General features: G+C 31.0%; 5 protein-coding genes across 10 annotated transcripts; 2 read left to right on the forward strand and 3 right to left on the reverse strand.

Moving 5' to 3' along the window:
- The first annotated feature begins 9,163 nt into the window (after positions 1-9,163).
- LOC114397601 (26S proteasome non-ATPase regulatory subunit 7 homolog A-like) lies at positions 9,164-13,000 on the forward strand. The gene is made up of 10 exons (XM_028359716.1): positions 9,164-9,481; positions 10,455-10,547; positions 10,641-10,722; positions 11,017-11,113; positions 11,281-11,356; positions 11,516-11,574; positions 11,742-11,864; positions 12,110-12,167; positions 12,252-12,337; positions 12,642-13,000. Exons 1-10 carry the CDS (start codon positions 9,295-9,297, stop codon positions 12,708-12,710), a joined length of 930 nt encoding a protein of 309 aa, XP_028215517.1. The 5' UTR covers positions 9,164-9,294; the 3' UTR covers positions 12,711-13,000.
- A 7,072-nt stretch (positions 13,001-20,072) lies between these two features.
- LOC114396201 (BAHD acyltransferase DCR-like) lies at positions 20,073-21,124 on the reverse strand. Its single transcript, XM_028358109.1, has 2 exons — positions 21,106-21,124; positions 20,073-20,536 (listed from the first exon to the last, which is right to left on the reverse strand). The coding sequence occupies exons 1-2, from the start codon at positions 21,122-21,124 to the stop codon at positions 20,073-20,075; spliced, it is 483 nt and encodes a 160-aa protein (XP_028213910.1).
- A 4,078-nt stretch (positions 21,125-25,202) lies between these two features.
- Positions 25,203-27,006, reverse strand: LOC114396152 (uncharacterized acetyltransferase At3g50280-like). Its single transcript, XM_028358044.1, has 2 exons — positions 26,349-27,006; positions 25,203-26,224 (listed from the first exon to the last, which is right to left on the reverse strand). Exons 1-2 carry the CDS (start codon positions 26,995-26,997, stop codon positions 25,467-25,469), a joined length of 1,407 nt encoding a protein of 468 aa, XP_028213845.1. The 5' UTR covers positions 26,998-27,006; the 3' UTR covers positions 25,203-25,466.
- Positions 27,007-49,167: 22,161 nt separating this feature from the next.
- Positions 49,168-52,445, reverse strand: LOC114396153 (protein SRC2 homolog). Of its 5 annotated transcripts, none has more exons than XM_028358048.1 (2): positions 51,441-52,445; positions 49,168-49,395 (listed from the first exon to the last, which is right to left on the reverse strand). In XM_028358048.1, exon 1 carries the CDS (start codon positions 52,378-52,380, stop codon positions 51,493-51,495), a length of 888 nt encoding a protein of 295 aa, XP_028213849.1. In that variant the 5' UTR covers positions 52,381-52,445; the 3' UTR covers positions 49,168-49,395; positions 51,441-51,492. The 5 variants fall into 5 exon arrangements, with proteins under 5 accessions (XP_028213849.1, XP_028213851.1, XP_028213846.1 ...); XM_028358050.1 differs by lacking the exon at positions 49,168-49,395 and adding an exon at positions 50,222-50,362; XM_028358045.1 differs by lacking the exon at positions 49,168-49,395 and adding an exon at positions 50,565-50,753.
- A 1,456-nt stretch (positions 52,446-53,901) lies between these two features.
- LOC114397558 (peroxisomal nicotinamide adenine dinucleotide carrier) lies at positions 53,902-59,740 on the forward strand. 2 transcript variants are annotated; one of them, XM_028359648.1, is made up of 11 exons: positions 53,909-54,268; positions 54,387-54,464; positions 54,592-54,666; positions 55,429-55,559; positions 55,888-55,942; positions 56,592-56,702; positions 56,992-57,060; positions 57,127-57,234; positions 57,360-57,428; positions 58,954-59,008; positions 59,235-59,709. In XM_028359648.1, exons 1-11 carry the CDS (start codon positions 54,188-54,190, stop codon positions 59,417-59,419), a joined length of 1,017 nt encoding a protein of 338 aa, XP_028215449.1. In that variant the 5' UTR covers positions 53,909-54,187; the 3' UTR covers positions 59,420-59,709. The 2 variants fall into 2 exon arrangements, with proteins under 2 accessions (XP_028215450.1, XP_028215449.1); XM_028359649.1 differs by lacking the exon at positions 57,360-57,428 and having other exon boundaries at positions 53,902-54,268; positions 59,235-59,740.
- Positions 59,741-60,948: the final 1,208 nt, after the last annotated feature.

Genomic DNA, 60,948 nt, shown 5'->3' on the forward strand with positions numbered 1-60,948 from the left:
GGGAGGAAGCTGACACTGATTGGGAGGCCAGTGCCTGAGATTGAAGGCCTGGTGACTGCCACAGGATTAAGTCCACTGATAGATTGTTCAGTTATTACTGGCGATCCTGGACTTATATCCGCATTTGTGGAGAGGTGGCACAGTGAGACTAGCACCTTCCACCTTCCAGTAGGAGAGCTGACGATCACATTGGATGATGTGTCGTCCATTCTACATTTGCCCATCACTGGCGCCTTGCACAGTTTCCACGCTCTTTCTACGGAGGAGGCCAGATTCTTGCTCACGGAGTTACTGGAAGTGTCTGCGGAGGAGGCCAGAGCCGAGACAGCACTCACACGTGGAGCATATGTACGATTAGGATGGGTTCGTGACATTTATGAGACCAGATGTCAGGCCCGGCGGTGGATTGTCGCAGCTCGCGCTTATTTGCTGCACCTTGTCGGTTGCACTCTTTTTGCTAATAAGAGTGCAACATACGTGCATGTGGTCCACCTTGACGCTTTCCGGGACCTCGCTCATAGTGGTGGTTACGCTTGGGGGGTTGCCGCGCTGGTTCATATGTACGACCAGTTAGATGAGGCTTGTAGGACCACCACCCGACAGCTTGCGGGGTACTTGACGCTATTTCAGGTAAATTTTGTGTTTATTAATATGTTAGGTTCGATTATGATTTAAACATGTTTTTATGTTATGTTAACCTCAATTATTGTGTAGTGCTGGATCTATGAGCACTTCCCTAGTGTGCATCAGTGCGTGACTGACGATACATACCAGGAGACGTCCCCACGTGCTTCCCGGTGGTTGACGTCGAAGGCGCACATGAAGGGCATCACAGGAGCACCCTACAGGGCACGTTGTGATGGTTTGACCGTCACAGATGTGTCCTGGTTGCCGTACACGGAGCATCGGGGTGTTAGGGCGTTTCAGGAGATTTCATCGTTCCAGGGTCAGCTCAGATGGGGTCCTATGATCGTCGCAGTTCGACCGGAGAGGGTGGTACGCCAGTTCGGTTACATCCAGAGCATCCCTCCGCCGCCTGTTAGTGCACGATTGTCACAGGATCAGATAGATGACAGGTGGATGGAGTTTGCGGATCACTTACTACCTGCGGGTCAGCCTTGTTTAGTGCCTGGGCAGGTATCTGCGGATTACATTGAGTGGTTTTTCCGCATATCTCACCCTTTCATGACACCGACCCAGGCAGCTGACCAGCAGAGGGATGCACCAGCTGCAGACCCTGAGGACTACATACAGCCGCCCAGCCCCCAGGTTCCAGTGGCATTTGACCCCCCTCCATATGTGGTAAGATTATTTGCGCGTTTAATGTTTTATGAGTTATTGTTTATTTTGAATTTCATAATAAATGTTTTTACTGACTTTGACAGGATGATTATGAGGGATATGAGGCGATTGCGCAGAGGTTGGAGCGTGTGCTCAACCTTAGGATAGTCACTGCAGGCACAGAGTTATATGACATTATGCAGGACTGCCTGACGATTGCGAGAGGGGGACCCAGTGCTGATGGGACGGTCAGGGCTCGTCAGAGACGCCGCACGGACCATTGATCATTGTATTTATTTTGTTGTGTTGTAGTTGACATGAATATTTGTAATTATTACAGTTTTTGTTTAATATAGTTGACGTGTTTTGCACAGTTTATTATTTTATAATATAGTTTGTTATTCCGATTGTTTGTGGTCCTTAAGCGAAGTTTACGGTTGTTTTAAATTTATTTTTTAAAAAAGGAACCTAGAATCATGAGTTTTGTTTGTCAGAATTACATAAAAAATAAAAGTTTTTAAAATGATTAATAATTCATAAGTGAACCTTTTTTCCATGTTCAAGTACCCATGTTTGTAAGAATTACATAAATGAACCCTTTTTCCATGTTTGTAAGAATTACATAAAAAACATAAGTTTTTAGAATCATGAGTTTTGTTTGTAAGAATTACATAAATGAATATTTTTTCCATGTTCAAGTACCCATGTTTAGGATTTTTTTGCGTGGGTGTGCCAGTGCCCTGAGACAACGGAGGGCGGCCATTTCTCATGTTTGGACGTCAAAGAATCCAAAAAAAATAGTCCCGTTCCATGGTTCCGTCAACTAACACGTCAAAACAAAGCCTCAAGATCCAAAAAAATACAAAATGAACCCTTTTTCCATGTTCAAGTACCCATGTTTGGGATTTTTTTGCGTGGGTGTGCCAGTGCCCTGAGACAACGGAGGGCGGCCATTTCTCATGTTTGGACGTCAAAGAATCCAAAAAAAATAGTCCCGTTCCATGGTTCCGTCAACTAACACGTCAAAACAAAGCCTCAAGATCCAAAAAAATACAAAATGAACCCTTTTTCCATGTTCAAGTACCCATGTTTGGGATTTTTTTGCGTGGGTGTGCCAGTGCCCTGAGACAACGGAGGGCGGCCATTTCTCATGTTTGGACGTCAAAGAATCCAAAAAAAATAGTCTCGTTCCATGGTTCCGTCAACTAACACGTCAAAACAAAGCCTCAAGATCCAAAAAAATACAAAATGAACCCTTTTTCCATGTTCAAGTACCCATGTTTGGGATTTTTTTGCGTGGGTGTGCCAGTGCCCTGAGACAACGGAGGGCGGCCATTTCTCATGTTTGGACGTCAAAGAATCCAAAAAAAATAGTCTCGTTCCATGGTTCCGTCAACTAACACGTCAAAACAAAGCCTCAAGATCCAAAAAAATACAAAATGAACCCTTTTAACAATTAATTTTTTGGACCACTGAAACAACGCATTCAACTTTATTATGGGAATTAAACACGCCGTAAACATATAAAGGTTACATCAACGAAAAAACAAAAAATTAAACATGACATTCAGTTCTTTAGCGACGTCCCACTGATCTCGTCTTCAACATATTTAGTAAAGACAGCTAAAATTTCTATTGGTCCATATTTTTTCCAATAGTTAGATTGTACTAACACCTTCAGCAGTTCTTCGTTGGTGATCAGCTCATTTATTTCATATTTTATAACCGTATCTGAATACTCAAACCGAGCTGGTTGGCGGAAAAACAATCGTCTTACCGTTTGTGATTCGTGAATTCCAAGAGGGGGAATCCCTTTAGGTGCAACTTGCTTGATTAAATTCTTCAGTTCATCGATGGTACATGTTGAAGGAATTTGAAATTTCTTAGGATTTTTTCCTGTGAACGCGCAACCAACAAATTTGTTCTGCGGTGGCATGTTCCATTTGCCGTTGTAATACAGGATCGCGTCATGAATACGAGGCATAGTGCGTTCAAGTAAGTTTATTATTCCATCTGGTGTTCTTCCAACGGTGCATAATAACTCAATCGGACCAACACAAGAAAATTGATCATTACACATTAACATTGTGTTGACATCGTCATCATTTATCAATTTGATACACTCAAAGCGAATTTGGTTACCTGTATCGGTGAATGGCTTCCGGTAGTGAATTTCATCCAAAAATTGTTTGTCGGATAGCTGAAGGGTATTGTGTATTCTGGTTTTTAGGCTTGCAAAATCACACCTATTTGGTACTCGAATGGGCACCGGAGTTGAAGTTTGGAAGTAAACCCCAGTATCATTGTAAATAATCGATCCATTTGGATAAATGAAAGCCAACCTTGAGTTGACAATCGTCTGACTGCTAGTTTCTCCTAGAAATGCCATAGTTTTTGTATCAGTTGGGAGATTATTTGAAAGCAAGATAATGTGTGATTTAGTAGCCTAGTCTGCCATATATATAGATGGTTGTGACCGAGCCTTTGTTTAACTTTGTTTACAAAAAAATAGACACGCGTAAATGTGTAGTCAAGTCAGCCAATGTGTTGTCGCTAATGTGTAGTCAAGTCAACCAATGTGTTGTCGAGCGACTGCTAGTTTCAAAATGTGTACTGAAGTCAACCAATGTGTTGTCACGCTCAAACTGTAATACGCATGCATGTCATTATGTGTTGTCAATTATGACAATGATGTATGCTGCACGCGTAAATGATTTTTGTTGGACCAACAATTTCCTTGCTTAACCAAATGAGTAGTTGATAATATTAATTGGTTAGTGACGGGTTACAACGAATTATATCGCATAATGAATACAAATAAATAAACAATGAATGTTTAGTCTTCATTTAGGTCTACATAGTGTGTTTTGAATGACATCAAGCTTGTGTATTCCTGCATTCTACTAATATATGGAATTGCCCATTGCTTTGCCTGAGAATAACAATTGGTTGACCACAACAGCGCTGGGGGCGGCAACGGACAATGGTCTTTCAAATAAACCTGTTGTACATGAACAAACATTATATCATGCGCTGACCGTGCCAAACGAACCAGCGAAGTCATTGCATAATTGTTACACTAACTATGTTCAATGTACCTGAACAAAATGATTTCCAAACACGTGACCGACACATATGATGCGGTGGCCAGAAGAGTCAGGTGGTGGTTGACTTCTAAGAGGGAAAAATGTCATGCTTTGTTGTTGGGACAACGATACAAGGATTACGTTATACCGTGAAGCAATCACATATCCCATGTCTGTTATATCCATCCACTTGTCCACACTAACCTGAATGAACCAAACATACACATGTAAGTAATTTAAACATTGTTATTAAAAAAAATTAACCTAAAAACATACCTTTGAAAATCCATCAACAAGTAGGGACAACTTTAATTGTTCAAATCTCTTTGTGCCACCGAAGAGGTTCATGTACTCATGCGACCACCTGCCAAGTTCTTTAAGCAATTCATTACGCACTAACGGCCACGAATCTTCCCCCATACCTAATAAAGCGCCAATGGACCGATATCCACAGTTACCGTCCGCTTTCACATCCACAACGTCACGAATGAAACCTTGAAAGAATGACGCAAATTGATCCAACATCGGGATGATCCTTGTTGGCTGACGCGGTTGAGAACATGATGCACTTCGTTTCACTGGAGAGTTGCTGCTTTGAACAGAATGAAAAACATCAACATACTCCCAGTAAGACGGATCACGCTTTGTGGATGTTTGACTTCTTTTCATCGGTTTCTTCAGTGCACCTTTAGTGTTCACCTTTGATGGAGGAGGGCACATAGAGTTATGATCAGGGTATGCGATTTCTCGAAGTTTACTCTTCAGATTTACTTTGCCAGCCACATCAAGTTCATCAAACCTTTTAGATATGACCTCTATTTCTTCCTTGATGGTGACTTCCGTCTCACACAACCCTTGGTCTGAAAAGCAAAGTCTCCTCCAAAAAAGATGGACTGACTCCAATGGGATGCTGGTAGCAGTATACCTAGAAAGCTCACATGCACAAGGAAGCCCGTGCGTGCTTCTCATCACACAACCACAAGAAGAGAGATTGTTGCCGAGATAACGTAGACGGTCAATCTCAGAAGCAATCTGATTTAAAGCATCCCTCGAAACCATCCCAAGAAGCCTCTTGTATAAGGTTTTTTTATATACATGGCCAACCACATGCGTACTGGTTTCAAAGGATGCTTTAATTTCGACGTGTTGCAGCGTGATCATGTTGTTCATGGCATCCCAAACACTACATAGGTCTCCAACGCTATTTTGTAGTACTCTTTTGAGAGCCCAATGAGCTGATTCAACCCTACATTTAAAATACACAACAAACATGAAAATATACAACAATTAAATACCATTTAATATTAATCGTTACTAACAAATAAAATCAGTTGTTAATACCTGTTTGTTGTTGTGTTCCCTAGGTGCATGACCTTATTCGTCCATGATGTAATAAATTTTTCCTTGTGGGGGATAATCCATGTGTCGTTAACATAGTCAACGAACATCGGCCAAGGCGAACAAGCAACTTGAAACTTCTGATATGACTCATGGAACTCGTATTCGGACGGACAATCAACCAAAGTACCCCAGTTATCCATTACATAGTCCCACGCATTTTTTTCCCCGATTAAAGATTTGCACTTCGCCTTCACATTCTTATCGATATGAAACCTGCACAACAAATTAGTAGACTCGGGAAACACAGTTTTCACTGCATTCATCAGTGCTAGGTCTCTGTCAGTGACAATAACAAGAGGGAGGCGATCGTGTCTTAAAAATAGGCCTCGAAATCGTTCCAAAGCCCATATAATATTATTAACACGCTCAGCCTCCAGATATGCAAACCCAGCAGAGAATGTCATCGCCGTTGGTATCACTCCAACAAAGTCAAGTAGTGGGAGTCTGTACCTGTTTGTTTTGTAGGTACTGTCTATAAAAAATACCAGATGACATGCATTGCATAACTTTACTGCATCTGGGTGACACCAAAACAGATCACGCACCACAACTTCATCCTTCAATCTATGCCAATGAATGTATTGATCACGTTCGAGAAGCTTCATCAGATGCTGCATTTCGGTATCAGCTCCTCTTATTGAAGAACGATATGCACTTCTTGCATTGTAAATTTGCTTTATCGTGGTGTAACTGTCGGCATTGTGTTCCTTCAACGTTAGCAAGATATTTTTCGGTTTCACCATCGACTTTGTCATATCAGCAATAATTTTCTTTTCTTCCTTAGTCAATCGCCCGGCGTATGGATGTCCAACTAAGGACTTCGCCAATTCATGATTATGAATCCCACAGATCAACTTCACCATCCAACCTTCCCCTCCACGCACTGGTTTCCCACGAAGCCTGAAGGGACAACCACATTTCCTACTCCCGGTGTCTTTTCTAACGAATTCTTTATTTCTACACTTGTACGTACCACTCCTTTCACACCCAATTAACACAAATGAACTTCTTCCTCTGCTACCGGTCTCTGTGTCAGATCTCATAATCACTGCAACAAATCCATTTTCATGGGCAACTGTTCGAGCCCATTGCAAAACATCATCTCGAGTAGCGAATACCTACAACGCAACCCTAACACATTAATTTTCGTACAAACCATCAATTCAACCAATGACTCAAATTATCTATGATTACCTGAGATGTATTAAAAGCATTTGAACAATCGACATGTCGTTCATTCACTCCACATTCTTCTTGATTATCATAATCATAATCCATATGAACTTCTTGTGACATCGCAAAGTCATACCTCCATTGATCTTCGTCCATCTTAAGGACATATGCATCATACACAAGTACATTCAAATTATCATATAACCACATCCAAAAATTTACTACACCTTAAATAACAAACATATTAATAGGACATATGCATCATACACGACTATATTAAAATTATCACTATATTCTAAATTTATAACTACATTATTTACTTAAACTAAACTTATCACTATAATAAACAACTAATAAAACATTTTTGTACCATTATACATTTAAGTTACCTAAATCATTTAATATTATACCATTATACCTAATTAAATCAATAATCCACAACATATATAAAACAGAAATAAAAAAAATTATAAAACAGAAATATATATATATATACCATTATAAAACAAAAAAATTATAATCCACAATATATATCATTATACCTAATTAAACCAATAATTCATTATTAACTAACAGAAATATATATAAAACAGAAATTAAAAAAATTATAAAACAGAAATTAAAAAAAATTACTAATAATTTAACATTCCGGAAGAAGGTCTTCCGGAAGTTACGAAGCCCAATTTCGGAAGAATGTCTTCCGGAAGAACTTCTTCCGGAATTGGCCTTCATCACTTCCGGAAGAAGGTCTTCCGGAAGTTACGAAGCCCAATTCCGGAAGAAGTGCTTCCGGAAGTAGTTTCCGGAAGAACTTCTTCCGCAATTGGCCTTCACCACTTCCGGAAGAAGGTCTTCCGGAAGTTACGAAGGCCAATTCCGGAAGAAGTGCTTCCGGAAGACTTTCTTCCGGAATTGGGCTTCGTAAATTCCAGAAGACCTTCTTCCGAAAGTTACGAAGCCCAATTCCGGAAGAAGGTCTTCCGGAAGTAGTTTCCGGAAGCACTTCTTCCGGAATTGGCCTTCGTAACTTCCGGAAGACCTTCTTCCGGAAGTGGTCATTCCGGACCTTCCTCCTTCTGTGCCTAAAATTTCTTCCGGATACACTTTTTACTATTTTTCTTCTCTAAAAACTAACCAGAAAACGAAATAAACGCGTACCTCCGACAAAATAGGAACAACAGCCACTAATAAAACTTCAAATACGGAACACGGGACCACCAAATCTTCAAATACTTCACTTCACGGGACCACCAACAGACTGCTGAAGGGACCACCACCGAAACAACAGCAAACGGAAGAAGAAACAAAGCAAACGGAAGAAGAAACAAAGAAAGCGCAGTAAAACACAGCCTGAAGACGTTAATTTAAAGAAATTTACACAAGGGCAAAATCGTCATTACATACGCATTAAATATTATTTTATTTTTACTTATTATTATAAAATAAAAATTCTTTTTTCTTCATTTTGTTATAAAACAATAATCACGTTTAGGAATTAATTAATTTTTATGGTTTAAATTAATATTTGACATGCGCGTAAAAAACAAATTATAAATATTAGTCATAATTACGTTCACTAATTATTTAATTATTTATGCATAATAATATTAATTATTTTATTATTTAATTATTTATGCATAATAGTATTAATTATTTTATAAATTAGTTTATGCAATTAAAAGTAATAAAGGAGACAAAATAAAATATTTGTTAAAAAAAAAAACTAACTTCCGGAAGAAGCTTCTTCCGGAAGACAATGGAATTCTTCCGGAAGAAGCTTCTTCCGGAAACATTCCGGATGACGTTCTTCCGGAAATTGTCTGTGAGTACTTCCGGAAGACACAAATTAATCTTCCGGAAGAAGATTATTCCGGAAACTTTTCGGAAAAATTATTTCCGGAACTTTTCCGGAAGAACCTTCTTCCGGAAGAATAATTGCTGAAGGGCAGTTTCGCCACTTCACTGTTTGCTGGGTGCCCCCAGCAATAATGCTGGGTGCACGTAGCAACTCCCCACATCAAACTGTTAATTTTTTAAAACCAAATTACTAAAATAATTTTAAACCTAAATTTGATAAATGTAGATCATATTTATTTTGGGCTAATTAGATGGCCCCATTATTTTTTGCCACAGGCCCAAATTGCTTGGGCAGAAAAAAGTGTGCTTGGGGACAAAAACTTCGAGGCATTTAAAGAAGAATATAAAAGCAGGGGTGTGTGGAAAGTGTGGTACTGTTGTTTGAGTCCAACAAGAAAGAGAAAAGAGGAAGAGGAGACGCAGAGTGGGGAGGAAGAAACGAATTTGAAGAAGTTGTTGTTGTGAGAAAGAGGGAAATCGGAGTTTGGGAATTGCAATGGATGTGATAAAGACGCAGCAAATCTCTTCTCGACCAATCGAGAAAGTGGTGGTTCATCCTCTCGTGCTTCTCAGCATCGTCGACAACTACAACAGAGTCGCCAAAGACACTCGCAAGCGCGTCGTCGGCGTCTTGCTCGGCTCCTCCTTCAAAGGCACCGTCGACGTTACCAACAGCTACGCCGGTACGGATCTGATCTCTCTCTCTTTTTTCTTTCTCCAATACTTAGGGCATTTTTATTCCCTTTTCCCTTTTTGTTTTTCTCTCTCTCTAAATTAGATCTATTAGTTGAACATCAGTTTCGTTTGGTGTGCTCGAAAATCTTTTTCGAAGAGAAGCTTAAAATACCACGTCACATTGAGTTAGGTTAACTTGTTTGATTAAATTTCTAAGGCTTAAAACAAGCTGAGCTGACTTTGAAAATCCGAGCTTTCCAATTGAGATACCAACTGATGGTTTGATACTTCTACATCAAATTTTTGAAGTGCAAATTTAACAACGTATATTGGTTAGTTAATGAGCTTATAATCAATTTCATTTTAATAGTAATATGCCACCAGCATAACATTGACATGAAAATTTTGCAACTGTTTTCGGGTTTAAGCATGAGGCTGATAGATAGCGTTCTTCGCCAAGTTCTTCCTTAGCTCCAACCGCCATGGACTCTGCGTCTCCTAGGCTTACACCCAAACCTACATTCCCGCACATGCTATGGCTTAATGCAAATCTTAGTTCTGAGGATTTGTGCCCTATCTTTAACCAGATATAGTAGAGTAGCTTTTTGTTAAGTGCGACGTTTACCATCTTAGCTTTGTTAAGTGCTAGAAGCCTTCATGTGAAGAGATTATTAGGACTTTCTCAAAATTTTAATAATAATGGAATTACCCCTTGCAGACAGCTTTGGGAAAAGTTGTGAATTGTTAAATTAACATTGATTGTTATCTGTTATGTATAACAGATGATTGAATATTGAAGTTTCCCGTGGCACTAGTTGCTTCATTGTTATGTTTACTATGTTGGATTTCCAATTTGAATGCATAAGATTGTTACTTCCAAAATGAATTTTTGAGATGTTTCAATGTGCAATTTAGAAAATTAACAGCTACTGGGGTGTGTGAATTGTCTGTCTCTCACTACTTGGTTATCTAATTTGACAGTGCCCTTTGAAGAAGATGACAAGGATCCTAGCATCTGGTTTCTTGACCACAATTACCATGAATCGATGTTTTCCATGTTTAAAAGAATAAATGGTATGAGTAGGAAATTTTTTCCTTTTCTTGTATGTCTCTTTTAATTGAATATCTCTGATCTAATTGAACATGGGTTTTTCTTTTGGTTTACAGCAAAGGAGCATGTTGTGGGGTGGTATAGCACTGGTCCAAAGCTGCGTGAAAATGACCTTGACATTCATGGCTTATTTAATGAGTATGTTTGTTGCTCCAAATTTCTCTGTATAATGATTTTTAATTGCTGTGTGTACTGTGTATTCTTCACTTTATTTGAGCATTAATATTTCACACTTTTGCTGAAAAATAATATAGTGGCTTGGCTTGGCAAATTCTTTATCCTCGTCAATATAGTTGTCATAAATTGATTGAAACTTCATACTAGGTGTTACTCTTATTCTCTTTGCCTCTTTATGTCTTTAACATTTTCATCTGTAGTTTTGTGTACCTGATCAATCTTTATCCATATTAATCAAGCTTAAAACTGTTGCAGCTATGTTCCAAATCCTGTCTTGGTTATAATTGATGTTGAACCTAAGGAATTGGGAATCCCAACAAAAGCATATTATGCTGTTGAAGAGGTTAAAGAGGTACAAATTAAGTCCTTCATATCTTTGATAGAATTCTTATATTTCTGTTCTTGCTGTTATTTTGCAAAAGTAATCCTGCTGCATGTGATAGTGGGAGGGGAGCTAGTGTTTGCTCAACACTAAATTAGTATTCAAAGAAACTGACATATAGTTTATTCTGTGTACAGAATGCCACTCAAAAAAGTCAAAAGGTGTTTGTGCATGTGCCATCAGAGATTGCTGCTCATGAAGTTGAGGAAATAGGTATTTCATGCCATTCAATGTAAAACTGATGTTTTTCTTCTTATGTTTTGTTTATATTTTGTTTGATTCAAAATTTCTATATGAAAATTCTGAATTTTATCCATACAATTGTGTAACCAGCTTCTCCTGTTTTTTTTAATTCTTCTTACCTTTGTGCAGGAGTGGAACACTTGCTTAGAGATGTGAAGGATACAACCATTAGCACCCTTGCCACAGAGGTTTCATTTGTCCCTTTTAACTCATAACTTATCCTTATTAATTCCTTTCCCTTTGTACTCTTTAGTCTTGTTACTTTTCTATTTTATGTTTTTTCTCTGTAATACTTTTGTGATTCTTTTAAGCAAATGAACTGATGCTGAGAATTGACAATGCTATTTTTACATAGGTAAGTGCAAAACTCACAGCCTTGAAGGGTTTGGATGCAAGACTTAAAGAGATCAGGGGTTACCTTGACCTTGTTATTGATGGAAAGCTTCCATTAAACCATGAGATCCTGTACCATCTGCAGGTTTGTTTCTCATATTCTTGCTTAGTAAATGCTGATTATTTGGCTTTGTTATCAATTGGTTCTTGAATCTTGATTAAGTATTTTCTGCTGGTCCATAATTCTTTAGTATAATTTAGAACCTTTTTGTAACAACCAATAAACCATGTGATGTGACTTTAATGGCTGCTGGGAATAATTGAAGTTTTTTTTTTTTTGCTTATGCTACATTATTGTTTTTCACCATTTCTTTTCTTGCATGTTTTTAGGACGTGTTTAACCTGCTACCAAATCTCAATGTTGCTGATCTTATCAAGGCTTTTGCAGGTTAAGATTTGTGACTTGTATTATTGAATATCATATTTTTCTAGAATGTCTCTTTTAAATTGTTGATCTTTTGTACATGTGTAGTGAAAACAAATGATATGATGCTGGTAATATACCTCTCATCTCTCATTAGAAGTGTAATTGCACTCCACAACTTGATTAACAACAAGGTGAGATACACTCCCCTAAATTTTGATACATGTTTGCTGATTGCTTTGTATTTTGGATTTGTTATCATATTATGAAAATAACAGTTTTGTAAGGTTGGAGAAAAAAAATTAATCCATCGTTTGTATATTCAAGTATAGTATAGAGTAAGCTAGGGCACATGATGAACTCATTTTCTGTTTACTCCTAACTGAGTACATGGGTTATATCTTATCATAAATGAGATAAGCTTATCAAGTGAGAGATGTTGCTATTACATTGCCAATTTACTGTGATTCATGTCTTTTAATACTGGAATGATTTCAGATGCTTAACAAGGAACATGAGCGGGCAGAAGATTCGAAATCAGTTACGGTGCCAGGTGCAGCTGCTTAAGTTTTGAGGGGTTGTGATATTCGGAGCTCTAAATGTCATTTGAGTACATGGATTTGAGATTGTTACACCTTTTCCTATTTCTGCTAGGGTTAGAGTACTTACACCTAACATGGCATAATGATCATTTTATGCTGTTCTGGTGCTTAATGTATTTTACTCTTCAATACTTTGCTCGTTTTCCTTGTTTGGTAGCTTTGGTAACAGCCGTTAAAAGAATTCAATATTATATTATAAACAAGTTGAGGATTAAGATATCAGAAATGAATCTTTGGCCTGGTAAATTTTGCTGATTTTTACCTAACCCATATCAGATTAGATTAGTTGAATCATCTGCACTGTGTTGAGTTGCAACTTGGGAAGAAATCATATACACGCACGCCACCACGCAATAAGATTGAACTGTCACAGCTAAGGTGGGGGGGAAAAAGGAGGGGCGGTGGGTGGGGGATTGAAAAAGTTAAGTAATAATAATGACATGAAATGCATAAGTTGATAATAATTCATAAACCAAAAGTTAACTAATCACGAACTTTTGGTTGGTGATTATTTTAGTTACGAGAATTTTATGTGAAATGCTCATAATGTTTTGGGAGAAGACTTCAAAAAGTAAAAACCATTCAAACATTTTCATTGCCGTAGAATATGGCTTATAGGATGAGAATATTTTATTAATGTAAATATGCAAAATACTTACCAGTTTACTGATATTTGGGAAGGTTTTATTCGTATGTTAAATAATGATATATTTTATATAAGATGGACAAATTCTACTCACAAATTAAAGAATAGGCTACGTTTCGTTTTCACTGTCTCCACCCTTCAAACCGCGATAGTTTAGTTACTTACCATTGGAATCCAACCTGTATTTGGAATCATCCTAAAATGGTTTAGATCAATAGAATGTGAAAATTACCTTTTCAAGTAATATTATCTTAGACGTGCCATTTTGTATTTTCTTTTTCATTAAATCGCAAGGAATCCAGGAGAAACAGCAATAACTATCCTCTTCCATTTCCTCCAAGCTAGAATTGAGCTGTACGATTATGTTAGTAGTCAGTGATGCCTGATGAAATGTTTGTTGGCACTAACAGTGTAGTGCAAAATCACAATGTACTTGTGTGCTTTTTTTTTTTTGTCATATTGAAAAGATTGTGTCCCAGAAGTTAGAGATGAAAAAAAAAAAGGCCCAGCCTACCAAGGGTAATGTAATATGCACCCCAAATTTTACAGGGGCCATAATTCACGCCCCCTTCCCTGCCTCCCAAATTATTATTATTACTTATTTTATTTTTTTGCTTTTACAATGCCTAATACGAAGATAAGTATGTAAAATAAAATAAAAAAACGTGTTTCATATAGTTTATATAGAGAAGGAAGATAACTCTTAAAATAAGAAAATAAAAATTAAACTTAAATATGTCTTCAACTTCTAGAATATCCTACTTGATTTGGTTCTTGCATCTTTTTTTATTTGTTTGTCATTCATGCCTTTTTCAATGTTTCTCTTATAGTTCCTTTTGTTGTTCTAGGTTAAAGAAGCTGATATGGCTATGGATGATAACATTGTGTCATCAAGTATCATATCACCAAATGATGACAAGTGGTATTGAAATCAAGTGCTAAGTATGCAACATATTCTATCGTTTTGTAGAAATTATTTTTGTGATTTATTATTCAATTTTAAAGGTCTTATTTCTTTATTATTTTATTGCTATATAATAAAAAAAAACCTTTTTAATCTGTAAAGTTTTTTATATATTCTTTTCTTTATTTGACAATACTGAGGTTTTCTTTTATATTTTATCTAAATTCAAAATTACATGTGAAAACTTGGGAGTGTTAAAATTTGTTTCAAACCCCTTTCCCTAATTATTGAGGCCGGTGCATGTGTTGCACAGAAGATGAACTTAGGTTGACCTATGGAATGAGCATAGTGCCAGAATTCATGTTAGTTACACGTTTTAGATAATTAGCTTGTGCATCTATCAGAATTGAAAACTACATTGGCTGCAAATGCCAATCAAAATGCAATACGGCATGCTTAATATGCCATGGAATGCACCATTTTCCATTTGTGTTCGATAAACCACACGTGGTTCAATGTACGGAGGAAACGCCACCTCCAAAATTATATAATGTGGATAATGGTATGGTATACGTATGGGGCTGATAGCATTGCACCACCACTATTGGTTAATATTCTTCATCACTCTTGAATTTCTGGGCTTCCAATGCGTACCCATATGAATTCACACATTTAAGATGAAGTATTTTGGACGGCTTACCAAATATATATAAAGGCAATTCAAGTATTAGATCTACACTTAAGGATCCGTTTAGTAGAATGGAATGAAAATAAAACTGAGATAAAAAATTTAAATTAAAATAGAGTGTAAATGTGATAGTATACATGTATACATGTACCTCTTCACTTAAAAAAAAAAAAAACACTATTTATAAGTATCATAAAAATGTATATTTTATATATTTGAACCCTTGTTCCTAATTTTTTTTCACTTTTCATGATAATAATTATTAATTTTTATTTTTTAATAGATCGTCCTCTTTACATGAGGTCCTAGATCTGACACTGCATTCATATAATAGTTTGTATTATTTTCTTTTAAAGCAAACGAATTTTATTCAAGAGGACTAAGGTGTGACCAAGTTAGTAAAAAAACAAAACAATCAGAATTGCATGCATACCGAATTGCCTAACGTCCCCCGCCAAAACCCGTAAAGTAGTTTACATATTAGATTCACCAAAACCCAACCACTACATTATAATCTCTCCTTCACTAAGAAAAAACCAAAACTACCTAATCCTTTCATAATAGACATGTTGACTGCAAAAACTATCTCTCAAAGCTGTTCGTATACCGTTGTTCTTTATTCGAATTAATGTGCATGCCTCCCATTGCCGCACTGAAATCTGACTGTAGCCCCAATCAGAGCTAAATTATCTCTTATTTGTTACAATATTTGGTTTCCTGTTGATAACTTTAGCTCATGATCACCTCTTCATATGCATCTGGATGCTGCACCACCTCTCCCACACCCATTTACTGCTTCTAAAATTGACAAACTGAAATTTCTGCCACACATCTTCTTTACCACTTCTTTCTGATATAGCTTTCAGATATAACATACTACCAACAAATTACATATAATAATTTATATAACATCAACCAACAAGTTATTGGCAACTTTATTTTGTCTCTTCACATGCATAACTACTAAATATTACTCCCTCTTTTTCATAATAAGTACTGTATAAGAAAAAAAATAAAGTACAAAAATAACAAAATGAGTGTTATTTTAACTTTTTAACTATTTTATTTATTTTTTTTTTTGTGTAAAACAACTTATAATAACACTTATTATAAGATGAAGAGAGTAGAATAATAAATATATTTTGTATGAGAGAGATTAATAAAAGTAAGTCTCACTGATATTAGGTATAATGTTCCAAAGCTGCATTTCTTATGGTGGAGTGGTATATCATTTTTTTTATTGATAAATAATAATTCGTTAGAATGTAAATTTTTATTAGTATAAAAAATTGAACCCGTAATTTTTTTTTCTTTTAAAGTATCCAATCCACCTTATATATAGTAGGTGCCTTTATGTTTTGGGTTGGGTGTTGGATGCGTATGCATGTTGGGAAGGCTAGCTAGCTATTGGCCGTTGGTGGTTGTTTTTCTTTTGTGTATTTAGTGTACATGGGAAGGTTATAGTTAGGATTAACTGGCTTTGGTTTCTGGCCTTAGGTTAGTTGTTTTGGGGCTTAATTATATAATTAGCTTTTTTAATTATAATTAAAAGTTTATTTGAATTCCTTAATTATTAAAAATTTTAATAAAATTCTTTATTTATTAAAAACACTATAATCATATTATTTTTGTGACAAAAATAGATGTTTTTATGAGTCCCCAATACAAATAATGTAAAATGTATATTTACAAAATTTATGTCAATTAAGATAACAAGATGAGAAAAAAAAGAGAGCATAATTATAGTGTTTTAAATAATTAAAGGATATAATTAAATTTTTTAATAATTAAAGAGACTCAATTGAATCCTTAATTATAATTAAATGACTAATTGTATAATTTATGTTTATGTGGGGAAACTTTTGTTTTGGTTGTTGGCTCCTGGTGGCATGGGAAACATTTGTTTCTTTGTTGGTGTAGAGGATAGGTTCTTTGTAACTATGTAAGGGCGGGTACCCTTGTACCTTTATCCTTTATTTTATTTAAGAGTCGTTTCTTTGTTGATTAAGAAAAGGTTTAATATTGGAAAAAAATCATAAATTTAATGTGAATAATTTAATAATTAATTTTTTATCCTTTTAAATCGGTAGTTACTTGAATCTTATAAAAAGGATCAAGAGAAATATATACTAATTAAAAATATTAAATAAAAATGGATAGATTTAATATGTTAAAAACACAAAAAAATATACTTTATTTAATATAGTAATTAAAAATATTTGCAACAAAAAGATGCTCCCTCAATTTCATTATATGTGACGTAGATTTTGGCACATGTGTTAAGAAATATAATTAATATTTTAAATTTTATAAAAAGGTCTCTAATTCATTTGATTTTTGCATTTACTATATAGTATTTGTTAAGGGTACTCCATAAGAAAATATTTATAATGTTTAATTAGTTTTATCAAACGATAATTAGTTTAGAACAATTTTTTACACTAAAGGGTGATATAAAAAGAAACGAAAGAAATATAAAATTGTTATATTATTAAATAAACATAAACTAACATATCTAATAAATGATCATTAAAAGTGAAACTGATTTCAGGTCCTCAAACCAAGAATGACAAAGGGCTGGACCATGGATAAATAGTCAATATTTAATATTTTTTATTTTTGAGGATCAATTTATTATTCTCTCACAGTTGTAGAGATCATAACGGATATTTGTCCTTGTTAAAATAATGAAATAGATCAAAATAGTTACTACATTAGTGATGGTATCTGAAGTCTTCGTTACAGTTTTAATTAACTACTCTATTCTTGCCACTCATTAATTAATAAGACTAATTGGTATTTTCACTTTTAACACAGCACTATACTCCAATTATATAATTTCTTCTGAACTTTTATACTCTTCTAAATTATTTTATACAGGAATAATAGATGAACAAAATAATAATTTATAAAATTAATTTTATCATCATTAATTTTTTTTTTTTACTCTTTATAAAATTAACTTACATTTTGCTCTTTAATATATTCTTCATTTAATGGAAAGATGTTCAAAAAGATTACTACTAGAAATGATTCATAGAGAAAACAAACGCCTGCCAATTAATAAATGAAAATTAAAAGCGAACTTGATTTCAGGAACTCGAATCGATAACAATAAATACCAATAACGACACAATGGCGCAGAGATGCTATCGGCAAAGCAAAAGCAGCCTCATTCTAAGCGTGCAGTGACGACATTTGTTACAAAACTAAAACTTGGACTATATAGCTTAATTTAGAGTAAAAAGGATAGTAAAGTCTAAAATAATCCTCAAAATATTTTTCCATATAAATATTTTTAATCTCTTAAATTTGAATCATTTTTTCCTCCAAATTTATAGTTATTTTTTTTAGTCTTTGAAATATGTAAAATACTTTAGTTCTTACAGGGATGACAAAATATACTTAAATCATTAAATATCTACAAAAATATTTGCAGTGAAGAGAATAATTATTGATATATTGGAATTGGGTATGGGAACTGATATTTATATGTAAATAAACATAAGTATGGGTGCAAGTATTATAGTATTCGTCTTGCACATGTCATTTATATATATATATATATATATATATATATATATATATATATATATATATATATATATATATAAAAGTAAATAATATATATTATATATATAATTTGTTTTGAAAAATTAATTATGTATTTTAAAATTTAATGAAAATTACATTATTGTTTTAGTTTTATCTTTTATTGGTAGTCTTAGGTATTGTTTTTTAATAGTCTAATTCTTAATCTTGTCATGTTTTAATTTCTAGTAGATCAAAGCACTATATAGATTTGAGAGATAAGCATTTATAAAATTATGTATAAGTTAATTATAATGATAAAGTTAAATATCCAAACTATTTGTGTTTTTTTTAATTTATAAATATAATTATAAGTTAAATAGTTTATATATATATATATTATTTTTTTACATGTCCTAGAGAATATGTCAGCATATGATATCTAATTAGAATTTTTGTTAAATGATTACAATATTAATTTTAAGAATGGTTATGTTGTATAATTATTTTTGTAATGTTGTTTATTTATGATTTGAGTTTGGATAAATTAATGTTATATTTATTTGTTTTTAATATTATGTGTGAATGATTTTAATATTATATTTTTAAAATTTAAAAATGTATTTTTAATTTACTTGTAGTAATTATTTTTATTAATATATTAATTAAATTTATACGTTAATAAAGTAAGGATATATGTATCCAAGAGCTGAGGATTAAAATTATTATTTGCTTAAATGAGGGACTAGATATGAATTTTTTTTAAAAATGTGAATATGGAGACGGATACACAAATCTTACCCATTATCCTCCATAAGTCCTTATGCACACTATGAACAAAAGAAAAAATAGGATATTTGCAATTTATTATAAATTTTCTAACGTTTGAATTTGTTTTTATATTTTATATTTTAAAGTATGGTTTTATAATGGTTTAAATTTTTTACAATAAAGTCAATAAAAAAATTAAAGTAATTAATGAAGTATTTTATTTTTTTATTGACTTGATTATGTCGATTTTTAATAAATAAAAAATATCACTTTAAAATGTAAAAGAGAAAATTAAATTTTGACAGTCAAAATTTAATAAAAATTGCAAATATCTTATTTTATGTTTGACTTAGACTATGTAAAATAACTAAAAATAATATTTTACAAATTTTGAAGACTAAAAAAACTTTAATTTTAAACAACTAAAAAATACTCAATTTTAAGGATCTAATTAAAAACATATTTAAACTTATCTCATCATTCATTTTGATTAATTTCATAAAGGAGGAATATATTTATATAGTCGTAATTAATGTCAATTAATGAATACTAATTATTCATGTATTAATATCATATTATTCTAAACATGTAAAATAAAAACTACAATTTATAAAAATAAATATAAAAAACCATCCTATATATTCTTTAACAATTTAATTTTAAGACTATATTCGCACTTCTTAAAAGTTAAAGTCGATGCTAACAACGTTACTCGAGTTTTTACATAAATAAAGACAGTCTAACATTCACCAAAAAAGGAAAAAGAAAAAAAAAACATAAAGGCAATCTAACGTGTCCCTACAAACTCAGAATCAGACTCGAGTCGCGCCATTTTGTTCGACGCCGAAAACAACTCCAAATCAACGGTGCCACCGCCATTCCTCCCGGGAACCGCCGACATCTTGCCGTCAAACTTGTTCGCTCCGCCGCTGCGCACGGCCAAGGGCCGCCCCCATCCGAAATCATTGTCGTACGTCGGAAACCTCGGCGAGCTTCCCATCTGCACGGAGGCGCCGTCGTGGTTCCCCAGCTCGAAGCACTTTGGCTGGCGCTCCCAATTTTCCACGTTGCGGTTCACCGTAGCACTATCGAACGCCTTCACGCTTTTGTTCAGCTGCTCCGCACACCAGCGAAGCTCCTTAGACGCCACGTTACCTGATTTTGCAACTTGAGCTCCATGCGTGGCCGAACATTTACCAATGTCGTTGCTTTTGACCCCTGGAGATTTCGCGTCTTCGTCACGCACAACGACTAAACGACATAAGATATCTCCGGTGCTTGATTATTGTTCACGATGGCATTCAGCTTCTGAATCGCTTCGCGCCTGAAGCTGAAGATTCTCTCACGAAAAGGCTCGTCGACATTAAGGAAGAAAATCAAAAGAAAAACAGAAAAAAGAGTGTCAATGAGATATCTAAAATATTAAGATGTTAAAATATTGCTATTTTTTATTTTGATCGAAGGTTACATTATTTAAAATCAAAAGAAAAAAAGAGGTGTTTTTGGTTTGAGTGAAATTTAATTTTAATTACAAAAAGATAATTAAAAGGAAGAAAATCAAACATTATTAAAAATTAGATCAATTTCATTAATTTAAAAATACAAAATTTAAAATAAATTTAACCAAAAGTATATAGAGAGTAAAAATATACATTTTTCGGTTAAAAATTCATTGAATTTTTCCGTAATGTAAATTTAGCAAATATTCATATGAATATGATTAGTCTTACCTAGTGGAGATGATGATAAACTAATTTGGAACTTTAGCAAGGATGGAAAATATAGCATAAAGTCAGCTTATTACCCCACACACAGGAGACCCTTATTGATGCATCCCATCTTGGTGTGCTAGGAGACTGGAGCTTGATCTGGAATTTGCATGTACCCCATAAAATCAAAATCTTCCTTTGGAGAATGGTGCATGATTGTCTTCCCACAAGGCATAGATTGAGCTAGAAGGTGGTACAAATGTATTGCTTTATGCCCTCTTTGTGAGAGCAGTATCGAATCATCCTGGCATGCGTGTTTTGGTTGCACTCAAATCATGAAAGTGTGGATGGGTTATGGATGTTGGAACACTATAAGCCCTAAGGTCAACAGTGTTGACAGTCTTAAAGACTGTATTTTCTAATTGTTAAAATCAGTTCCAGTTTATTTCTTCTCTCTGGTGCTTCTGGAGAAGGCGTAATGAGAAGGTGTGGGAGAACGTAGAGAAGCCTGCCCATGTTTCTTTCAATACAACAATGAATTATATCTGCCAATGGAGGAGGGCAAAAGAGATGCGTGCAACTTGCTTTTATCAAACGCTTGCAACATGTAGTTCAGATCCTCAACGCTGGGTAAAACCACGAACTGATATGCTTAATAAGTGCAATATAGATTGAGAAAATATGCAAATCTCATAAACAACAAGGAGATGTCATCAACGGGAAGAGGAATAACTAGTTGCAAGAGAGGAACAAGGTCATGTATTACAACCAATAAACCCACAAAAGCTTTATTGATGGCAGTTGTATGGTTGTATAAATCACATGACATATGCTTGACAAAGGCTTTTCAACGAGCTCGATCAACAAAACTACAACTGCCAAAGTAAGAATTGGGAATGGAGCACACGTTGCAAGGGAAGGCAAATTTCAAAAAAAAAAAAAACATATCAGGTCTTCGTAATAGAAATGATAGAGGTGAATTTGTGTTGGCAAGAACACTTTCTCATAATGGAAATCCTCCGGTTCATGAAGTAGAAGCTTTCTACTTGTTGGCTGCAATTTCGTGGATAGCTTATATGGGTCTTCAAAATGACATCTTTCAAATTGACTGCAAACAACTGTATGATGGCATGCACTCTACATCCTTTCCCAATTTTGAATTTGGTGTTATTTTGAAGAAAAAAAATGTAAAGAGAAGCTTTTAGTTTTCAATTCCTAACTCTTCTTTGAGTTTAGTATGAAGTTAATCAAGTTGTTCACTGTCTAATAATGGCATCTGCATTTTTTGTTTATCTTCGGGATGTTGATCATATGTCCAATTGTATTTATGTCATCCTTCTTAATGAAATGATATAATCCTTTTGTAATAAAAAAAAATTATTAGCCTCGCTTAAAGAAATTTAGTCCGTGATCAAAATTAACTTTTGTGTTACCATGAAAAAATTTACACCGATTTGGCCTTTAACTTTTTTCTAAAATAAAAATATTTAAATATAAATGACTATACTTTAAAATTAATTTTATGAAATTAATTTTACAAATTTTCACTCAGCATATATCAATAACAAGAAACCAAACAGCCCTTATTTTGGAAATAAAATGTACACTTTTAAATTTTATTTATTCAATTTGTGAAAGGAAAAAAAACCGAAACAATGCATACAAAAAATCATATTCCTCACTATTCATACAACTATTGGAAATATTTTTAAAGAGTTTTGCATAGATATATGATGTATTTTGTTAATTTTAAACAGTATAAATTCTATAAGGACATAGTTTTGTAATATTTAGTGACTAAAAAAATTACAAAAACTAAAATAACAATATATGTATATATTTTAAAATTACAGATATATTTAAGTATATTTTTAGTGTAAAAATCTAATTAATATGCTTAAACAATCCAATTATTTAATATGTATCAAATACGTATAACAATTTTATCAGTAATGAGTATTCGATTCAATTTATTTGTAAAAATAATCATTTAATTTTATTAGATTCTTATGGAAGTTTTTGAAAATATTCCAAACATGCATGCATTTGGACGTCCCAAGTACTTTCCAATTGAACTAATAACTCGATCATTAATTTGACAAATAATAGCTCAATTCACTTGGTCTGATGATTATGTTTGCAGTGATTGAGGTCTTTTGGACATAAAAAAAATTAAATATGAATTTATGTTAAATAAATCATTTTTCTCATATATATATATATATATATAACCACACTTTACTCCACTATATCATCTTTATAAGTTGTAACTTATAATATGATACTATTTTTTATTTTATTTTAAGTTATAAACAGAAAACAATAGTCTCACAAATCCAAAAACAGGAAGATAATGATAATGATAATAATAATAATAATAAATCAAATCTTATAAAAATAGTGTGTAAAACTGACAATTATATTTATAACAGGATAATATATGTAATTTAATTCATATAAGTTTGTATTTTTTTTTAATTTTCATCTTTATAAGTTTGTGTTTTTTTTTTAATTTTGATTTTTGTAGGGTTTTTTTAACAGAATAATATATGTAATCTAATTATTTTATTTATAGTTTCTATAATATATATGTTCGTATTATAGCCAAAATTAAATCAACAAAACTTAAACTTAGAGGTACTAAAAAAGAAAAGAAAAGAAAAAAAAAACTTCCAGACATCAAAATTGAGATAATATAAATTTATAGAAACTAAAAATGAAAAAAAAAATATTAAGACTAAAATTAGAAAAATATGAATTTATAAATACTAAATTCATATTTACGCCTATATTTATCTATTTTGAAGCAATTATAAATTAAGTTATTATCACTGTTTTATGGGCTTATGGTTTCTTTGGCGAGGTCCTTACAATGTTGGCTCATAAATATGAAACAAATGGTAAATTAGTACTCAAAATAAGGCTACATGTACCTACAAGTTTGGTGAACATCAATTCTTTATTCGGTACACTTTTATTTTTCCAATGTGCTTTAGTTGAGTCATTTCATTTGCGAATTGTTACCTTCTTACTTGTCAATTTAGATAATATATAATATTATATATATATATATATATATATATATATATATATATATATATAAAGTTTATGAATGAAATTAAATTAATATAATTTTCACAACTATTATATCATTCTATAACTTTTAATTTGATAATATTTTCTTAAAATACATAATTGGATTGAGAGTTTCTTTCACATAAATCAGATATATAAAATTTTATATTAATTCAAAATCATTTATTAACTTGTTTGTATAAATTAAAATCAACGTAATTTAAACATCTCAAAATATATTAAAATACGGATCATTTGATTATCTTCTTATTATTATTTAATTTTAACAAAATTTGAAATAAATGATTTTGGTAATATATAAATATAATTCAATTGAATTAATAAAAATCATATTATATATCAAGTTATAAAAATATTGTAATAATTGTTAAAGTTACACCTATATAATTTAATTTCTCTTCATATATATATATATATATATACATATTATTTTTTATCATGTTATTAATACAAAATATTCATTGACTTTATTTATAAGTAATCTCAATTAGAAAATCTGACTAGTTACAATTATCTCCTTTCAGTCATATTTTTTTTGATCCATAATATCTAAATTCAAGATATTATTTAAAAAAATTGAGTTTAATACCATTTGAATTAACAACTTTTAGTATTAAGGACATTTGTTAAACAAATAAAAGTGTAAATATTTTTATTAGAATACGTAAAAATATGTTTTTTATAATTTTAAAATGTCTTTTTATATGATTTAAAAAAAATTAATTCCTTAACTAGTGTGTCCTGAGGGGGACTAGTTAGAGCATGGACAATGAAAATTGTCTAATAGATTAGTTAGAAAAAAATATTATTTTAATATGTCACATGTGATTAGAAGAAATTATTTATATAAGTAACTATTGTTTAAAATTTTTTTAACTTTACATTCAATTTAAGAGAAAAAATAGAATATTTATGAGTTAAACAAAATATTAATTGAAATATCCGAATAACATTGAGTTATTTAAAATTAAGATAGCATACATTGAATTACTTATATTAATAGCATCGGGGGATGTTCTTAACCATATTTTTACCTTTTACTAATATATTTTTCATTTAATGAAAAGATGTTTTTAAAAAATTAAATTACTCAGAAAGAAAGAAACGCGTGCTGATAACTAAAAGTTAAAAGCCAACTTGATTTGAGGAACTGGAATCAATACAAATAAGGCAATAACGCACAATGGCGCAGTCGCGGAAATGCTATCCGCACAGCAAAATCAGCCCCATTCTAAGCTTGCCGTTACGGCGTTACTCAAGTTTTTACGTAAATAAACACAATCTAACATTCAAAAAAGAAAAACATAAACACAATCTAACGGCAACAACAATATAACTCAGAGAGCTAAGTCCTCCAGATAAAACACGCGTCCCTACTAACCAGACACGTAAAACATGAACTCAGAATCAGACTCAAGTCTCGCCATGGTGTCCGGCGCCAAAACCACCTCCAAATCGACGGCGCCGCCGCCATTCCTCCCGGGAAACGCCGACATCTTGCCGTCAAACTTGTTCGCTCCGCCGCTGCGCACGGCCAAGGGCCGCCCCCATCCGAAATCATTGTCGTACATCGGAAACCTCGGCGAGCTTCCCATCTGCACGGTGGCGCCGTCGTGGTTCCCCAGCTCGAAGCACTTTGGCTGGCGCTCCCAATTTTCCACGTTGCGGTGCACCGTAGCACTATCGAACGCCTTCACGCTTTTGTTCAGCTGCTCCGCGCACCAGCGAAGCTCCTTAGACGCCACGTCAGCAGCTTCTGCACACGCGGCAATGCTCTGAATCGCGTTCCCGAAGTAACAGTCCCCCAACTTGGGTTCCAAGCGTTGGCGAACGTTAACTGCCATGCGGAACGTTGTCGTTTTAGACCCCTCGATATTCCTCGCCTTGGTCACGCAGCGCCACACCAACGCGCACAGTGACTGAAACGACGAAATCTCTGTCGTCGTCACCGTTTTCGGTTGCGTGTCGTTGCTCATCTTCGCCATCAACTCAACCGCGTCACCATTCTCTGGCGGCGGAAACGATGTCAAGCCATTATTGTTCACAGTAGCTTTCAGTTCCTGAATTGATTCGCGGCTGAAGCTGAAGATTCTCTCGCGAAAAGGCTCCTCTACATTAAAGGTCACCTTGATTTCTACCACAAAAAAAAAGAAGATATTTTTTTCAAATTAGTATCAAAACAAATGCAATTTCTTAATTTTTTTAAAAAAGTTTTTACTAAATTTAGTATCAAAACAAATGCATTAATTATTGTTTACCTTCTGGCAGGCGGAGCACGACGTTGGAGTTGAGGATGGATTCGCGGCGAAAATCCGGGAGGGTGGAGGGAGAGGTGGTGGCTCCTCTTGAGATTCCGGCGAAGGTGTTGAAGAAGTTCCAGAAGGAGGCGCCGTCGGTGACGGCGTGGCAGACGGCGCAGCCGAGGAAGATGCCGTCGGCGAGGTCGGTGACCTGGAAGGCCATGATTGGGGAGGAATGAGCGGTGTAACTGATTTTGTGGTGGAAGGGGAAGAGTTGTTTGAAGATTGGAGGGACATCGGACGACGACGACGACGACGACGGGGAGAGGAGGTCTGCGACGGAGATATCGGCGGCGGTGACGTGGATGAAGTCGACGCCGGTGTCGTTGCATGTGATGTAGACGTATCCGTCGGCGTCGGTTTTGAGACGGCCGGCGAGGGGAGGGAAGAGAGAGAGGGTTTGGGAAAGAGCGTTTTTGAGGTGAGGGATGAGAGCGGAAGAGGGAAGTGAAGGAGTGGTGAAGAGACATCCCTTTTGGATGTAGTGAGATAAGAGCATGTTAAGGTCGGAGATAGAGAGCTTGAGGTCTCCCATAGTTGAGTTCCGGTGAGGGACAACGGTGCATTTTGAGACCACAGAAGGAAAAGCTGAAGAAGAATAAGACATTTTTGCACATAACATGCATTTGCTTCTATGGGTGTGTCTTGTTTATATAGCCCACCAAGAGTGTCTTGGTTCATCACTTAGATTTTTCAAGTGTTTTTTCTAATTTTTATAATTTATATATATATATATATATATATATATATATATATATATTAGTCCTGTAATTTGAAAACAATAAAAAACATAAAATTATAAGAATTAAATAAGTAATTTAATCATATTAAAATCAACGTAAAATTAATACTCATATATATAAAATATGATATAGTTTTAATTTTTCTCTAAAAATTAAATGCACATAATTTTGTAATTTTGTGATGAAAAAAAAATTATAAAAACTAAAATAACAAAATATATATATATATATATATATATATATATATATAAAATTACAGATATATATTTAAGTCTTGTTTTGTGTATAATGAAGTTATTTCTGCGTGTAAAAGTAATTATCTAAACAACTTTTATCTTTTTTAACAAATAATCAAATTATAATTTTAATATGCTTAGACAATCCAATTATTTAATACGTAGTAACTACGTATAAAAATTTTATCAGTAATGCGTATTCAATTTAATTTATTTCCCAAAAACAATCATTTGTTTTTGTTAGATTCTTAAAAAAGTTTTTTAAAATATTCCAAACATGCATGCATTTGGACGTCCCAAGTACTGTCCAATTGAACTAATAGCTCGATCATTAGACAATGGATCTGTGTGATTAGATTAACGACGGCAATTCAATGCAGAAAGAATTACAAATTAATATATATATATATATATATATATATATATATATATATATATATATATATATATATATATATATATATATATATATATATATTGAATTGTTATTGCATTGTCGCTTTTATCTTTTCCATTCTGTCTCTGATTAAGTACTAAATAAAAAAAAGCATCACAATTAAAGGGATAAGTTGTTGGCAAATAAGGGATTGATAAAGAAAACCTAACTATCACCAACATTTAATTATATAAAAATATTAAAAATAGCATCCCTTCAAATCTGTATTTTTATACTCATTTTTAAATGGCACTTTTTTAATTGTAGTTTAAAGGAAAATACTTTAAAAGAGTTCTGCTTACTAATTATACTTTATGAGCATTGGTTAAGAAATCAACAGTAGAATGTTTAATTTTTATTGAAGCAAAAAATGGTTACATGTTTTTGTTGAATAATACTTAAAGGATACATTGAAAACAATATCAAAAGTGTATTAGTAATATTATTTTTTTCACTTTTAATACCTTTATTAATACCCTAAACAACTTAAATAAATATAAGGAAAAAATTATACAAATATTCCATTTAAAAAAATTATACCTCATACTCTTATCTTTTTTTACTTTAGGTCGACTTCTCTTAATTTATATAACAATATGACACTCTGTACATTTCTAATTGATGCAAACAATTCCTAATATCTATCTTTGTATGAATATAATCAAGCAATTTTAGTATAATGTCTGTTATTTGATTTAAAAGATTTAAATTGATCATCAACAAACTAAAATATAATTGTTAGCTTGTTACTAACTTCACTATTTTTTTTGGTACACTATGACTTTGGAAGCACAAATTTATTAGTAGAAAGAACCAACCTAAATTAAGTATTAATTAGAAAAAGAAGAATAAAGAAAGAACCAACCTAACTTACTAAATAATATAATTTAAGTTTAGTTATATTTTTAGTGCCTAAAATTTACAATAAATCTAATTTTGGTTCCTTAAATTGAAAAAAACAAACGAGTCTCTCAAAATTTTAAAAATGTTTTTAATCTCTAAAACCTTATGATGTTAATGAAAGTGATATGGTACAAACGTGGACACGTGTCAAGTGTTGACAGTGCCAAGTGACCATTTTTCATTAATATTGTTTGACTCCAACGGCTAAAACATGTTTTTGAAATTTGTGAAACTAAAATGATTTTGCTTCAATTTGAGGATAAAAATGGATTTTCGCTTGAAGGTTAAAAATAACTAAGTTTATAATAATTTATTAAAAAAACATATTATATCAATTTCCTATACCAACCTCCTAAAAAATTCCTGTAACAACACAATTTTTTTAATTATTTTAATATAAATTTATATTATTAATTTATACAAATAATTTAACTTTTATTGTGTAAATATTACAAGAATTGATAACAACACTCTTCTTTTAACACTTGATAAGTGATTGATCGAAATTTATTAGAAATAATTAATTTTAATGAGCTCCATCTATGATTCCTAAAAAAAAATAATATATTCAATCACATGTTTGTAACCTCCTCATTTCTTTCATTAAGCTTTTGAAAAAAAAAATATTACTTCCCATGTGTAACATCTCCATTTAATTTATTTTTCCAAAAGCATGCAAAAATGAAGGAAATGAAACAAATGGAGGAAGAAGGAAATGCCTCCATTTTCTTCAATCACACGGAGAGTTAAAAATTGTTAGAGAAAATGTATGCTAGTAATTCTTTAAGAATTATATCATTGAAAATTCAATAGGACTAAATCGTTAACATATCTTTTTTTTTTAATGCATGAGGTGTTTTTTGTTTTATTAATTACAAGTTCATTCAACTTTATCAAACTATCAACCTAAGAATGAAATGGAGCATCTTCTCAATACAACATAGAAAAAACCACGACCAATGCAAGCACCAGCTCCAAAGAATTCACCCTCTCGCTATCGATCACTCCCTATTTAGCTTCTTTCATCCTCGCCACAAGGGTTTTCAACATTTTCAAATTAAGAGTGTTTATCAACATCTTTACATTCGAATGATTTGATAAATTTTTAAGCATAAATGACTCAAGGGCAGAATATTAATTATTTTGTTTTCATTTTTTGAATCAAATATCAAGATAAAATTTTAGCTACAAGGAAAGCCAGACAAAAGAAATAAAAAGTGGTTGAACTTTGACATAAGTATCATAAGAGATAAAGGCGCCGCCCCTAATATGACTAAGGGTTGTGCTTCTTGAGTCTTGACTCTATCTTTGGAGTAAGTTAACTTAGTCCAACGTCCACAAGTTACGATCTTCGAGGTGACAACTTTCTCGTCCACCTTATTACCGGGGAGGTTTTCTTCTACGTTGATCCTTTTAGAAGATAAGTTTTGAATGATGTATAAGAGATTATTTTATTTTATTTTTGTAAAAGCAATAGAAGAATTGCAATTATCTATTTTTTCCTCACTCTTTATCTCGATAGATTAGCATCATCTATACCATAAGGAAAATGCAACCTTTCATACGGAGAATTTATTTTTCGTTCAGGGAAAACAAAACTAGAAAATCTAAACATACCAACAAATAACAACTCGTCTTCAACAATGTAAACAAAATTAAAGGTGATTGACCAGATTTTCTGACCAACAAAGATTAATATTCTAATAAATTAATGAATATACTATGTATGGATGTCATGCTAACAAAAAACTATATCTATCAACAAATAATTATTTTTTTCCTCCTCCCCTCCCATTCATTCAACCTCATACATATATCCATATGCATAACAAACTAAGGGTCTACAAGAACATAGTAAGAGAATAACTGGGACACACAAAGCCAACTTAAGGATAAAGGAACTTAAATTTAAGTTTTATGTCTATCAATAAAAAATTATTTATTTTTTGTTTTTATAAAGGAAAAAAAACCATATATATATAAGGTTTAACATATGATTTTCTTGTTTAAAGTAAAAAAGTTTAAAGTTTAAAGTTTATTTTAGCTCTCATTCATTGTTAGATGAATCCTAGGACACAACAAACTCTTGTAATAGATCATCACTTGTTATTTTTTTGTATTAATCAATATTAATTATTAATTTTTATTAGAATCTAGATGGGAGAAAATTGAACCTTCATCCATTCTCTCTTCAAGTAAGTTAGTAAGTCTAACAACTCTTCATTCATTGGGTTTGATTCTGTTACGCCTTGCTCTTATTAGTTGGTGAAGGGGTTCCTCATATGGGTAATGGGTAAGGACTCTCTCTCTCTCTCTCTCTCTCTCTCTCTCTCTCTCTCTCTCTCTCTCTCTCTCTCTCTCTCTCTCTCTCTCTCTCTCTCTCTCTCTCTCTCTCTCTCTCTCTCTCTCTCTCTCTCTCTCTCTCTCTCTCTCTCTCTCTCTCTCTCTCTATATATATATATATATATATATATATATATATATGAGAAAGGTATTTTATATGATGTTGGAGATATTTAAGAGAAAGGTGTTGTTTGAGATATTTAAGTTTCATATTTTAGATTTATTACTTGGATTTTCTTTTGTTAAAACATTATTTATTTTATTGATGTAATTGACTAATTGTTGATATTTTATTTACATATGTGTTAACTTAATTTGATTGTGTTGCATTTTTATTAAAATTGAAATTCTTTTAAAATTAGGCCCGCGGACCGGCCCATTTGACCTGCGGGGTCCGCGGGGCAGGGACGGACCAATTTATTAGGTCCATATAAGAATGCGCGGCGGGCTAACCCGGTCCGCTGCCAATGCAGGCTTATGTGGACAGGCCTTACGCGGGGCGGGGCGGGACGCTTACCCACCCCTACAAAATATAGCTTGAGTTGATGTCGACGAAAAAATATCATTGACTAAAAATAGTCTAGCTAGTGTTTGCCAAAAATAGTCCTGAGCAATGTCGGGAAAAAAACATAACGAATCAATGTTGGTCAAAAAACATCATTAGTTGATGTCGACCAAAAAAAATTTAGCTGACATCAGCTAAAATATAGTCTTGGTCGACCTCAACCAAAAAAATCCTAACCTATATCAACAAAAAAATATTCCTATGACCTCAACCCAAAATAGCCTCGATCAATGTCAGTAGACAAATTACCAAGCGACATTAACAAAAAGAACTCAATCAACCTCAATTAAAAATAGTCTAATCAATGCTCGCCAAAAATAATTATAGCAAAAGTCAACAAAAAAAATTATGACTAAAGTCAGCTAAAAATACCCTAACCAAAATATGTCGAAAACTTATTTATGGTGTAAAACTATATTTAAAATCAAAATGGTTTTGAACTATAAATTGATTTTAAAATCATTCTAAATCATTTTTAAAAAGATTCAAACCATTTTTATCCAATTAAATGAATATGAATTTAAAATTCATATCCATTTAATTAGATTTGGATTGAATATAAATTAAATTTTTAAAAATCGAAGTCACAAATACCTCTATGTCAAACATGAATAATTAAAATTTAATACTTAAAAGTCACGTGAATTTTTTAAGTAGTTACATGACATTAAAACTTGACTCTCCGAATATATTTATACGATTTAAATTTAATTATTTCATTCTCAAGTATATTTAATATAATATTTTTTAATTAATTTCGTTAGTAAAGAGATTAAAAATATATAATTTTTAATTTTTAAATTATAATAGCAATTTTAAAATATTAATAATTAATGTTCAACATATTTTTAATATTATATTTATACTTAATGTTGTTTTCCAAATCTATATGTGACAGTAAAATTAAAATCATAAATATTAAATCATATTCTTGTATTAATTAAAATTAAACATAAGGAATGTAATTTTACGTGACATTGATCCCATTGAAAAGCATGCAATGGGTTCCAGCGGAGGAATGACACGTGGTCATTTAAATGCAGAATGGCGTGCGACCTCTCATTCGTGGATAAGTGTTTAGAGAGATGAAAAATGAAAATTTTGATGGAGCATATTTTAATTTTCTTTTGTTCTGTCATGCTATTTGCTTAAAAATATGTATTTGTTTTTTCATAATTAATTTTTGTAAAAATATCACTCATCACTTTTAATAATATTTTTTAATCATATTTTATATATTTACAAGAATTAATTTCAAAATTTTTCTTAAAAAAATTGAATTTAGTATCAATCAAAATGACTACTCGAGTCCAGTATCTTTATCTTATGTTTAGTAGAAAAAAAATGAGAGAAAATAAAAAAAATTAAATTTAAATAATAAAAAAATTGAAAAGAATGAAAATTTTAATTTTTATTTCTTAAAGTTAATTTTTTTTCGATCTAACAAAAGAAAAAAATTCATTCATATTTTGTTTTTTTCCTTGAAAGGAGTGAAAGTGAAGGGACCTTAGTAGCGAACCGAGTCCAGCACATTTTAATCCTCAGTTTTTATTAATTTTTGTTTTCTCAAATTCAATAAAGGAATTATCATTTTCCTGCCCTTTGGTCTTTAACCTGACTTGATTGATAGTTGATATAGTGCATGGACCGATGCCATTTGTCTCCTTATTGCGTATCTCTTTTTGGAGAAAAAAAAACTTTTTAGTATATTAAAAATAATTTTTTAATATTTGTTGATAAAAAAATAATTTTTTTAGTTTTTTATTTGTTAAAATATATCAAACATAGTCTTTATTCTTGATAAAAAATGGTTTCTTTTTATATTCTTATTTATAAAAAATAAAAATCAAGTATGACACATTTTTATAGTTGAAAGATGAAAATAAAACGATTTATTTTCAAGGAATTAAAAATGAACATTACCTAATATTCAAACACAAAAACATATTTAACCCCGTAAATTAGTACAATGTGAATATTTTTATTTAAAAATTATGAAAAATTAATAAATTAAATTATATAATTATAGAGAAATAATTAAAAATAAAGATTAATTAATAATTGCATGATTACTTAAAATTGAATTTTTATTTTAACCATTTAAATAAAATCCAATTATTTATATCTATTATACTCAACTCTTAAAACAATATATCCTTCCAAGTGTACAAAAAGTAATAATAAAACAGAAAACAAAATTCTAAACAGCAACTTGATAAGGAGAATAACACCGTTGTGTAAAACAACTGGAATAACGAACAATTATGTAACTTGATAATAAAATAATTTCAAGTGTTCGTTGATGTAATATATTATCATCTAAACATGCATAGATTTAAAAATACATCCTTTGCATAGTTTCAAGTTATTTTTTAATGAACTTTTTTTTTATTTTCTCCTAATAAAATGAAACGAAATGATTAATAAAAAAAAGAAGATAAATACGCGTTTGTTCAATCTACTTCGGGTGGATTCAAGTGCCAGTTAAAAAGAAAGAAAAAGAAAAGAAAAAATATATACAAAGAGAAAATAATAAATAAGAAAAATATTGTCACACCTAGATAAAAGGGTGTGTTAAAAGTCTCACATGTCACGGGACAACCATGAAAAAAATGGAACATGTTAAAGTCTCACATCAAATAAAGATAATGTTGAGATAAATTATATAAGTGGAGAGTAATCCTATCTTACAAGTTGATTTTGTAGGGTTGAGTTAAAGCTTAAATCCACTTTCTCACATGGTATGATATTAGAGTGTATTCTAAATAGATCCCTACGTCTGTCACGATATGATTGAGATGAAAGTATAAAATGAAAGTGAAAGGGTATGAAAAAAAAGTTGAAAGATAAAAAAAATACGGTTAGATACAGACACAAATATATAAGCTGCATCCCAATGACTGAGGCAGGCGATGTGGGACTTCCTAACATCCCCCCTCCATAAATGTCGCCGATATGGCGGAGAGAGCCACCGACATGGCGGAAAAAACTAAGACGGACAATTGGCATTAAGTGAAGTTGTACAAACTAAGATGGGCTATAGGCTCTGATACCATGTTAGATTTTATCTTAAAACCAATTGACACTAAATGAAGTTGTCTAACAGACATATAAGCTGCACCCAAAAAATTGAGACAAGCGATGTGAAACTTCTTAACATCCCCCTCTATAGATCTGTTGAATGGTTAAAATGAAAATGATATGAAAGTTTTTTTTTTAATGTTGGATTTCACACGTTTGTCTTTTCATCCATAATTGAGTAAAAAAGGGATGTCTATCCACTCCTTTTATCCATTTGCATAGTATTTCTTCTTAAACACAATGTGAACGTTGCTACTGCTCAAGAAAACCTATTGTTCTTCGTCTTGTCACTGCTACTCAGCTTAGGCAAATCATACCTAGACATAATCGATTGTAAGCCTGTACCAAAATCATATTTTATATAAACTTAGGCAGGCATAATTGACTATATGTCTATGTTTAAGAAAACACCATTTTACATGTTAAAAACATGCAAAAAATCGTAATAAGAAGATAAATGGTATTTTATTTAATGCACTAATTGTTTTTTCTTATCCACATATAACCTCAATTTAAATATATTTTTTCTCTTTTCAACTCTATTTCACTTCAATCAAATAGCATTATTTTTCATTCTCTTTGTAATTTATTTCACTTTTTGTTTCCACGGTTTCGTTTTTTTTCTCACAGCTAAAAACAATTAATGTTAAACTTAAGAACAACTCATTCAAAATAAGTGGGTTTGAAGTGTAAAAAAATATCCTTCAAGTGTACAAAAAGTAAAAATATCCACACCATTTTTTATTTGTCGGCTTGTCCCGGTATATCTATTTGTGTATGCCTGTTCAATCTAGAACATCTTAGTTCACTATAAAAAGATAAACTACAAATGTTTTGGATTTGAAAAAAATAATAATTTAACAAACACGTATTTATTATTAAGGTTATTACGGATAAATTTTGTTGTTTTTTGCCCATTAAAATGTAACGTAGTCCGTTTGGTCTGTGGTTGCTTGAAGAGATCAGTTTAAAATGCAATTAATTAATACTACTTTAAGAAATTGATAGTTATATAATAAAAGTATAATAAGTATTTCACGAGAATCCCACAAAATGCGTCATCATTATAACGTTTTTTTTTTCCTTTCTCTTTATTTTTTTATTGCAATTTGCCGTGGTAACATGTAACTTTAATAATAATAAAATAATAATGTGTCTTTGTACTGTGACTATATGGACTGCTGCTGTGTGTCTGACTAAGTTGTAAAATTCTATTAGAATAATTATTATTGAATAAGCTAATTAATGATATTTTTAAAATGAAGTATACATTTCAAATATACTAAAATATAAATTATTTAATTATTTTATTTGTTTTTTTTTAAATTTTGATAATATTTAACAAAGATAATTTTAATAATATGAAAATATAATTTAACGGTTAGATCAATAAAAATTATATTTTATATTAAATTATAAAAATAGTATAATAATTTTTAAAATTACACTAGTATAATTTGATATATCTTAATTCATATATATATATATATATATATAATTGAGTATCATGAAAATAAGACACAAAGTGAAGTTATAAAGAAATTTACATCAAGTTTATTAAATATATATTTGAAAATTTTAATTTTAACAATATGAAAATTTATTTAATTAATAAAATTATTTTTAAAGATGTTTTACAAATAATTAATTGTATATAATATTAATTAAAGAAATTTCATTATTAATTACAAAAGATAAAATGTTTTAAAACATCTATATTGTCATTCAATAATATTTTAGAAAATAAAAAATAGTTTATTTAAAAATAATTTAGTAATATCAAACTATATTAAAAAGTATTTAATAAATAATCTTAATATATATAATAAATATGTCATTGTAATTAAGAATTTAAAAATTACTAAAAAAAAATTTAAAATATGAAATGTAGATTAAAATTAAATAATATAGATTACAAATTTTTTAAAATATAAAATTTTTATTAAAATATATTATTTATTCATTTCATTCATTTCGGTGACATTCTCTTATTTCATGCAGAGAAAAAAAATAATTTATACTTTTTAATTATAATATAATTTCTATACTATAAAAATAATATTTATTATAAATTTAATCATATAAAATAAATATTTATCTCGTGTATTATGTAGAAAAAAATTAATCTCTTTATTTATTGTTCCTGAACAATGACATGGGTGATTCTTTACTTTTAATTTATTAACCTTCAAATTCAATTGTATAAATTTTGTTATGAAAAATATTTTTTAGTTAGTATATTTATATTAAACGCTAGCTAGTTTATAATGCATAGTTTATTTATAATTCTATTTAAACTAAAAAAATATTGGCACAATGAAAAAATATTTATTGGTTAGATTTATTTTATACCTTATTATTTTATAATGTAACTATTTTATTATTAAATTTTATATAATAAATTCTATTTTTTTAATTTTGATAGAAGACAATTTTTAATAAATCGTGTACCTTTTTAAACATTAAGTATTTTTGAAGGAAAAAATATTAATTTTTCTATAAAAAAAACAAAAATGATTAATTTACACTACCGCAAATTAAGCTTATTATAAAAAGAAATATTTTTATATAAAATTTTATTTTATTTTTCTTAGGAAATATAAATTTTATTTTCATTAATGTAATTATTGAATTATAATTATATATTATCTAAATTGTTTGTGTTAAATCTTGTAAAACTTTAACAATGTAAGGAGATAATAAATTATTAGGTAAAATATGTTTGAGATTCATGTAAAATTTGAAAAATATTAATTTTATTTTTATAAAGTTTTTCATATTAATTCGGTTACTATAAAAATAAAATATGATATGTTGAGTAATCCTTTCGTTAAACGGCAACATGACGGGGTTAATAAATTTACAAATGTAATTACAAACAAATTAAACAATGAGACGTTTAAAACCTTGAAAATAAGTTAAATAATTTTTTCCCGCTAGATAGGCCAACAACGTCAAGAAATCATATAACTGAGTTAGCACTAAGAACTAATAAAAATAAATTTTATTTTTACATAGACCGAATGAATACGATTTTTTTTTATAAAAATAAAATTCATACTTTCAAAATTTTAGAGGACCTCAAACATATTTTATCCTAGAGGCCTCCAATATATTTTATCTTAAATTATTTTTCTTTTGTGGGCAATTAAATGGTTCTTATTTTCATAACTTTTAAAAAGTAAATATAAAATTATTCTTTATGTACATGAATGGGACAAATTTAATAGTTTTGTTTTAATATAAAATTGCAAATACCATTTATATGATAAGAATTTTAATTCAAAATTTGTTTTAAGATAAAGTTATCCAAGGAAATTTATTAAATTTAACAAATTTGATATTTAAATTGAATTCTAATTGAAATTAAAGATTAAAAAAAGATGCTTGGTGCATTTAACTTAAATTTTCTTTAAAATTATTTTTGGTTGTCTTATATCCATTGGTTTAGATTTAGAATGAGAGACAAGGAAAGAAAATAAGGTATGTAATAAGTTTAATTTTAATTGTACTTCCTTAATTTTGTTAAGAGTGTTTTTTTAATGCCTTTGACATAGTTTTTTATTTTAAAGAAAAAAAATAAACACTACCTAAGAGCAACTTCAATGGATTACTTAAAGTTCTTTTTTAAAGTTAAACACCTTGACAATAGTATTGAAACAAAAGGGTTGTTATATAATTCTTACAGACTTTGATAAGCAATCATCACAAATAAGGATAACAAAAAAAGTTAAAATGTAATTTTTTTTCTTATTTTTTTTAAATCTATGATTTTAGTTATTCTACTTTTTAGTTATAACATTTTGTTTCTTATTTTTTTAAAGTTTACAATTTTAGTTTCCTATTTTTTAATTGAGACATTTTGTATCTTTTTTTTAAAAAAATGATTTTTGTTTTTGTGTTGAATTTCAACGTTAACTTGTGCATTTCCTTAATTATGATTGATGAGTGTCTCTTTATTAGTTACATGCCAGATTTTTTTCTTCAAACTATTGAATTGCTTATAAGCTTAATTTAAAAGACTAAACTTATGAATATTTTAAAAATAAAGAATAAAATATTTAAATTAAAAAAATAAGAAAAAACTAAAATTATATATTTTGTAAAAAAATATTCATACTCACAAATTTATGTGGGTAAAATTTATAATAGATGAAATAATATTGGTTAAAAGGATAACAACTTATCACATATAACTATTAATCATATCCTTGGATATGATCTTTTTGATTTATTCTCTTTGTGTTGGTCCCACGTTTTGCTCTTAAGCATAGAGAGAAAAAAATATATTTTTAAACAATGTGCATAACCACGTTTTGATTTATTCTCACTTATTACTATTAATTAACAAATTCTTAAAAAAATACATGTTTTTTTCACCTTTATTTTTTTTTAGTCTACCATAACCATAATAAATTATATTTAAAGTACTTTTAAGTTTGAAAAAAAAACTATTTTAAAGTTTATTCACTTAACAAATATTCACCTTGGTACGAGAGCATGCAGAAACAGATATTTATCAGAAAAATGAGTAATGGAGTCATGGTGAGTCTTCACGGTGTCCCATTTAGAATCGACAAAAATGGACGGGTCGGGTTGACGCGATCTAAATTGATTCATCGGGTCAAGTGTAAACTATATTTGAATCGAATCAGTTCATATTTTATAGCTGTTTTATTTTTGAAAGTCTAATCAGTTTCGATTAATTTCATAACAAATGCTTGAAGAGTCTGTTTGATTTATTAAAAATATAGCACTCAATCAGATAGATGTATAAGTTACAAGATATTTTTTTTTATCTTATATATTGTTTGAAGAAATAATGATAACACAAGTAAAATAATATGAATTTTAGTAAAATAAATAATATTAATTATCTTAAATCAAATTTAATGTGTTTATCTAAATAAAAAAAAGAAAAAGATTATAATAAAAAATCTAGTGTTTTCTTTTTAAAATAATTACTCAGTTAATTATTATTTTTTCAGTTACTAAAAAGATATATATATATATATATATATATATATATATATATATATATATGCCTTTTTAATATTTTATATATGAAATAAAAAGTTATCTCATAATTTTTTAAATAATAAAAATTAAAAAATGTATCTTATTCTTATTTCTTAATTTACATCACCCCTTATTTTTTAAAATTAAATTGAAACAGAAATATATTTGTCACCATAGTTTATCGTGTTATTCTTGGCAAAGGTTGGTTAAATTTTTACAATATTGATTGATAAAATGAATAAAATGTGAGATTTTACTTATTTGATCCTGTGACAGGCGTTTGGTTGGTGGTAGCCACTGATCTGATTGACAGAAAGTGCAGTTGGCGATACGATTTGTCTCCTGGTTGCGCATCTCTTTAAGGCATTACAACTATACCAATCCATTTATATGCTACTATATCTTTTTGGGAGGGGGAAAATTAAATCTAAATAATCCACAGCAGCCACCAATGGAATAAAGACAATAAATCTAGTGTGCAAAAATACTGCTAAATCAAATACAATATACGTTTTAATCATAATATAATTAGCAAGTATTGCACGCAAATGATTGATATTTATAAATATTACTAAGTATATCGTATCATCTAGCATTCCATCTAAAAAAATTAAGGAAACTAAAAATAAAATAATTTCTAATCGTATAATTAAATAATTTGAAAGACATATTAATATGTCGGGTTAATTAAATTTTATTCTCTAAACTTTTTTAAAATTCAATTTTTAAGTATCTGAATAAAAGTTTAACTAGTCAAAGTTTTCAATTTTTTTATTGTGATTTTTAGTATTTGAACAAAAATTTATCCACTCAAGGTTCTTAAATTTTTTAAAAATCTAATTTTTAGTCTTTGAACAAAAATTTAAATCCTATTATTTTTGTTTTTTTAATAGATTTTAGGAATTAAATTTTGAAAAAGTTTAAGATTCTTGATTGGTTAAACTTTTGTTCAAGGAATACAAATTATAATGAAATGGCAGTTATAATAGTGAAACTGTGTTTTTTAACATTAAAAACCAAATTCACAAATATTTTTTTCTGTTTTAAAAATTAAGTAGAAAGTGTTTCAAAATTAAGATAAAATTCATTTTAACTCCAATTTTATCCAACAGGTTTTATTTTCAAAATTACATAAAACAAAAATCACAAACTTATAACCAGCCTCAATGAGACCTAAGTTTATGCATTCAAGTATAGATTTAGTTTTTTTTTCAAGGTGAAGAATAGATGTAGTTGTAATTAATAAAATGTCATAATATAGAAAAGAGAAGATCTAAATTTTTGAAATTCTGAATAGTATTACTATTTTAATTAGTAATCTCCCAACAACCGGCAAGAGAATAAATTAAACCATATAATGTAACAACATAAGTGGTTATACAAGTTTTTGCGAAACATTATATAAATACGTTCTGGATCTTGGTTTTTGTCTAAAATATTTCCCTTTTTATGATTGGGGCATTAACTTTTTGTAGTATAGAAAATATTATTCATAGCTTTAAAAGAAGCACACTTCATTAAAAGGAATATATAGTACAATATCTCAATAAGCCAGAAAGATTATTATTTTAGGATGAGTGTGTTATTTTATTTTTATTTAGTTTCAAATTTAGAGACTCCGTATTTTGTTTATAACATCTCTTATACTTCTTCTTTTTTTAAAAAAAATAATGATTTTCTTTAAAAAATTATGAAATATTTTTTACCAACGAATATATGTCTGATAGTGCTGCACCCATAGCGCAAGAGATGATCATGTTATGACTTATGACTTCAAAAAGAAAAGTTCATACGTAATATGGCCATAAGCTTGGAAAATTTGCCAATACTGGAATTTTTATATCCCAGGGAAGGCATTAGGTGCTAGCTAGATAAGTTTTTTTAATTAAAAATACTGCTGAATAAAGCAACCTGATTGGAATTTTCTTTCTAATAAAAAAAATCATAAGCGGACCCGTAATTAAATGTAAAAAATATTTATATAAAAAGAAAAACGTGCATCAGAGCGTGTGATGAGAATTTTGGAATGAAAGTTCTGTATCATTATTAACATCCAAAAAGGTTGGTCCCTTAGAATCTCAAGTTCTTCACTGTGTATAAGTATTACAATAAAAAATATTGCTTAATAGAGATCCCTCACTTATGACTTAAAAACGAAAAAAAAAAGGTTCATATGTAATATGGCCATAAGCTTGGAAAACTTAAACAAAGCTAATTATATACTTTTTGTGGGAGCATGAATTAGTGAGACAACTATGGGAGGATATTGAGAGTAAAAAACCAAACAAAGGAAAAATGGATGGATGGGCATGGCGGGGCAGCTCTGATAACACTTATACTGTCAAGAAAACATTAGTTGTTGCACTGTGAAGGAGATTTGACTGAAGCAAAAAGTTTTTCCAAACAATATGGCACCATCAAAGCTTTTTGTTGGAGAGTATAGCATTAAACAGAATTCGTCAAAGGATAATTTACTTAGAAGAAACATAATTCAAATTGTGTTTTCTGCCCAAACCAATTAGAAACTACTACCCACTTGTTGTTTAATTGTGACTTTGCTGTGGAGGTTTGGAGGAGATGCTACATTTCCAGGGGAATTTATTCCCCATTTTTGGCAACACGGGGGACAAATTAATGGAAGAAAGGTGGTACAAGGATCATGGTTGATATGTGATAGGATGCGCTTCAGACCCAAAATAAAATGGTTATAAGATTTTTTGGGTTGGAGTTAAAATATTTAAAATATTAATTATTAGGATATTATTTATTATGTTATTTAACTTTTATTTCTAATTTCCCAAGGTAGGATGATGACACTTGTATGGTCATCATCAGCAATTAGGTTATAAATTGTATTTTCTCTATTCTTTTGATATGAATGGAAAATGTGAAGTTTTTATTTATCTTTTATTTAGCTTTGGTTTTAGAGTAGAGTAGCTTTGAGCACTCTATCAATATGGCTATCAGTTATTTGGACACAGAATCGGTATTCTATTTTAATGATGATACAAGTGATGTGGGATCAGTTTTGGATAATATAGATCATGGCTATGGATAACAACAAAGATGAAGGGAATGGAGGATGTATCACTGTATACGTGGTGTATGGATCCATCTTTGGGTCTAAACCAGTTGCGGTAATTTTGATGATGCAGGGGAATTGTTCTGGTCATATGCGAATTCAATACTGCTAGGCAAGATGACAGAATTCTTGTCTGAATGGTGGAAGGTGCTTGTGATATTGTATGTTTTTTTTTTCTTCTCCGAAACTGAACGGGTATATGTGAGGATATGTACCCATATCATGTATTTCTGTTCTCTGGTTTGTCTATGGATTTTGTGACAGAGCAAATTCAGCTATTAATGAAATCTCTATTTGCTCTGAAAAAAAGAAGAAGCTAATTGTACACTTTGCCGATATTGGAATTTGTATATCCTACGGAAGGCATTAGGTGCTAGCTAGCTAGATAACCAGCTCTGTATAAAAAATATTTATATAGAAAGAAAAACGTGCATGGGATGGGATGAGAATTTTTGTATGAAAGTTCTGTATATGAGCTGTATCATTATTAGCATCCAAAAAGGTTGGTCCCTTAGAATATCAAATTTGTAATTGTGTTAGCTAATCATGATTGTCTCATCCCCAAAGCCAAAAGGTTAAAACTCAATAACTGCACTTTTATATTATTAAATCACGTGTATTAACTTTTAAAAGTTTTTTATATGTGCATAAGATTTATTTCAACGATGCACAATTTAATATAGGATGAACTGTCACTTTTTATTTTCCAAAAATGTAATCCGGGGTTATTTGGTATCTAAAAGTATCAAATATTATTTAGATCTATCCTAATTTATTTGTCATTTTAGTTCATGTATTAATTTTTTTGGTTAAAGTTAATATTTATGTATGTATATATGATATCTTTTATGTTTACGTAACAGTTAACCATATACACATAAATGATACATGATATATGTGTTGTTATTCACATATTATTCACATGTGTACAATCAACTATTACATTAATGTATCATGTATGCAAAAATATTAATTTTAATGAAAGTTTTTTTAACAATAAAATTAAAGTGATAAATAAATTATACTTTCAAAAGACTTAAATGTCATATTGATACTTTAAGGAATCAGAGTAAAAGTAGATAGTGTATTCTTTGATAAATTTACTAAGTCAAATGTTTTTTTCTAACTATAAAGTGGTGCTATATATATCAAGGAGTCTAGTTGCTCAATTGGTTAAATAATGTATAAGTTATTATAAATTTTTAATAATACCACTTTATTATTATTTTTATTATTATTGAAAAAAGGGGAGTGAGAGAGGTTCATAGGTATCAATTGGATAGCTTGAAGCTAGCATGGTAGTTTGTTGGTGAAGGAATTCCATGATTGTCCGTGTGTAATTTATAGGATGAATATTATGTTCAATAAAGAAGTGTGAAAACTCATTGAAGAGAAAAAGATGGATCATTGGTCTTACATATATAGTGGTTTGGGAGAAAAACATGCGAAGTTGGTGAGAATGGATTACCTAGCTACTTCTTAGTCAAGCATAAGCACGACATAAAAGCTTTGGAGAAAGAAATAGGACAAAACATAATAGTAAATTTTAGAAAAAGATGTTAGGATGCATGCATTCGCTGGTGTTTAAAACAGGAAAATGCTAATTATCAGGAGAATATCATAAAAGAAACTGCACGAAAAAGACATGGCACGTTATTTCAATGTTATGGCATAGTAGAACCAATAAAACTTGACATATTTAACAAATAATTAAATCTCTTAAATATATTAATTATTCTCTAACTTCATTGTGTGTATAAAAAAATTATTAATTAAAAGAGACAGACACTGATTTTGATAATTAACTTCCAGCCCTTATAAGTACGTAGTATCTATTTTGTTAATTTCTTTATGAAAAATCTTTGAAACAACAATAATAATATATATGACCTCTGTCCTAGCATATATAGCCGTAAGAAATTAATCTGCCAAAGGTGGATAGTGTATGAAGTCCCTCTTGTCTTGTGGTGGTGGGAACAATGAAATCTTGCGGACCATTATTCTGTGTCTCAACATCAAGGGACGTGCAACCTCCACCACCAATGTTGGCAGTACATTCAAACCTAAAGCAAAGAAATCGAATCGGAGAAAGATTACAGCATCGCAGCTTATGTACGGTAGCGTTATAAGGCTATGGAATTCCACGTTGCTCTTCACTCCGACTGGTGCACCATGCATGCAGAGTTTATTAAAAAGTATAACATTATTTTAAGAATATGTAATAAATAATACATGTAGTATTCTTTACACAATTATTAATCACATGATATATATAATAATTACTTTAACTTCATTACATCCAATTATTTTTAGGTTGAGATAAACTTGGTCTTTGCCCGAAACCTAATTAAATTAGACTTTTCTTGTTGAAATAAGGGCGTGGGCCGGGGTACGTGGTAAAAAGTCATTTATACTCTTTACTTGCCCCTAACTATTGAAACAAGTAATGGTATTTTTCTAATTAAACTCCAGTTTTATTCTCGTAAACTCTCCACTTGCTTTAAGTTAAACTCATCTAGACATATGAAGGGAAAAAAAAACAAAAATATTATCTACTACTTTGAAGGATGGTATATGTGCTAGCATTATTCTCTTTTGACATTCTCACATCGTTTTTTCCAACCACTTCACTTATAGATTGAAATATGTAAATAAAGAGAAAGATTTGACAACATACATACCGAAGTACATTTAATTGTAAAGAGTAAGAAATATATATATATATATATATATATATATATATATGAGAATAGAAATATCTTATATGTTGATTAGCATTTGCAAAATTTACATTAACTTATATAAGAAAAGTTTTTTCTTAGTTTTTCATATGTCTCTTCCTTTAAAGATAATTATGTTTGAAGTACGATCATATATTAAATGCGAGCACCTCTTTCAATGAAGATTTAAACTTTAATTTATCATGTTATGAAAGAATAATCCATGTAACTAGATCAAACTCCGTTAGTATATATATCAATAGTTTAGTTCAAAAAGTATTTTGTATTCCTATAATCTGTTGCGAAAGATCGTAGATTTTATTTATAAAACTAGATATGTTAATCTCAGTTAATGATGGATCACATCACTTATTTATTCACTTTCTTGTATATTTATTAATTTAGATAAAATTAGGATAAGTTACTTCTTTGTTTTAAAAAAATATATATATATATATATATATATATATAATTTTTTGTTTTTTTAATTATTTTTCTTACTTAAAAGGCATTAGTTAAATTTTAATTTTATTTAATTTTATAATGTTGAATGAAATAAAATTAATAGAATTAGAAGTTAGTATAAAAATATTTAATGTTATTAATAATATTTAATGACTGTTTTAAATCTCGCTCGTATAAAGCTTTAGATGACAAAACTAAGTTAACGTTAGACAAAATATAAGTTATATTTCAGATATTTTTAGTGTTTTTTAATTTATCATAAAAAGGAAAGGATGTAAAAAAAAATCATAAAATGAAATTTTTTATGTCAATAATTAACACTTGTATTCAGTGTCAGACCTTTTTCTTATACATGATAAAATGAAAAGAAAGAAACAAAGAAGACCAAAGAATACATAGCAAAAAGATGCACTAAGAAAATATACCAAAAAAAACAAAATTCTAAGAATAGGTGAAAAGGTCATCCATAATATTTGCTTGATATACTGAGATGATGTCCAGTATTGGGGAAGTCCAACATATGAAGTCGTCCTCCTTAGTCATCTTCTTCTCTAGCTAACTGGTCCCCACAAAAATTATATTAAAAAACACTTAAAACTTTGCATATAAGTTTTAATGGAAAAGAATGTTAGGAACATATTTTTAACTCAGAATATTTATTATTGTGTTTCAATCAATTTTAGTTAATGATAAAAAGTGTCAAAGTAATAGTGTTCTTGGTAATAGTGTTCTTGGTTATGTTTGAAACTCACACCGCACATAAAAAAAACATGATAATTTTGTAGTAACATAGAATTGTTTCACTACTATGAAAAACTTATCGATTTAACCATAGATAATTTCAAATTTTAGATAAAATGAGCACAATAATCCTTTTTTTTAATGCTCACTAATCATATTGAAGTAGGATGATCCAATACTTTTGAACAAAAAACTTAAGCGTAATATTTTAGATATTTTAATTTTTTTTTAATCATAAAATGAAAGTTTTCATCTCAATAGCTAACATTTGTATTCAATATTGGCATTTTCTTTTATATACATGATTGAAGGAGAAGAAAGAAACAAAGACCAAAGAATACATCACAAAAACAAAATTTTAAGAATGGGAAAAGGACACCCATGACATTTTCTTGGAGCATCGGGGTGGTATTTGATGTTGGATAAATCCATCAAACAAAGTCGACAATGTGTTTGGTTATGCTTCAAACTCATACTAGAAAAAAAAAACCATGATAATTTCATAGCAATAAAGAGTTGCTTCACTACCATGAAAAATTGATTTGGCTAAATGCACATCATACCAAAGTTACCATAACTAATTTCAAATTTTAAACAAAATGAACACAATAATCATTTTTTTAATGCAAAACAATCATATTGAAGTAGGATGATTAAATTCTTTAGAAAAAACTTAAGTGTAATATTTTAGATATTTTTAATGTTTTTTAATCATAAAATTATATTTTTTTTATCTCAATAATTAATACTTGTATTCAATGTTGACCTTTTCTTTTATATACATGATTGAAAGAAAAAAGAAACAAGACCAAAGAATACATAGCAAAAAACAAAATAACACACTCTATCATATTTTTTAACACATTCAAATTCTCTGATTTTTGATAAATTTTAATTAATAATAATAATTGTCTTACGTGCAAGAGAATGTGTTATTAACATTTTATTTCTTTACCAAATACACTATTTTTTTTCCATTTTCCGTTTAGAATACACTTCTAACCTTGAATCAAGCATTCAATCATATGACGATAGCATCTTAACTAGAAATGTCTGTTCAAATTTTTGGATGGACAATGTTTTCCACATCCAAATTTTCCATACATTGAATGAAACACTCATTACAATATGATAACAATTCAAATTACAAAAAGGTGAGGTACTAGCGAAATTGAAAAGATGTCACTTCCTTGACCAAGTATTTTTCCATTTTAAGGTACATTTTAAACAATCATTTGTTTTTTTTTTTCTACAATGTAATAAAGACAAACAATGCTAGCAAACAAAATTTTCATACATTTTCTATTATTAATTAAAATCCAAATAGAATATACATATTAAATAATGTGAGACTTTTGGTGCATAACAAAATTGAGCTCGTCAGGAAGCATCTAGACAGAGTAGATAAAGATCATATGTAGCATACATATTATGGACCCCTCTAATGAATTTTAATCATCTTGATTTGAACAATTCTTTAATTCCAAATTTCCAGCTTGCAATTGTTAGGGATGGTCTGTCTTTCAAAATAACATGTCATTGGGCCCGGTGGGCCCAATGCAAACCTTTCATCAGCTTTTAAAGGGTATTGCTATTGGCACCATGTGGGTACCTTTTCATGATATTCCCAAATTGCCACAATGCTTTAATGGTAGACTAATTTCAAGAATTCATTGTATTTTTAAACAATAAAAATTCCATTACACTTTCAAATTAAAAGTACCTGTTAGAAAATGAGTAAACAATATATATACCAATGGTGTTAAATATTTTTATACTATCACTTAATCAAAAATTGGCATATACATTAATCTTGTTGTCTTTTATAATAATAATTTTAAAATTTATATTTAAATTATTTTTTATTGGTTGACAGTGAAAAAGTTATCATGCCGAAAGTGATCAAAACTATAAAAATTTTCGTTAAGTATAAAAGAAAGGGCTAAAATCACTTCATCTAAACATATTTTTTGTTTTCTTCTAATCAGTCAATGAAACACTGGCCAATAGAACTTGTCAAAAGACTTCACTAAGGTTGAACTAGTAACAATATCGTTTGCAAAAAGCTGTAGATTTAAGTCTTACAGTCATTGTTCGAAAAGGTGGAGGCGTGTGATATTTATTCTCTCCATATTTTTACTTATTTTTAAGAAAAACAAATTTGTAAACTGCCTTATGTGATAGAAATTTTGATTATAAAAAGAAAACATAATATTCACATTTAATCACCATACAGTTCTAGATTCTAGACTCTTATACCTAATGAATTAGAGTGTGTTTGTTTTTCCCTTTCAAATGGGGTGACACAGCCCAACACACTTTCACCAGAGAAGTAAGGAAAATGATGCTTTTGGAAACATAAATTGGATATAAATAAAAATTGAAATCGACAATCCAAACACATACTTAATTGCCTAGAATCTTTATAGGTAGCAACGTGGAATAGAAGGCCAGTTGAAAATCATGTTAAAATAGTCTTGAGTTACACAAAGATTACAATACCTTACAACAAACATCTCCAAATTCTCCAAATTCACCTCTTGTTGAAATAGACAATCCATTTTTCATGTCAAATACCAGTTATCAGAATAAGCCTCTTGCCAAAATATAGCAGAAACAGAATCCATCTAGACTAAGCCTCTTGCCATAATATAGCAGAACCAGAATCCATCTACACCGGATAAATGTATTTGACATGAAAAGTGTTAGTAAGACACTTTCTAGCATACTAATAAAACACACTTTTCTATTAATCAAAATTTATTGTAAATTATAAAATTATAAGACTTGTTAAATAATGAATAAAACCTACACAATTTTATACTTTGAAATAAATTTCAAACAATTATAGAAAATACATTAGAAAGAGTGTTAAATGTGTTAAAATTATGTTAATAACATTTCTCTTCTTTACTTGCAAACCATCATGTGTCGTGCATGGCAATGTAGCAATATAGCATGTTTGGTCCTGTGTTCTATCATGATTTACGTCTGGTGCCCAAGTCTAAGGAGAAACAATATAGATAGCTTTTGATTTTTCACGTTTTTACCCGGGTATTGGCGCAGAAACAAACACAGAAAGTAAAGGAGTACAATTGCACGAGAGATTGAAGGATAGTTTCCTCGAGAGTGAGGACAGTAATTTTGACTGAGTAATAATCAAGATTAAAACTTTTTATTTTCACATAATTACTTAAATATTTATGACTTAGTTACTTGAATAATGCACATAACTAGAGTAGGCCAGTCAAGTGACAAAGAGGCCTTCTGATTGACAAGCTAATTCTTTAATTGCTTGTACGTTTCTGCCCTATCTTTACGTAGCTAACCCTTATTGGAAGTGATGATTACAAGTGGCCCTCTGCTAGATCTTGGTGCATAATTGGGAAATATGTCGTTCAGAAAAGGCCAGGCTACTTTGGCACCTTACTCTAGTTGAATTCTCCTTCCATTCCATAGAAGACCAATTTTTAATAACTAATAATTAAACAACTTTCTAAATCAGAAAATTACTTTAAAATGCTGATCTAGACAAAACTCTTCACTTAAAAAAGTCCATCTTTTACTGCAAGTGAGAAACAAAAAAAGAAACTAGTGATCTACAAGCTGTTCACCTGCTGAGATTTTCTGCAGTGCAACTGCATAAAATCAGTAACCAAATACGACAAACTACCTCTGGCAATGGCATATAAAGTAATCAGTAATCATCCCTCACAAAATACCAATTCACAAAAGTAAATCCAATTTGTTATTTTCCACAAACTCCAAAAACGAAAAAAATTGAGCAGAGCCCATAAGAAACAAATATGTAATCAGAAAAATTTACTTACCAAGTTATTATTAATGAAAAGAGCCATATCACATCCATTAAAATAAAAAGATAACCTCACATGTAATCAAAAGGATTGATCCAGTGGCACAAAACAAAAGTGCTCTGTTGCTGGATAATTAGCTGATAATTGCCCTTCTGTCATATTGTGCAATCCAAGATGCAATAAAGCTCCAGTTCTATTAAGTTTCTGTTGTTGACTGAGGTCCAGAAACGACAGAAGCAACTAGGGTGAATTTGTGAAATAAGACATGACAAACTGTTAAAACTTAAAAGCCATCTCATATGATATGACACCCTATATACCATTCAACATAGTACAACATCATAAATTACATTTATACTTCTTTTTTCATTATCTTACTCCATATTTCTAATTTTCCATAAGCTCATTTAGCAACACATTCAAATTACAAAAATCAAAGAAGAGCATATTGCTATCCTTCGCCGGATGACAATGCTTGTAAAACATATGATCTGATCAAATACACAACAAACAAAGCAACATAATTAGACACACCTATACGAATTCAGAAAACCTCAAGGACAGAAGAAAACCACAAATTCACCAATTCGCACTCACTTGAAAGGAAAATAATGCCATATCACTGAGCCAGATTCATGAATGAAAATGCAACATACTACTCGTATCGTATGTCGAAGATCTGAATCAATACAAAAAAGATAACCGTAGCTATCTTAATTAAGGCAAAACCAGCTTTATTTCACTTTAAATAAAGAAGCGCAAGAAGAGTATCAAATCACCACAAGCAGCAAGTAAAACAACACCGATGCATCATTCATCAATCCAACACCAAGTCGAACTATATACATAGACATATATCTATATACTGTAATAACATTAGAGTGAATCCGAATGGAAATACCCTTCGAATTTCAAGCCTTGCGACAACACCAAGCCGGTAGTAAGTGTTCAATTCAATAATCCACTCGGTAATCGCTGTAATTGTCGCGCGCAGCAGCAACATTAGCAGCAGTGACGTCGTTCTCAACCCTCTCCGCGATTTTGTCCTCTTCGTAATTAAGCCCCTCTTCGAGAGCAAGCCCGCCGAGAGCCCCAGCAACAGCGCCAACGGCGAGGCCAGCGCCGAGGCCCATTTTGGGAGCCTTGGGCTTGGAGTCATAAGTGGAGGAGTAATCAAGCGGAGCAGAAGGCCCACTAGACCCAGCGTAACGGTCGAAGAAGGGTCTAGGAGGGGGAGGGGGAGGTGCGCCAGAATAGTAACCGGGGTAGTAACCAGAATAGGAGTCGGTGTAAGAGGTGTAAGGAGAAGGTGGTGGAGAAGGGGAGTGAGAATGGGAATGGGAAGGGGAAGGGGTGTATCCTCTGTAGCAGACGAAATTAGGACTAGGGTTAGGGTTGGGGGAGGCGTAATCGAATTGGGGGCGGCCGAGGAGGCCGAGTTTGAGGTGGATCTTGCCGTGGGGGCGGCCAGAGGGGCGAGAGAGGGGGAACTTGCGGAGGCGCGTGGAGTCGTGGAGGTCGTGGAGGTCTTTGAGGGGGAGGCGGAGGGTGGCGACGAGGGGTTTGGGGGTGTCGGAGGGTTTGGAGTGAAAGATCTCGAGGGTGAGGAAGGAGTCGTGGAGGGGGAGAGGGAGAGGGAGGGCGAAACGCTCGTTCCAGACGGGGGAGGTGTTGCCGGAGTCGTCGGATTTCGTGGCGAGGCGCCGCTCCGGGTCCACCCAGAAAACCACGTAGGGTTTCAGATTGCCGTTCTTCCAGTTCACGTTCTTCAGGTGCTTCGCCGACACGATTGTTAGGTCCAGATCCACGGATTTCGACGGAGGGGGACGCGATGACGTCATCTTTCTCTTCTCTTCTGTGTGCTTGCAACTTTCAGTACGCTGCAAAATGGAGCAGATGATAATTTTGACTAAATATATAATTATTATTGTTTTCCTTACCATCACTGTTATATTATCCACTTGGTTGTTGCTTAGCAACAATAAATATTTATAAATAAAATATTTTTTTCTAAATTATGTGTATCTTTTATTGGATTAAGAGAAAATTCAAATAGGTAGAATTATTATAGATGATAATAATTTTATTTTAATTAACAACTAATAACAAATTAATGAAAACAAAAAGTAGATGATATTTAGGTTGTTAAGTAAAAAAATAGAATGTAAAAAATGAAAATATATTTTATAAAATAACATAAATGCCTTAAATAGAAAATAAAACATAGTATAATAAGGATATTTTATGTTAATATGCAAAAAATGACACCCTTACTTTTGATTTCCATTAAAAAAAAAAAAGACGGAGAAACTATAAAACACGAATCAAGCCCACTTTCGAACTACACATGAGAAGGAGACGGGACGGGATGAGTATGTGATTCCTTGTTCTTGTCTCCCAAAACTCATTCCATCCTGATGGGTATATTTTTTGGTTTTTCATTCCTGAAACAGCTATTCAGTATATCTATCTCTTATTTGTATTTGTCCTATAATTTAAAAAACATAAAAAAATAATTAATTTTAAGAAGAAAAAAACAAATAAAATCAAGTATTTGTTGCCTAAAATCCATAAAAGCTGAAATAGCAACCTAAAACACAAAATAAATAGGGTAATCAAGTAAAATAGGAATAATTTAGGTATTAAACATATTGGATATGGTACGGGATGGAATCAGTAAAATAAGAATTTTTTGTTAAAATCGAAGCAGAGACAAAATAATACTTTCTATTTGTCCGAAATACATACATCATAACAAATGAAAAGTCCTACATTTCTTTTTCACTAACTATAATGGATCTTTCATGCTTCATTTGAAAGAGAAGAAAGTGAAAGGAAAAAAAAAACACAAATCACAATATATTTTCTTTGTTTGGTTAAATAGAAAGTGAAAGAAAAATAAGATAAATATAAATAGTTGATTTCATGAGACAAAAATTTAAACTTTTATTTCCTTTAATTTTCTCTTCAATTTAAATTTTATTTTTTTTTTATTTTTTTTTGTCTCTACCAAACGTATTGTATTTTAGCTATATGATGATGGTTTATCATTGAGAAAAACACCAATTTAGTGCTTGTAATTTAAAAGTGATGTTATACTAGTTACTAGTAAATGAAATAAGTGTGATAGAAATTGCGTTTTGAGAATCACGTTAGTCCAGAAAAACATAAAAGATTAAACAGTCCTAAAATAATAAAAAAGAAATGGCCCGTGAATCGCACGGGTTGGAGTTGGACTTTATACTATGTATAGTCTTGGTACACATCCCAAGAAGAGGCAGTAGATAATACTCCATAGTTCATCTTCCAGCCTAACAAGTTAAGCAGAGCCAAGGGTAGAATGGTCTATGCATATTTCATAAATTTTACATTTTTCTTTCCCCAAACTCAACAACCAAAGTGAAGCCACCTTGTTGAGTTGAGAGTCGTGTCGTGGGGGTACAATACATTATACATCGCACTCACTCTCATTGATTGATACTAATCCAAGACCATATTTAATTTGCCAACCGCGCCAGATCGCCATTACTACAACAACATAGACTAGTGCGGTGCATTCCCTCGTTTACCATGCTTTCCTAAGAGAAAGAGAAAAGTAAAACCCCTCACTACTGATAGATTTTCATTCCTCCGAGGAAAAAAAAAAACATGTCGGATGCTTTGATCAATGGATTGGCCGGAGCTGGAGGAGGGATCATTGCTCAGCTCATCACATACCCACTTCAAACTGTACGAATATGGTTTCAAAAAATTATTCTTTTTGCCTTTTCTTTGAAATTTTTTCAACTGGGTCTTTGTTTAAGGTGCCAGAGAGGCAGGGATTGAATTTTTCTGATGTGATCTGCAGGTAAACACTCGCCAACAAACCGAGCGTGATCCGAAGAAAGACACGAGGAGTCAAGGGGCCCTCGAACGAATGTGCCAGGTTTCTGTTTTTCTTAACGAGGATTACTTGATTGTTTAGCTGAATTAATTGTATATTTCGTTCGTTTGTTGTGGTTATGGAAAGAGAGAAAGTGGTTGTTGATTTTGTTTATGGGAAAATATTGTAGGTTGTAAAAGAAGAGGGGTGGGAACGGTTGTATGGAGGCTTGATGCCATCGGTAGTGGGTACAGCTGCGTCTCAGGTGAGCTCATCTTATTTTGTGTAGCTGACACTCCTTGTTCATTTTATTATTAAACATCCTGTCGTGATTGCTTTGTTTCTTGATGTGTTTCATTTGATTTGTTGAATTAGTGGGAAAACTAAAATGTAGGAATGCCAGTAGAGGATTTCAGAGGATATACTTGTGTAGTTATTATTCTCCAGACTTGCTCCCCATATTATTGTCAAGAGGAGTGCTAGCAATACACTCTCTACTATTGTTTAAAATTTATGCAAAACTACAAAATACAGAGATTCATTAAATAAAACGTAAACTTTTGTAATTTCCAATAAATTCAACCCATATGAAAGAGTGTGTTGTTAGCATTTCTCTATTGTCAAAGACTCAGTTTAATTGTTTAGAGGCTTGATAATATAGACAAGGAAAAACTAATTACTTCTTCAACTATCTGACATGATTATTGACTAATAGACTTCATGCATGTTTGTTTTAGATTTTGGTATACTTGATTTTGATAAAATTAATTTTAAACCATTGTAAGTGATTGAGATGTGTGTCCAAATTAATCTCAGCCATAAATTTTACATTGAAACATGAGCCACTGCATGGGAAATTGATTATTGTTGTAAACCAAATGGGCCCATTGATGTTGATGGTCTCTAGTGTAGCTTGTTATCTTTGAAAATGGATGGAAGTTTTTCAACTAGCCTTGGTTCCTGCATGATATACTCAATGGTAACCTGTTTGTTCAATGTTTTAATATCTCTCAATTTTATGGCACAGGGAGTTTACTATTATTTCTATCAAATATTCAGGAACAAAGCTGAAGCAGCTGCACTACAACAAAAGAAAATGGGCGTCGGTGATGGATCAGTTGGGATGCTCTCCTCTCTTGTTGTTGCTGCTTTATCTGGGTAGTTTACTTTGTCTTGGTGTACAAGCCCATGTGGTTCTAGTCTGTTATTGCCCCAGAAAAAATAAGATCTTGAATAGAAGTTTTTCTTACAGCTATGGCAGTTATTTTGCCATATTAACATCATACATGTGGTTGTAAAGGTTCTATTTCTATATTTCTCAAATTTGTCTTTGTAAAAGAACTGCTGAATTGACCTTCGTATAATAAAAGCATAAGCTGTTAACTGCCGATCATGTTGGTAGAAACTACCGATTATGTTATGTGTCACTGTGTCAGTACTCATGTATAGTGGTATGACTCAAATTGCCTGAGAAATCTTTTTGTAGGTGTGTTAACGTGCTCTTGACAAATCCCATATGGGTAGTTGTTACGCGTATGCAGGTAATTTGGCTAGTTGTTATTCATCACTTGTGTCTCTCTTTCTTTCTACTTTCCTTCCTCTCACCACTTATCCTAACCCTTGTTTTGTCTTGTTTCTTGTATATATTAAACATTATAGCGAGAATAAGTAATACGAATTAGCTTATGGGAAAACTTCCATTTCTCCTGATTTGATTTTTGTGTCTGATTATTTAGAATAAAGAAATTATTAAGACTATTCTGAGCATTTTTATTTCCTTTCCTATAAGCTAAAGCATTTTCAAAAGTATTTGAACTTTGTGAGTAGATAAACATGGAAGGGAAGTGATGATGGCTTTGAATGCTTGTTTGGACTTCACAAAATTTAGAGCTTTCATGGATTTGGGAACTGTTTGGGACCTGTGAATTAGACACAAAAACTTATTTTGCTGGTTTAAGTTGTTTCAGTGTAGAATATATGATGCATGATCTGCCATTGATTTTGTTTTACTAATTGTGTTTCTTAAAGTTATCAAAATTGTGTTCTCTAATAATTTAGAATAATAAAATAATAAATGATAAACAAAATCTGTCTGCCTGTCTCTCCTTTGCTTTTCTTCTGCCTGACTCAGCTAGTAAGTCTTAGATTCTGATTTTGCTATTTTATGTCATAAAACTATTTTCTGTGCAGACACATAGAAAAGAGTCGAACAGAACTCCAGCTGATCAGGGTTTGTTTGTTGCCACTGAGCAGCCAATTCTTTCTGCAGTTGAGCCTCTTCCTTATGGAACTAGTCATGTGGTAAGTAAAGTCTATATTGGGGATCTTGAGTAATTTAGAGAAGATGCACTAGCTTGACTATTCTGATATGATAAAATGTTTGGAGAACTGATCTTATGGTCTTGATTACTATACTGGGTTTTTATATTGCTGTTAGAATAGATTGTCTGAAAACATTCCAACTAATTGATTGATGATTTATGATTATCATGATTTTTCCTCTTCTAAAATGTACTAATCCTGATAATGTTTACTTTTCAAACCCTCTAGTTTCCTTTTGTTTGTGTAATATTTGAATATAATTTTACAGATTCAAGAAATCTACGGTGAAGCTGGAATTTGGGGTTTCTGGAAAGGTGTATTACCAACATTAATCATGGTATGTTGGAAGTGAATCTCTTTCATGCCTGAGGGAGTATTACTAATTGCTTGTTCCTTAACTCAGGTAAGCAATCCTTCCATACAGTTCATGCTGTATGAAGCCATGTTGGCAAAGTTAAGAAAAAGACGTGCTTGGAGTAAGAAGGGTAGCAACGGGGTAACTGCTTTAGAGGTATTATGCCAATTCGCTAATCTACATAAAATCTCTTTTGACTGATGCCCTATTTATATGTTTTCTCTGATATTGCCTTTAATTGTTTACTACATTTTCCTATTAATATTTCCTTACGATACTAGATATTTCTTATTGGAGCTTTAGCTAAGCTTGGAGCTACTGTTGTAACTTATCCGATCCTAGTTGTGAAGGTATATCATACTAGTTTAATCTCCTGGTTCTGAAGATATATGATATAGTAGTGTGTTTGGTTATAAGTTGAAAACTTGGAATGAACTAAACTTATGTTTAACATGACGTAGATATTTGCTTCTCCATTTCATACTCTGGAAATTGTGAACTTTAGTTTGCATTGTTGGACACATATCCAAGCATGCTTATATTAGCTTTCTTAAGATGTTGGTTTTATTGGCTAAATGGGTACCAGCTAATAAGAAAAATAATAATATACTGCAGAGCTGAAGAATAACAGTAAAAACTACCATTAAAAATGTGCATTTCTTGTTAGGTGACGATGCCAAGGGACGGAACCAAGAAAATTTATTAAGAGGGGTGAAAATTTAATACATAATAAATCATGAACTTAAAGTAGAAATGTTTTTATTGAGAGGCGAAAAGTTGTGTTGGCCATGATCATTTTTGCACTCTTCTATGATTTCCACTCTAAATTTTTACTATTAATCATTGTTCAAAATAGTTTAATAAAAAAAGTAAATATCCTTATATCTTATTAAAGTAAATGTAATAATAAATAAAAATAATTGATTTCTATCTTTTCAAAAGGTCATTCATCAAGTTTACAACAAACTTATGAATTTTTTAAGTTTGTGACTTAGAAGTAGATATTTATTAAAACCATTGAATTTTTCTTCTTCAAAAAAGAAGAAAGAATTACCTTCTCTTTCCAAAGATAAGTGTCACGTTTTGAAAATCCAAAAGGAGAAAAAGTACATATATTTAGAACGTTGGGTAAATCAGGGGGGCGACTGCCCCCGTACCAATAAGCGTGATTCTGTCCCTGATGATGCCTATCAAACAAAAACATAGAAATGCATTGCTAACATTACATGTGGAAGATAAAGAAGAAAAATTCTGAGCTGGTCATTGCCTATTTTATATTATGCTGTACAAGAAAACAAAAAAGAGCAAGGATCAATTTGAAGATTTGAAAAGAAATTTGGGATCATAAAACGGTGTAATATAGCATATGTTTGACTTTGGTATTTTTCTAGGACCTTGGGGGCAATATGGTATTGTACCAGTTAGAATCTTTTAAGCTGAGAGCAACGAATGCTAGTTTAATGGCTCTGAAGAGTGGAATAACTTGGAGATCTGATTCTATATTTGTTTGTTACATTATATGAAGCTTTAAATGCAGAATCATTTATGTTTATGATTTGCATATCTAGTAATGATGAACTTCAGGTGGTTTAATATGTTTGGCATTGTAATAATCTGCCACCAAAAAATTTTAAATTTAATTTAGATATTAGGCAATTTTATCATTCACATTATTCTATTCACTAGTTTTAAATATGGTAGATGATTTATTTATAATGAATGTCCTATTTTTAAAATTGTTGTGTTGGCATGTTTTTTATCTGTGTTACATTGATGTCTATAATTCACTAAATGCAATGAATGGGAAGGACAGGAAAAATTATCTGTGTCAAAAATGCTTTTCTCAATTTCTTACTTGTTATGTTGTTCTCACAGGCAAGGCTCCAAGCTAGACAGGATAAAACTGGAGACAGGAGACACCATTACAAAGGTTTAAGTTATGATGCTATTTTGTTATACCTTGTATATCAAGAGGTTATCATTGTTGAATTTTACACGTGATTATTAAAATTGCCCTTGTTCACCCTGGTGATATGTGCATCTGTTTGTTGCTTTCTCGCATCCACCACTTAATAGTAAACTAAGTTTGAAGTTTTAGAAATTTTACTCTATTCTTCCTTTCCTCTCTAAAGTTGCACAATTTTCTTTAAATTCAGGTACATGGGATGCTATTATTAAAATGATCCGCTATGAGGGGTTTAATGGGTTTTACAAAGGCATGGGCACAAAAATCGTACAAAGTGTGCTGGCTGCTGCTGTTTTGTTCATGATGAAGGAAGAATTAGTTAGGGGGGTTCGTTTCTTGCTTGCCAAGGATGCTGTAAAGCCAAAGCATCTGTGATTGGAGGCCACTAGCTTGATCAAGATTTCATGTACCATCTTCAGTTAGCAAATTAGTTCAAATGGTAGGGGAATTAGAGTGATTCAAACAACATATTGAAATATGGCTTTAACTGTATCTTGATTATTTTCATCAGGTTAGTTTCCATAGAGGAAATTCATGCCAAAAATTACACACTGGGTTCATTGGTTTGTTTCATGAACAAGACTGGGTTGTAGATTTGAAGTATGCTGCTGAAACAAATATTCTTTTTACGAACGAATATCACTATCTGATTTCATTGGCAGCTAGAGCTTTAGATCAAAATTTAATTCACGAATATCACTTTCATGTTGCTTAATCCATTTTGCATGTACTGAATGAAAATTCCCACGTTTCCATCTTTAAGGCCCAGATGATTCCCACCCATAGAAGAAGTTCTGTGGACCCATTTTATAAACTGAGATAGATCAGGGGTGTTAGGATTAATTCACTTTTGCTTAATTTTTTTAAAAGCTTCTTTTGAAAATATTTTATTTCTTAAACAAAAAAGAAAAACGTTGCCAAAGATAAAGGATCTGTCCTTTACCATCCTGTTTAAGCAAAATGTGAAATAGGAATGAGTGAATATAATTTTTTGTTTATATCTTGTCTGTTTTTCCATGAAAACGTAGGGCTAAGATAAAGTAAGATGGCATTCGGTGAAAAATACCCTTGATCCGTTTAAAAAACAAAAAAGAAACTGTTTACCAGCCGGACTAGATCCGGTATCGTGGGCGGTCCAGTTAAGGTGAAGGACCGAAAATGCATTTGATCCGGTTCGGCCTGGAATAATTTAGTTAGATTTGGTCAAATCCAGTGACCCAGACCGAGTTGTTCTGATTTAATCCGTTCAGTTTTTTTTTTCTATTCCTATACTATATTTGATTGTTAATAATTAATTACTAAATACCATATAATATGATTCTGTAATATTTTGTTATATCTTGATAATAATATATAATAATTAATTATTATGATATTGATCATGATATGATTCAATATTTATGTACATCTTCAACAGATTTGTTTATGGTCATTTAATAATTTTGTATTTAATCCTAAAGAATAAAAATTTCCTTAGTAGTTTAATGATAATATCCAACAAAATAATAGTAATTTATAGTAATAAGCAACTATGTAATATTTTATAGTTTGACATGATAATAAATTTAATTTTGAAAAAATAAAAATATGAATTGATCACATTATGTTTTATATATATACTGGATTAATAAGTAACCCATTGATTGAATCTGTGACTTAATGTCTCAATCAGGTTGATGATTCGATCAATTTTCATAACACTGGTTTGACTTTTACTTTAAAATTTGATTGTTAACCTATTAATTCTTTTTTTTCTTTTAAAGATAACCTAACCTATTAATTCTTAAAAATATAAAAACTCCTTTTCTCATGCTTAAGCATCACAAATATTAGATTTATGACAATACTCACCTATTGGGACAAGTTGGATTCGAGGGATAGGCATAGATTTTCTTGGCTGGTTG

Source organism: Glycine soja, chromosome 18 (genome assembly GCF_004193775.1).
Source record: "Glycine soja cultivar W05 chromosome 18, ASM419377v2, whole genome shotgun sequence".
In the NCBI taxonomy this organism is placed as follows: domain Eukaryota; kingdom Viridiplantae; phylum Streptophyta; class Magnoliopsida; order Fabales; family Fabaceae; genus Glycine; species Glycine soja.

What these genes read in the sequence shown, in the direction of transcription:
- LOC114396153 (XM_028358048.1), bottom strand. Translation starts at nt 52,380, where the DNA reads ATGACGTCATCGCGTCCCCCTCCGTCGAAATCCGTGGATCTGGACCTA.
- LOC114397558 (XM_028359648.1), top strand. Translation starts at nt 54,188, where the DNA reads ATGTCGGATGCTTTGATCAATGGATTGGCCGGAGCTGGAGGAGGGATC. An exon ending in CCCTCGAACGAATGTGCCAG is followed by an intron (nt 54,465 to 54,591) that starts GTTTCTGTTTTT and finishes AAAATATTGTAG; the next exon opens with GTTGTAAAAGAAGAGGGGTG. An exon ending in ACGGGGTAACTGCTTTAGAG is followed by an intron (nt 57,235 to 57,359) that starts GTATTATGCCAA and finishes TTACGATACTAG; the next exon opens with ATATTTCTTATTGGAGCTTT.
- LOC114397601 (XM_028359716.1), top strand. Translation starts at nt 9,295, where the DNA reads ATGGATGTGATAAAGACGCAGCAAATCTCTTCTCGACCAATCGAGAAA. An exon ending in TCATGAAGTTGAGGAAATAG is followed by an intron (nt 11,357 to 11,515) that starts GTATTTCATGCC and finishes ACCTTTGTGCAG; the next exon opens with GAGTGGAACACTTGCTTAGA. An exon ending in TCTTATCAAGGCTTTTGCAG is followed by an intron (nt 12,168 to 12,251) that starts GTTAAGATTTGT and finishes GTACATGTGTAG; the next exon opens with TGAAAACAAATGATATGATG.
- LOC114396152 (XM_028358044.1), bottom strand. Translation starts at nt 26,997, where the DNA reads ATGTCTTATTCTTCTTCAGCTTTTCCTTCTGTGGTCTCAAAATGCACC. An exon ending in CGTGCTCCGCCTGCCAGAAG is followed by an intron (nt 26,225 to 26,348) that starts GTAAACAATAAT and finishes TTTTTGTGGTAG; the next exon opens with AAATCAAGGTGACCTTTAAT.